General features: G+C 43.0%; 1 protein-coding gene across 1 annotated transcript; it reads right to left on the bottom strand.

Annotated features, from left to right (window-relative positions):
* Positions 1-40600: 40600 nt before the first annotated feature.
* Positions 40601-48030, bottom strand: SPRY2 (sprouty RTK signaling antagonist 2). The gene is made up of 2 exons (XM_075590874.1): positions 47335-48030; positions 40601-42351 (listed from the first exon to the last, which is right to left on the bottom strand). Exon 2 carries the CDS (start codon positions 42298-42300, stop codon positions 41353-41355), a length of 948 nt encoding a protein of 315 aa, XP_075446989.1. The 5' UTR covers positions 42301-42351; positions 47335-48030; the 3' UTR covers positions 40601-41352.
* Between the last annotated feature and the right edge of the window lie 24059 nt (positions 48031-72089).

Raw genomic sequence — 72089 nt, 5'->3', positions numbered from 1 at the left:
TAGCTGCTTTATTTCTAAATTGTTGTGTGTGTAATTTAATTTATATTTAGTTACATGTCATTTTTAATGCTCTTTGCAGTAGTATATTTCAGGGGCTTGCTTTTGAATAATGGCTTATTTCTGGTAGTTAGATTTGTATAATGGTGGTTACTTTAAGTAGAATTATTTTCTCAGAGGTTTGTATTTAGGAATTGAATAGCGAACTGTATAATTGATTTGGATTGTATTGTAATTGATTTAGGAAATTGATTAATTGATTGATGGTAAATTTATTTATGTTTACTTGCTTAGTTTCTATTTGATTTTGTGTATGGCATTGTATGTTGTTGTTCATAGTGTATTTTATTTTGAAATTGATTTTGTATAGTGTTACATGATGCACAGATTAATTGCATCATGTACACACTCCAATGCAATTGTTTGACATTTGTTTATATTTTTCTAGCTGCTGGTTTGTTGGGAGGGGAGATATCCTTTATTTTTAAAAGTGCTGCTGGATTAATTTTAAGATGCAATGTGCTACTGGTTTAATTGTATTATGTGATAATTATGAGATTCAGATTTGATGTTTTTATTTATACATGTTTATGTAATCCTTAACCATTTATTTGTATATTGGTGTTATAAATATGTATATATGTAAATATATGTATATATATAGATATATGTGTGTATATATATATATATATATATCCCACTGTACAAATGAATGGGGACAGGGTGGGTTAACCCCTTAATTACTGTCGCGGTTATTATCCGCTAAGGTGATTAAGGGGTTAACTGGCATTTGAAATATGTGCTATGTTATTTTTTGCCAACGGTGGCCGTTTCATGCCCGGATGTAGTAGAACTCAATTTATTTATGCTGATTTATGTGTTTAATAATGGGCAAATAATCTATTATCCATATCTGGATAATAGTTATTTTGCCCATTACTGTATTGTATGTGCTAGGGGGCAGGGGGGATGTGTGTTGTATATTGCTATGTTTATTGGGAGCAATTGTCCCCAATAAATATGCTATTGTGCCTTAACCCCTTCATTGCCTTAGCGGATAGGGGCATCGATGCCATTGGGGCATCGATGCCATTGTCGCCGCCATCTTTATAGCGTTCCCGTCGCGTCTTGGACGCTATAAAGATGGCGGCGATACTGGCATCCGATGCCCCATACCGGGGCCTGTAACTCGGGAAGCAGGGGGTCCCTGAGCCAGAAATCAATGCGGTTCCGCTCAGGAGACCCCCTGCTCCCGCACACTATTATTAAAATTTACATTAATGCAGCTTCATTACAATAGCGGCTATCCGCTACGATAATGAATTATTGGTTATTGTTGTGTGTGTTTTGACAGTAGTGTAGATGTGTAAGGTGTCTCCAGAGCTGAACCGCATTGGTTTCAACCTCGGGGACCCCCTACTTCAGGAGATATAGGCCCCGTTATGGGGTGCCGGTATCCCTGCAGAATGTAAATGTCCCGGTCACGTGACGCGGAAGCTTTAAAGTGCAGGGGATACCGGCACCCCATAACGGGGCCTATATCTCCTGAAGTAGGGGGTCCCCGGACCTGAAACCAATGCGGTTCAGCTCCGGAGACCCCCTGCTCATGTACACTATTATTAAAATGTATTTATTTTGTGTATGATCGCCTGTAATAGCCTTGCATTGAGATGCCGAATCTCCATGCAAATGTTACAGGCGGTTTTTTTTTCTATCAGCTAGCGTAAGCCAGTTTTGGGCACGTCCGATAGAAAATGGGCTCAAGGCCTTAGTGAATCGCACCGCCGGATTCATTTTTTATCGGACGTGCAATTTTTTTTCAGGCCAGCGCGAAAGCTCAGAGCTTAGTGCATAGCCCCCATAATGTCTTTGCGTTGCCTTAGCGTGTAGGTGCCAAAATTATTAACTATTTTCATTCATTTTTCTATAGGTTTTGATAAAAGTGTGCGGGAGCAAGGGGGATCCAGAGCTGAACCGCATTGGTTTCAGCCTTGGGGACCACCTACTTCCCATGATACAGACCCTGTTATGGGGTGCCGTTTTTCCCCGGGAAGTAAAAACTTGCGCGTCACGTGACCAGGGTATTCTAAATCTGCAGTGGGATACCGGCACCCCATAATGGGCCTTGTACTTCTTGAAGCAAGGGGGCCCGAGGCTGAAATAAATGCGGTTCACCTCAGGTTATCCCCTGCTCCCACACACTATCTGAAACATTAAAATTAAAGGTGCTTATCTGCTACAGTTCATAAATAATTGTTATTGTGAGTTTGATAATAGTGTACATGAGCAGGGGTCTCCTGAGCTGAACGCATTCATTTCAGCTTCGGGGACCCCCTACTTCATGTGATCCAGGCGCCGTTATGGGGTGCCGGTATCCCCTTCAGGATTTAAATCCCCCGGTCACGTGACGGGGACATTGAAAAGCACAGGAGATACCAGCACCCCATAACGGGGCCTGAATCTCATGAAGTAGGGGGTCCCGAGGCAGAAACAAATGCGGTTCAGCTCAGGAGACCCATATGTACACTTGTATTAAAATGTATATTTATACTATACGATCGCCTATAAGAGCCATGCATGGAGACGCAGCGTCTCCATGCAGCTCTTACAGGCTGCTTTTTTTTCAATCAGCTATCGCGCTTTAGAATTTTAAGCACGATAGCAGGGGGGAAAAATACAGCTCGCACGATCGGGCATGTTGTTGCCTGCACCTATTCAAATGCGCTTCACTTCTTAATGAATCCCGCACCTGGCTTCATTTTTTATCGTGGGATTACAAATTTTCCAATTGGGCGCAAAAGCGCACTGCTTATTGAATCGTCCCCATTGTCTGTCACTTGTGTGGATTCATAAACAAGGCCTTCATCATTAAATATCTTCCTATTAAATATTTAACCAGAGTTTTACGTAACTATCAAACTCTTGTCATTTCTAAAGTGAATGAGTGCCAAGTTTAATACCAAAGAAATACACATGACATCTGAAGTTTTTCTTATCTGATAGTAACATAACTCCTCATTGCCTTACTTAAAAAAAAAATGGAAACTTGTACAGGAAGTGGTCACCAGCCCAAGTCTTTATTGTGGAAATTACTGTATGAAGTGTTCTACACTTTAAAGGATGTTTGCATCCCTTTTGTTCTGTCTTCTCCTATTCAAAGAGATTTGGTTTATAATAGAAATCACCATGTGGTGAGGTAGCCAGACTTGATGAACCATAAGTACATTCTGCTTTAATATTAGCATGGTGTTGAAGGAAATATATAAGCAGAATGAACAACATTCAGAGTAATGTTGCACTCTGGAAGTTTTTAATACGAAAAAAATAATAAAACCATCACTCATGATTTGATTAAACATAAGATGCCTCAAGCACAGCCTTTATGCTGCAACTACAGATTTTGCAGGAGAAGGTTAAGCCTGGGGATGATTTGGCTGTAAAGAATAAAAGGAGGAAGTACCTGCAATTAGTTTAGGTGCCAGAGTGTGTGTTATTTATTATTAATATCACATATATGTGTAATCTGTAACAATGATATAGCAGATATAAATGACAAGTATTACATTTTCCCAGCATGAATATGTTTCATTATTTATTTTGATATAGTTTCATGAGTCACACATTGCAAAACGTCTCTATTTTGAAAATATTCTATTGAAACACATTATTCTGTTAAAGACTGAATCTAAAGATTTAATAATGAATTTATGTTTGTAAAAGTAGGTTTCTCAGGAGCAGTTTTTATTTAGCATTATGTATTTCGTGTTAAAGAATACCATTTTATGGAACGTTTCTTGTCAGGATTATTAAATATAAATAAACTGATCAACAGCCAACTGTTAAAATGGTGGTATTATTAAATAACACAACTCCAAGTTTACTGACATTTCTTACCAATTTAGCATTTGAGTTTCTTTGATCAGGTAGGACAATGAATAAAGACAAACAACTGCTTCTGATATGTTGACTATATTATGTTGTTTTTTTTGTAAATGGTGAAAGGTGATGAGGATCAAAAACTGAAATCCTCTTTTACAACTCTGCCCTTTGGCAAGTTTTTACCTCTGCACTGTCTCTTCAAGCCTGTCTGAATCTTGTGACAGAGGCAATAAGTTCTTTACTCAGGAGAGGATCAGGAATGTTTGATGTGCACTGGGAGTCCACCCCCTGCTCTCCCCCAAGACTTATTCATCTGAAACCGGTTAATTATAGAGCATAGAGCCACTGTTGTTATAACATCTGGACATCTTTGTCTTTTTTTAACCATCTATATGCTACTGTTTGAAAGCAACAACTTGGAAAGGGCAGTGACTACATTTTGAAATATATATAAATGTAATGGTTTAAAAACAACAACACAAATATTATAGGTATGCACTGGTCATGCAATGGATTTTTAAATAAAAACATCAAGGTCCTATGCTAGCTTGGAATTCACGTAATGCTAAAGAATTGTAACAGTGTTTTCCCCAAGGAGATTTGGTAATTACTAGTCATGTGGTGCATGATACCTGCTGGTAACAGGGGGAGAGGAATAGGGAAGGACACAATCTCAGGCTCCCAGTTGTCTGACCTTGCCTCTATCTGTGGGGAGAAGCACACTGAATTTGGGGTGGTACTGCCGTTACGTACAGCTAGGAGGAGGGCACCAGGTCTGTGCCATGATTGGACATGCTCAGACCTGTGGTCACTATCTCCCACTGCCAATCAAGTGCAGCACCAAGGAGTGGGGAAACCCCATATTAACTGCTGGCAAGGCCTGCTCTTACAAGAGCTTACTGCCGATTACAAGGGCAGATTAGTAGCCACAGGTGGCATGGCTACAAAATAGTTTATGTAATACAACAATTCATGCACACATTTTACACTGTAATGTAAAGCAGTAATCCTCACTGAACAAGTGAAAATATAAAAATATAAGTGCAATATAGCGCTCGCGTGACAACTTAAATAAATAAATGTATAAATGAACATATGACAATGAATAAACCTGTGATTTAGAGTCCAAAAAATAGTCCTGGAGCTGCCCAAAAAGTTTCTCTGGTTATCTCACAACCAGGAATGGATGTAAATGTGATAAAACTCTTGTGGCGCTAAGGCAAGGAGTGGCCTATAGGAATTGATTGGACCGTGGATAAAGTCCTGTTCCTTAAATGAATACCTCAAGATAGGGGAGACAAAACATAGAAAACACTGCAATAGTGCATTACCCAAGGACTATATATGGTAAATGAACAGAGCAATTTATTGTAATAACAATGAAAAAAATAAAATAGCATACATATGTATATCAAGTATAAAACATTTTTGGTCTCTTTAGCTGGTTGACACCGCTCGCCATGGGGTGAAGTACGTCAGTAGCTCGAGGAGATCCGCCTTCCGCGCTCGGAGTCAGCTGCTGCCAGAGTCTCATCGATCGGCTCCTCTGCTGACGTCACCTCCGGTATCTTAATGCTACGGTGTCCCTGCTGTGCCAAAAAACGTCCAACGCCTTTCGAAACTCCTAATTGTGGGTTTCTTCTTCAGGGATAGATGCTACATGGATGTGTACTCCTATATATACCTCCAGTTCTTTCAATTTGGGCAATTACCATCGTTAAATCATTGAAAAACGGCCGGTAATACCGTTACATCCTTAAATATTTTAGATAGATAGAACAATGACTCGCATACAATCTTGCAATACAACAACAAAAGATAAACATAAGTATTATTAAAATATTGAATACTTAAATACTCGGTCGTCCTGTTTGGAGTGATGGTTACATCTAGCTGTATAAAGGGAAAATAGGGTAATTAAACCCACCTTCATACATTGTAGATGATTACCACTAATATAAGTGAGTGGAACTTGGATTTCTAGCTAGAGACGACCGAGTATAAGTATGTCAGACAATAATATACAATAATATACAATAACATATACAGTAAAATTAATTGGCAATTAGTACTAGGATAATAGATACAAATACAACAACATATGGAATGACAGGAAAAAATATTGAGGTGGGGTCCCCCAATTAACTAGTGCTATAGAGCATTTATACCCACTCATGAAAATGAATCACTGCAACCAGGTCACATATTCTCCTTAGTACATATTTGGAGCTTTAGGCTTTAACCCCTAGATGGAACACGGTCTAGCAAGGACAAAGAGAGTTGTCTGGGGGTAGTCCTAGGACCCTCCCAGACCTCTCATAGATGTCCTGCAATGAAATAAACCAGTGAACCTGGGGAAGCTCCCAATTGAATAGTAATGTACTCACATGTGTCCTTATGTGTAACCGGGTCTGTGTGCTCCTTTGCTGAGTACAGACGAGACGAAATCACCTTGTACCAGTGGGGAAAGGTGAATCAGCGGGCACTACGATGCAGGAAAGGCTGCGGAGGCTGGACTGTGCTAAAAAAATGGTTCTTTATTCAGGCATGGATAAAAACAAGAGGAGGGGAGACATACCCCTGCGGCTCTAACTCGTTTCACCCACAGATTGGGCTTTCTCAAAGCCTTTTCTGCATCATAGTGCCCGCTGATTCACCTTTCCCCACTGGTACAAGGTGATTTCGTCTCAACATATGGAATGAAATTCATCATAGATACTAGAGACGTACTTTAATAGGACGGAAATTTTGGAAATTGATTTACTGACTTTGAATTAAGTTCAATTAGAATGGTTAATAATCATAAATGAAATACAAATATTATATAATAATAATGTCACCAAGGACATTTATATACCTTATATGGATCCAACTTTACCAAAATCCTATAAACCTTCACATCGGAAGATCATCTGATGGCTGTGATTTGAGAAAAAAAATATTATTTGAAGAAAAATGTTATTTAAAGAATGTTATTTAAAGAAAAAAAATTTTTTTCTTTAAATAACATTTTTCTTCAAATAATATATTTTTTCTCAAATCACAGCCTTCAGATGACCTTCCGATGTGAAGGTTTATAGGATTTTGGTAAAGTTGGATCCATATAAAGTATATAAATGTCCTTGGTGACATTATTATTATATAATATTTGTATTTCATTTATGATTATTAACCATTCTAATTGAACTTAATTCAAAGTCAGTAAATCAATTTCCAAAATTTCCGTCCTATTAAAGTGCGTCTCTAATATCTATGATGAATTTCATTCCATATGTTGTTGAATTTGTATCTATTATCCTAGTACTAATTGCCAATTAATTTTACTGTATATGTTATTGTATATTATTGTCTGACATACTTATACTCGGTCGTCTCTAGCTAGAAATCCAAGTTCCACTCACTTATATTAGTGGTAATCATCTACAATGTATGAAGGTGGGTTTAATTACCCTATCTTCCCTTTATACAGCTAGATGTAACCATCACTCCAAACAGGACGACCGAGTATTTAAGTATTCAATATTTTAATAATACTTATGTTTATCTTTTGTTGTTGTATTGCAAGATTGTATGCGAGTCATTGTTCTATCTATCTAAAATATTTAAGGATGTAACGGTATTACCGGCCGTTTTTCAATGATTTAACGATGGTAATTGCCCAAATTGAAAGAACTGGAGGTATATATAGGAGTACACATCCATGTAGCAGCTATCCCTGACAAAGAAACCCACAATTAGGAGTTTCGAAAGGCGTTGGACTTTTTTTGGCACAGCAGGGACACCGTAGCAGTAAGATACCGGAGGTGACGTCAGCAGAGGAGCCGATCGATGAGACTCTGGCAGCAGCTGACTCCGAGCACGGAAGGCGGATCTCCTCGAGCTACTGACGTACTTCACCCCACGGCGAGCGGTGTCAACCAGCTAAAGAGACCAAAAATCATATGTGCATGTCCTAGCCACCTCTGGTGAGTAGGATTCCAATTGTTCCCACGGCGGAACAAGTTTTATCCATTTAGGTGCTGCTGCACTGAGATGTTTTATACTTGTGTAGCCAGGTCTCCCCAGCCTGTCAGCACCCCCCTCACCTTACTGACGATCGCGGGTGCAGCCGAGTCAAATGGCGGCACCGCGCGGCGATCTCAGGGGTGAGGGCGGTCAGGCCCCGGCTCGGGGGTTGCCAGGGACGCGTGCGGCCGGTTGCCAAGGCCGCACGCGTGTCTCAGGGCTCCCGGCGCTCTCGGAGCCGGGTGGTAAGGGCGCCGCCATGTTGCGCCGGTTCGCGCATGCGCAGTAGGTCCCAGGCGGCCCCGATAGCTCGCGCATGCGCAAGGAGAACCCTAGCGCCAGGGAGCAGTTGCGTGAGGGCAGGGAAGGCGCAGGAGAGTCGCGCGAGAGTAGGGATAGCTAGTGAGAGGTTGTGGCGGCCATTAGGGGTGAGTATAGGCAGAGGGAGGGCGCGCACGCGGCCCCAATGTTATTGTAAGTGCCCCGGGACTACAATTCCCATAGTGCCTAGCGAGGGAGGCACCAGGTGCCTCATAGGAGCCAATAGGGCTGCAGGACTGCCCTGGATAGATTGGATACATTTCGCGGGCAGAGAGCTGCGTAGTCAGTCAGAGCAAGGTCAGAGGAAGGAACAGACAAGGGAAGGAGGTAGGGTGCAGGAGAAAGGGACTCCCCTGTATTAGGCCAGCTCCCCCTTGGTTCAAGATAGCTCAGCTCCCCAGTAAGGTGAGTGTTGCCAGGGGCAGCCCTCAGGTTAGGGACCCTGTCACTTACATTAGTGGGAGCTGGGAAAGGAAGGTGACAGAGAGTTGGAGTCAGGGAGCTGTAGGGAAGGAAGGGTGCGGGGAGCGAGTGCAGCTCCTGCCCCACATAGGTACCCACACCCCAGGTAGGCTCCAACTCCCCACTAGTTGGGTGGGTAAGTGCTTAGGGAGGCCCAAGATAGGGACGCTGCCCTTAGCATAGAGTGCTGCCTTGTCAGAGTCACGGCTGTTAGTGCTGTGAGGTCTGACAGGCAGGCACCGTGTTGCGCAGCACGTTGGCTGTTAGCGTTAGTAAGGCTGAAGGGACGTGGGTAGTTAGGGGAGTGGGACAGGTCCTAACCCCTTAGGCCCATAGGAGTATCCCAAGCCACCATAGGTTGCTGTATTATAGGGACGGCCTATAGTGCAGCACGTGCCCCTTATGTAGGTAGGGACACAGAGAAGTATCGCTGTTCCCGTGAAGCGGTTGGACCCACGTTGGGGTCCACAGAGACTGTTCCGGAGTGGGACCGCTCTAGCGGCCCACGTACAAGGAGTGCGGTTCAAGGATCAGAAGGAGGCATCGCCCGACTGATCCTTTGAGAAGATTGTTGCTGACCCGAGCACCGGAGTGCTCGGCAGGTATTATACCATCATATGTGCACCAACAGGCCTAGAGGTTCTTATGACTGCGCAGTCACCCATTGACTATCTCTGTAGGAGTACGGGACATTGGGTGGGGTTCTTGGGACACTGGGTGGGATCACCTAGTGTTGGGGAATTGTCCTGCGAGACGTCACTGTCAGTGTCTCCTCGTGAGAGGGACACAGGTTATTATTATATGTTAATAACGTCATTAGTTATATAATGACTGTGTGTGTGGTTTCTGAGTGGGTTCCTATGTAGGGTCATTCTACACTTCCATAGAATCCTACATAGGTGGAGGCGCTGAAAGAAGATACGTTCCAGAGGATTCACCCCAGGCTCTCACTAGCGGAGGCTCAGACCTCCTGTGAGCCTGCAGGTATATGCACCACACCGGGTAACACCGTATGTTCTACGCACCCACACTATATATGCGATTGGGTGGGGTGGAATACCCGTTACACTTGATATACATATGTATTCTATTTTATTTTTTTCATTGTTATTACAATAAATTGTTCTGTTCATTTACCATACATAGTCCTTGGGTAATGCACTATTGCAGTGTTTTCTATGTTTTGTCTCCCCTCTCTTGAGGTATTCATTTAAGGAACATGACTTTATCCACGGTCCAATCAATTCCTATAGGCCACTCCTTGCCTTAGCGCCACAAGAGGTTTATCACATCTTCAGCAATCTTCACTGCTTGACTTTTTTTCTTGAACTATTGTACCATAAAATGCTCTGGCTTTGGATGTATTGCCATCTTAGTTTGGTCTAAGATCAAATAAAATGGTCTGATTTTTTTTGCACAAGAACATGTTACATTTAAAAAAAATAGATTTCTGAATTTACCTGGGATAATGTTTACAACATTTGAGATGATATTGGGTTAAATTGCATTATATATATATGTTTTTCCAGTCTCTTCTGCAAATACCCAGCATACAGTTCTCCATATTTCTTTGAGTTGTATTAGGCTTCTGAATTACCTTCACATTTAGGATCCACGTTTCACATCCATACATGAGCACATATACAATACACTGGATTCCCCTGGGTTCCCTTGAAAGATTGTCCCATTTCTTCCAAATGTGCTCCCATCCCATTTTCATTTTCCTATTGATTTTAATCACAAGATTCCCATGCACAAATGCTTGCTGGCTTATGTAGAAATACAGTACTTTTCCAAATGTTCTAGTTCTATTCTTACTATTTTTATATTTGTAGAGTTGACCCATTTGTTGCTGAAATTCAGATGGAGGTCAATTTTTTTTTAACTTGCTTCAGCCAGTTCTATGATTCGGTGTTGGAGGTCTTTTGGGAATGTGGAAAAATAACAATGTCATCTGAGACAAGACAAGAGTCATAGGTGACTCAAGTATACACTGATTTGTATTGTTTTTCTCTACCCAAATCAGTGTCTTCAGCAATCCTTCAAGTGTTGCTGTGACAAACTCTGGTTACATGGTGTCCCCCATCACACAATGTTGCTGAGCCTTATTTTGTTTGTATCTTCTATTGGTTGATTATCGTAAATGTTCCCAAACATAGTGTACATTTCTTTATTTTGATTTACGAATGCTTTTAAAATAGCTGAGGTGTAGAAATAATCAAATGATTTTCATTACTCTGAGAGATCACTTCTTGGATGTCGCTTATTGAATAATTAATAAGTCCCTAAAGCTAAAATATTAGTAACTGGTGCAAAGCCACGTGTGGTAAGTACTGTAAGTGGTGCAAACTTTAACTCCAATTCAATTGAAAAGGACTTATAAAGTGTGTGAAAACTTTACACATTTAGTAACTTCGGGCCTAAATGTGCTCACAAATATGTTGACATATAACTAGTACTAGTACTGCTTTATGTGGTACTTCCAATCAACTTCGCTGAATTTGGCTGAGTCTGAGCAGACAATATATCCCTATACACTTCAGAATTCATCTGGCTGCTTCTGTCTTCTGTCACATCATCAATAAACACTAGTGACCCAGTGCCATTGTAAGCCATGCATGGCCATGCCATCTCACTGCCTCCACCGTGTTTTACAGATGATGTGGTATGCTTCGGATCATGAGCCGTTCCAAGCCATCTCATACTTTTTTCTTCCCATCATTCTGGTACAGGTTGATCTTAGTTTCATCTGTCCAAAGACTACTGTTCCAGAACTAGGCTGGCTTTTTTAGATATTGTTTGGCAAAGTCTAATCAGGCCTTCCTATTCTTGAGGCTTATGAATGGTTTGCACCTTGTGGTGAACCCTCTGTATTTGCTCTCATGAAGTCTTCTCTTTATGGTAGACTTGGATAATGATATGCTTACTTCCTGGAGAGTGTTCTTCACTTGGCTGGATGTTGTGAAGGGGTTTTTCTTTACCATGGAAAGGATCCTACAATCATCCACCACTGTTGTCTTCTGTGGACGTCCGGGCCTTTTTGTGTTGCAGAGCTCACCAGTGCGTTCTTTTTTTCTCAGAATGTACCAAACTGTTGATTTGGCCACTCCTAATGTTCCTGCTATCTCTCTGATGGATTTTCTTTTTTTTTTGCAGCCCAAGGATTCCCTGTTTCACTTGAATTGAGAGCTCCTTTGACCGCTTGTTGTGGGTTCACAGCAACAGCTTCCAAATGTGAATGCCACACTTGGAATCAACTCCAGACCTTTTACCTGCTTAATTGATGATGAAATAATGAAGAAATAGCCCACACCTGTCCATGAAACAGCACCGGCTGGTGAGGTAGCCCGGTCAATTTGCACAGGGGCACCTTAGTTTTCTACAAGTTGTACATATCATATTTTATTAAGTTTGGTACTATTGAGCCTATTTTTACAGCATTTTATCAACAAGAGCAAAATATAGGGTACTGATCCGTACATCGTATACTGTCTTTCCTAATGTGCTCTGGCTGCTCTAGCTGTTTCTACTGATTAATTAAGGTGGGCAATTATTGCTGCCGCCAAGTATCTCATAATAGCTACCAGACCGTTGCAACTGGAGTCAATGTGCTGATTCATGAACCTGCCTTAGGCTAAGTTTATAGTGCCGGCGACAGCGACATGACGTCGCATCAAAATTAATGCATTGCCGCCGTTGCATGCGCTTATAGTAAGTGCAACGCGACGGCGCGATGGTGCGACGGCTTGGGCGTGATAGCTGGAATTCATCTCAATTTGATTTTTCCAGCGACCGTAGCCTGACATTGCAGTCGCCGTCACTATAAGCATAGCCTTACCTTCAGTGACTAAATCCTTACACTATACAGCAGAGTGCATTTATGTTTGCACGTTTCCTTGCTCCGTTTACACACTGGTGCTCTTATAATACTGTTGCACCCATTCTTTACATTACCAGTGTAATGTAGTAACCAGTTGAGCTTGCGTGTACTGACTGATCTGCGTGGTTGGTTTGAAGTGCTGGTTATTTAAAGTGTGTGCAGTTAGAACCAGAAGCAGTTTGAACAAGGAAGCGGTTAAACAAGGTATACTTTATTGAAGTACAGTTTACTGTTAGTACTTCTAAACTTCATAGTTGCTAGAATGAGCAGGATTGAAAATGCCACTTAATGCACATCTTGCCACATATATGTGCACTTGGATCAGCTGTTCAAAGGAGCATACCACTGTGGGAAGTGTGAGCGGGTGGTCTCTTTAGAGTCAGAGATTGCTGATCTGAAGAGGCAACTTGCAATATTGAGGGACATTGGCAATCTTGAAAGGGGTTTAGAGCTCACTGAGCAGGCCCTTGCTTTGACTAGTGGTGCAGATGGTGGCGCTGTTAGTGAGGAGCAGGAAGGTAGCTTGGTTGCTGTTAGTGAGGAGCAGGTAGGTAGCTGTGTGACAGAAGGGGAAGCAGGGCAATAGGGAGAGGCAGGTCGTTTCTGAGCTGACACATCCAATAGATTTGCCATATTGAGTGAAGATATTGGGAATGTCGGGCAGAAATGGCAAGGCTGAGGGAGACTAATTCCTCTAGCAGCCAGGGGAATAGTTCCTCAGCACAGTGGGGACTCAGGATGCTCAGATACAAAGAAAGATTGTGGTGGTAGGGGACTCCATTATTAGGAAGGTAGATAGGGCAATCTGTTGCCGTGACCGCATGAACCGAACAGTTTGTTGTCTCCCGGGTGCTCTGGTTCGGTACATTGCGGATCGGGTAGACAGATTGTTGTGGGGGGGGGGAGCTGGGATTGACCCGGCGGTCTTGGTACACGTTGGCACCAATGACAAAGTTAGAGAAAGATGGAGTGTCCTAAAAAATGATTACAGGGATCTAAGCCAAAAGCTTAAGGCAAGGACCTCCAAGGTAGTATTTTCTGAAATACTGCCAGTGCCATGCGCTACCGCAGGGAGACAGTCAGAGATCAGGGAGGTTAATGCATGGCTAAGAAAGTGGTGCAGGAAGGAGGGGTTTGGGTTTTTAGAGCACTGGGACTCCTTTTCTGAGAGGTGTCAGCTATATTCTAGGGACGGATTGCACCTCAATAAAGAGGGATCTTCTATGCTAGGGAGGAGAATGCTAAAAAGGTTGGAGGAGGTTTTAAACTAGGATGGAAGGGGGAGGGGAATGAAACAGATAATGAACTAAATGGAATAGAGGATGATACGAGGTGGTATGGAGGTAGAATGGGGGCAAGTGCGAGTTTGACAAGCAGTAAGACACCCATAGTAAATACAGATAATACAGAAAACTTCTAAAAACTAAACCAAGTGGGCGCAGAAAGGAAGGAGCAGAAAAGATAATAGTACAGGCTGAAAAAAATTAAATGCATGCTTGCTAATGCAAGAAGCCTGACAGATAAAATGGGAGAGCTTGAATTAATAGCTGAAAGGGAGCAGTATGATATATAGGCATTACTGAGAGCTGGTGGGATGAAACTCATGACTGGACAATTCATTTAGAGGGTTATTCCCTTTTTCGGAAGGATCGAACAAATAGAAGGGGAGGTGGAGTATGTTTATATGTTTAACTGGATCTAAAACCTATTATAAGGGATGATGTCTATGAAGGGAATTATGAAAATGTACAGACTTTGTGGATAGAAATTAGCAGTGGAGGTAAAAGTATAAAGAAAATGTTTGTGGGAATATGCTATAAACCACCAAATATCTGTGAGATTGAGGAAGCTAAAATACTTTTGCAAATGGAGAAGGCATCAAAACTGGGTCATGTTTGCATAATGGGGGATTTTAATTATCCAGACATAGACTGGGGCAATGAGATTAGCATTACAACAAAAGGAAACAGGTTTTTGGGGGTGCTTAAAGACAATTATATGACCCAAATTATTGAGGAACCAACCAGGAGAGGGGCAGTTCTGGATTTGGTCATATCAAACAATGTAGAAGTAATAACAAATATTCAAGTCCTGGAACATTTGGGTAACAGTGATCATAACATGGTCTCATTTGAAATAAATTATCAAATAACAGATTACTTGGGTTCAACAAAGACCTTAAACTTTAGAAAGGCAGATTTGAATAAACTGAGGTCTAATCTAGTAGTAATACATTGGGATGATGTTTTTGCAGGGAAAAATGTAGAAAATAAATGGGCAGTCTTTAAAACATTGCTAGAAAAGCACACTTATCAGTGTATACCCTTGGGTAATAAGTATAAAAGAAATAAGTCGAAACCAATGTGGCAAAATAAACAGGTAGGGGAGGAAATGGACAAGAAGAGGAATCCATTTAGATTCTTTAAGTCAGAAGGGACGGAGACATCGTATCAGAATTATAAGGAATGTAACAAAAATTGTAAACGGGCAATCAAATTAGCAAAAATGGATAATGAAAAAAGGATTGCAATAGAAAGTAAGGTCAACCCTAAAAAGTTCTTTAAGAACCTTAATAACAAAAAAATAAGAAAAGAAAATATAGGACCCTTTTAGTGTGAGATGGGTAGGCAGATTATTGGAGATAAGGAAAAAGCAGAGGTACTAAACAAATTCTTTGCCTCTGTGTTTACTAGGGAGAAATCAAGTTCAATAGTAGTTCCGCAGTAGGAAGTCACAACCTCCATATTAATGAACAATTGGTTAACTGAGGAAGAAGTTCATAAGCGACTTGAAAAAATTAAAGTAAATAAGGCACCTGGCCCCGATGGCATACATCCAAGAGTTCTCAAGGAGTTAAGCTCAGTAATAGCCAAACCATTATATTTAATATTCAAGAACTCCATTTCCACAGGCTCAGTACCACAAGATTGACGTAAAGCAGATGTGGTGCCTACTGTATATTTAAAAAGGGAGCTAGATCACAACAGGGAAATTACAGACCAGTAAGCCTTACTTCAATAGTGGGGAAACTACTTGAAGGTTTAATACGGGATAATATTCAGGAATACCTCATGGAAAAAAAAATTATTAGTAATAGTCAGCATGGATTTATGAAGGATAGATCATGCCAAACTAACCTTATTTGTTTATTTGAGGAGGTAAGTAGGAATTTGCAGTTGATGTGGTCTACTTAGATTTTGCACAGGCCTTTGATACGGTTTCACACAAGAGGTTGGTGTACAAAATAAAGAAAATTGGACTCAGTAATAATATATGCACTTGGATTGAAAACTGGTTAATGGACAGACAACAGAGGGTTGTCATAAATGGAACTTTTTCAGGTTGGGCTAAAGTCGTGAGTGGAGTACCTCAGGGATCGGTACTGGGACACCGGCTTTTTAATGTGTTTATTAATGACCTTGAGGTTGGGATGGAGAGCAAAGTCTCCATATTTGCTGATGATACTAAATTGTGTAAAATAATAGAATCAGAGTAGGATGTAATTTCTCTTCACAAGGACTTGGAGAGACTGGAAAAGTGGGCAGGTAAATGGCAGATGAGGTTTAATACAGATACATTTAAGGTTATGCATTTGGGATGCAAGAATAAAAAGGCGACTTACAAATTAAATGGAGATATATTGAGGGAATCCTTGATGGAGAAGGATTTAGGAGTGGTTGTAGACAGCAGGCTTAGCAATAGTGCCCAAAGTCATGCAGTAGCTGCAAAGGCAAACAAGATCTTATCTTGCATCAAACGGGCAATGGATGGAAGGGAAGTAAACATAATTATGCCCCTTTACAAAGCATTAGTAAGACCACACCTTGAATATGGAGTACAATTTTGGGCACCAATCCTAAGAAAAGACATTATGGAACTAGAGAGAGTGCAGAGAAGAGCCACCAAATTAATAAAGGGGATGGACAATCTAACTTATGAAGAGAGGCTAGCTAAATTAGATTTATTTACATTAGAAAAGAGGCGTCTAAGAGGGGATATGACACCTATATACAAATATATTTGGGGACAATACAAGGAGCTTTCAAAAGAACTATTCATCCCACGGGCAGTACAAAGGACTCAGGGCCATCCCTTAAGATTGGAGAAAAAAAGATTTCACCAGCAACAAAGGAAAGTGTTCTTTACAGTAAGGGCAGTTAAAATGTGGAATTCATTACCCATGGAGACTGTGATGGCAGATACAATAGATTTGTTCAAAAAACGGTTGGACATCTTTTTTTGAGATGGGAAAGGTATACAGGGATATACCAAATAAGTATACATGGGAAGGATGTTGATCCAGGGATTAATCCGATTGCCAATTCTTGGAGTCAGGAAGGAATTTAATTTTCCCCTTATGAGATATCATTGGATGATATGCCACTGGGGATTTTTGTTTACCTTCCTCTGGATCAATAAGTAAGTATAGATATAGGATAAAGTATCTGTTGTCTAAATTTAGCATAGGTTGAACTTGATGGACCTACGTCTTTTTTCAACCTCATCTACTATGTAACTATGTAACAGTGGGTAGCCAGTATCCTTTTTTGCTCTTTGTACAGAATACCAGGGTGGCAGACCAGGCAATGGTATATAAGTTACATCAGTAGCAAGGGCCCTGCTCAAAGGATCTGGGAGGTTGCTGCATGGTTGGGACCTCTTCAGTGATAGTGGTTATTAAACTACACATTATATGCCTTAACAAAAAAGCAGTGGTTATTATACCCACACTTTCATTCTATGAATAGAAAATGATTGCATTCCTATTCAATAGTACATGGTTGATCCAGAACACTTACCTTTGTGTTTCTACTTATTGTATCCAATTTGCGTTTAATTATCATTTTAGCACCTATTATTTTAGCTTGGATATTGAATAAATTTGTTTTTAAATATCATTCATTAATCATCTAGCAGGTGGGAGAGTGCCCATCCTGGGTTTCTTTTTCTTACTCAGTTTTGATTCATACCCTACCCAGAGAGCACCACCACCACCACACTATATTGTAGCTGACGCGGGGGTACCCCATTAATATCTAGTTTTAACCTCATCAAGACAAAAACAAATACATCAAACATACTATCCATTGTTAAGTAGGTGATCAAAGCTATGTAGACTGGAGAATAGTTATTGTAATGACATTTGTAGGCACTTTTAGAAAAATAAAAATATCTTAATATTTTCTCTTATTAAAAAACTAATGGAGGATGTCATCATTAAGTATGTGAGGTACAAACGATTCTTCAAACGAAGAAAGAACAGGCATTCCTGAACCACCATAGTTTTTTTTTAAAAGTGCTGTTTTTTTTTTCTTTGTTCGAAGGTTTGTTTGTACCTGATATTGCCACCCCACTAAGAGCAGATTTCGGTGCACCCGAGGCGTTTCTGAGCCAGTCTTGCGAGTGCTCCTACTTTAACAAAAACCACGAAGTATGTGACCATGATATTATTTAGTGGAGCTGCATCTGTAAACGTACATTATCAATCTGCTTACAGTGTCGTTTTTTACAAATAAGGTCATACAGTTGTGTTCTGTGTGCAGTTAGATAGCAGATTAGTAACTTGCCTTAAATCAACATTGAAAATGTCTAATGATTACCCAGAGGAATTTTGCACAGGATTGGTAAATTATATAATAGAGGATATGCTTCAGTGAAAGCTGAAAAAAAAAGAAAAGAAAAACATTTGCATTCCAGATTGAGTTCATCAAAGTTCTTCCATTAGGATCTGGTTATTTGAATTGTTTATATTTAGTGATCTTTTTCATCCTTGTTTAGACTTGTGAATATTAAGTTAGCAGTGCCACTTACTAGGCTATGGTATAATTAGTAGTTTAGGACAAAGTCTCTCAAAATACAAATGCTGCAGAGGAACTACAGTAGTACCAATTGTTATCTGCAAAGTGTTGGAGGGTCTGTATACAGTAGCAGTGATATGTCTGGTTACATCTTGTTGACTGATGCTTTCCAAAATCACACCAATAACCATTTTTAAACATGTTTTTAGATCCATTTGTAAACATGGTAGTATGAAATGTGAGGGTGTATTAGGTTTAATTTAGCTCTCCTGTTTTGTGTGTTGTCTCTGTTAAGCAGCACCTGTCTCCCTTAAAGCTGCAGTTCAGTCAATATCCTGCATGTGTGTTTTTTTAAATAAATCAGTTCTGTAGTAAGAAAAAATACTTTTAGCATTTTCTGTTTTTAAAAAAACAACTTTGAAAGACCAATTTTCTTATATTCTATTTTAACAACCATTTGCTAAGGCACTGCCCCTTCATGTCCTGTCACAAGCCCTGGCACACCCCTTTGTCAGTCCTGCCCTCCCTCTAGCACATGTCAGTGCAGGTGTGCTCATGAATATTCATGAGCTTCCACTGAGAAAAAGAAGCAGAAGAAAAACAGATCCCTTCACTAATTATGTCACCAAATTTCGCCGATCAATACATGGAGAACGAATTGACCTGCAGCTATACAGTTCTTTGGGTAAGTAGAGATTTCTCACATGAAACTATTGAAGTAAAAAAAAAAATAAAAAAAAAAAAAAAGACTGAACTGCAACTTTAACTGCTTCCCCCTACTCTACTCCTTTCAGTTCTTAAGTTTTGTTATCTGAGGGAAGTGGTGGAGCTCAGAATTATGATGACAACATAACGGTGGTAGGGTCAAGTGGACTAAGGGTGGAGGAAACAAACACTTTTAATACAACCTTCCCTATAGTGTATCCACACCAATCCCTTTATTATACTTCAGTACCACTGTGCATGCAAACGTCATATAAAACCACAAATAAAAGATACACTTAAAATCCAAACACTCTTTCTTAAAAATGCAATACATTTATTATACATTTATTATACATTATTAGTACATCTATAGATATATATTCTCTCGTAGCTCTAACGGCATCTTTCCTCAGCAGAGAGAACATGCCTTCTGATACATTTTGTAAAGCTCTGTCACTTCCTCATAGAAGGTAACATTCCTACACAATCATCCAATCCATACATATTTTATATAAATATTACATATATATATATTATGTAGCCATGGCTGGTCCAGACTGCCTCTCTGCTTCCTGTCATGTAAGTCCTTTGTAGCTACAGGCTGTGGCAGGATATCATAGGGGTATTGACAACCCCCTCATGCTGACTCTCTGACTGAAAGAAGAGGTGGTGCCACAAGGCTCTGTGTAGCCAATCACGATACAAACCTTGTGCGCTTCCCTTCTGGTGCATCAGAGAGGAAATGCTAAATTATAGGGAGTCCAGTTCCCACCCTCCTTGGGTCAGGAAGCAAGAAGCTCAGCTCCTCCTGGCTGGGAGTGAGACATGCAGTCAGTCCCACATGGGCTGACTGAGCAAGAGAGATTATAGGCCTCAAGTCTACCAGAGAGCCAAAGCATCATCCAAAGGTCTGGGGACCCAGATCAATCATTATGCATTCTCTGTACTGCTAGCAGTGGCTGCTACCAATAATCATCCCTTTTTATATACCCCTGCCTGAGCTCTCAGTCTATTGGGTAGAGGTATGGATGGAATCTGCCCTAGTGGGGGACTGACTGGAAATCCTGGAGCCCACTGGAGCTGGAGGCGCTGACATCCTGAGTGAACATTGAAGATCTACAAAAGCCTGTCCTGTTCCCCACACCATCACGGACCACTCAGCTCTTCTGGATCCTCACAGGTATAACCATACCACAAATAGCAGTTACCAGTAGTACATCTTTCAGAGAGGGGGGAGGGGGAAGGAACTGTGTTACAATTGGAGGCGCTGCTGAGATGGCAGCAACAGGACAGGCTTTTAGGACTTGTACAGCAGTGCCGTTTAGAGGAATTTGCTTGGCATCCGATAGTAAAAGAGGCCTGGGCTTAAAACTATGTTTATCCATGATTAACACCTAAACAAACTACAGAATCATGGCCAACAATAAAATAGAAAAATAGCAGGGCTGATTAGTATGTAAAAATTCTCAAACTTCTACAAAGTATAATAGTATTAACCCCCTTTTCGGGGAGCCTCAGCTAAACCACATTTTAGGGAATCCATTACAAGCAGGCATGTAATCACATTTCCTACATCTGAATGTGTGGGTTGGTGGTTGGTTGGGTTGGTGGTTATTCCTAGCACTTGGCTTGGTTGAGGTTACATGATAAGAGGTGTGACATGCCCCAGTGCCTGCGCTGCACGCGTGCCTGCGAGGCTGGCGGCGCGTGCAGCCGAATTCCCTGGTCTGCAGTGAGCTTCAGGAGGAAAGACGGGGGGGGCGTGACAGGGGCGCAGCCGTAACGTCACCCGGCAGGTTCTCCCTCATTGGCTGAACCGCGGGGGGCATGGCCTAGCGCTCCGTCGAGAGTCCTGCTCTCAATTTTCTTGAGAGCAGAAGTTTCTATAGGCACAGCGTGGCGGCCCTCCCTAGCAGCCCGCCCGGCCCCATTGTGGGGAAGCTTTTGTCCCTGCAGCATCCGCCACAGCGGGCGCTGCAGTAGCCAGCGGGGAGCTGGCCTTACTGTTATGGTAGACCAGGTCTCTTAATACATTTATATTTCTGGGATCAGCCAATAGGCAAAAAAAGGCAGTGAAATAAAATGGGTTTTATTTGGATAAAACCTCGGAAATACAACAAAACACATAATACAGAAATATACAAACTGGGGTCAGGGGTATGAGTTCTAGCCTTTCCTAGGTGCAGGGCGCCCGCTTTCAAGGGCTGATTGTAACCTTGTTCCGGACGTCCTGAACCGAGATTCCACAGAAGCTCCTGACAGGGACCTACTCCCGATACTGGAATTTTTCTCGGCAGGAACTGCTGACCGTGGCTGCTACATTCTCAAGAGAGAACTTGGTCCTCGCATCTGACTTTGTTTCTGCAGGGCAGATTTTCCTAGCTTCAAAACAAAGCCGGTTGTTATTTGGGACAGAGCAACTTTGAAAAGTACGCCCTAGCTTCATCGACTCAAGCCATAAAATTGTCTGGTTCTCTGACTAGGGCTTCTCCTTACACACCCTCCGCTGAGCTATGTTCAGCATGGAGGAAGGAGGAGCGACCAATCGGAGCATTGGAATTCCTCCCCGCCAGCCAATAGTAACAGGTGCTCGTCTCTTGGCTGACGTCAGAGGAGGGGCATGTCAAGCTGACTCGGGATGCCCCGTTGGTGAGACATATGAATTTGCCAATGGGAAATGCGCTGACATTCTTCCGCTTCCCTCAGTCAACCCATTGCCTACTTGGCAGGCTCCACTGAGTCTAGCAAACCAGAGTGTCCTCCTCATAGGGGATCTCTGTTCTCCGGACTCAGTACTCTGCCCTGCCCCGTCTACTTAGCACCCCGACACCTCTCAACATCCCGTCTCCCCTTTGAACTATGGACTCTGTTGCAGGGTACATGCAACCACACACGCGGGTTCTCTTGATAAGGCTTCTTTATTGAGCCTTAAAAATATACAGCATACAAAAACAAAATAGCTTCTCTTCAGCATACAAAAACAAAATAGCTTCTCTTCAGCAGACAAAAACAAAATAGCTTCTCTTCAGCAGACAAAAACAAAATAGCTTCTCCTCAGCATGCAGGACACAGACAGTTCATCACACCTGTACTTTGAAAAACAGACCTTATAGCAGTAATCTCTTCAGTATTTCAGTCCTGTCTCCTGACCAGCTAGCTTGCATGTGTGTACAGCCTGGGGGTTTTAAAACACCTTGATTATGCAGCTGGGGTCAGACTAATTAAGCAGCCCTTCTCAACTGAAACTTAACCTCGTCACTGCTGCACTGCAAGCCTAAACATAGGTTTGCCAGGTATATGGCTGGTGACTTTCATTCACCTGTCACATTCCTCCCCTGTTAGTGTGTGGCTGGGGCCCCACACGGCTAAAGCCCGACCATCCACCCCTTCTCTAGAAAAGAAGTCAGCATTTGCATTTTCGTTTCCAGGCCTGTGCTGAATCTCAAATGAGAAGGGTTGGAGGGCCATATACCACCTGGTCAATCTAGCATTGGAGTCCTTCATACTATTTAACCACTTCAATGGAGCATGGTCCATCACCAGAGTAAAATGGACTCCTGACAGGTAATGCCTCAAAGCCTCGATTGCCCACTTTACTGCAAGGCACTCCTTCTCAATCACTGAGTAGTTTTTTTCCCTCGGGAACAATTTCCTTCTCAAAAAAGGGATCGGATGTTCCACTCCCTCAAACTGTTGTGACAACACTGCCCCTAGCCCTATCTCTGATGCATAGGTTTGCACTACAAAAGGCCTGTTGAAGTCTGGGCTTCTAAGGATGGGACCCTCTGATAGACACCTTTTTATGTCCTCAAAGGCTCTCTGACACTCTCTTGACCATACCACTTGTGTAGGGGCACACTTTTTTGTGAGGTCCATTAATGGGGCTGCAACTTCCGAGTAGTTAGGAATGAACCGCCGATAGTACCCTGCTAAACCCAGCAGAGAGCGTAACTATGTTTTTGTTTGGGGGGTCGGAACTTCTTTCAGGGCAACTACCTTGTCGGCTAGTGGCCTTACTTTTACACTTCCCACTGCATACCCTAAGTATTTGGTTTCCGCCTAACCTAAGGCACATTTCTTAGGGTTGGCTGTGAGCCCTGCCAAGAGATTTGAGGACCGCTTTCAGCCTATTTAGATGGGCCCGCCAGTGTTTACTATAAATGACAATGTCATCTAGGTAGGCTGGGGCATAAGCCCTATGGGTTCTCAGCACTTTATCCATGAGTCTCTGAAATGTGGCTAGGGCTCCATGCAGTCCAAATGGCATTGTCACAAACTGGTATAAAACAATGGGAGTAGCAAAGGCTGTTTTGCACTTGGACTTTTCCTCTAAAGGTATTTGCCAGTATCCTTTTGTTAAGTCCAGCGTAGATATATATTCCGCGTTATCAAGGGCGTCAATTAACTTTTCCCACCCTTGGCATCGGATATGCGTCAAACTTGGATACCGCATTGACCTTTCGGAGGTCCACACAAAATCTTACCTCCCATCGGGTTTAGGGACCATAACTAGTGGACTACACCACTCACTGCATGATTCCTCAATCACTCCTAAGTGTAACATTTCTTCTACATCCTTCTCTATCAGGGCCCTACGACTTTCAGGCAACCTATAAGGACGGGAACGTACTTTTACCCCAGGTGCTGTCTCGATCACATGTGAAATTAAATTAGTTTGCCCTGGCAAATCAGAAAAAAACATCATGTAATTGTGTAATTATTGCTAACAAGTCCCCTTTTTGTTCAGAGGACAACTGTCTACCCATTGGGATTTTATCGTCACCCACGATGTTCTCCCGTGGGGTGTGAGGACCCAAGTCCGTTTCCTCCTCCACCAGGTGGATGAATAGAGACCGCTGCATCTTCCAAGGTTTTAGCAAGTTCACATGGTAAATTTGTTTACCCTTCCTGGACCCTGGTTGAGCGATCTCGTAATCCACATCACCCATGCGGCAGAGTACTTCGAATGGGCCCTGCCATTTGGTTATGAGTTTGCTCTCACAACTGGGTAACAACAACATCACCTGATCTCCTGGGTGAAACACTCTCATACGAGCATTTTGATTGTAATGTCTCTCCTGACTGTCCTGGGCTGATCTAAGATTCTCCCTAGAAAAATGCCCGACCACATATAGGCGCTTCCTAAGGTCCAATACATATTGCAGGGTATTCTTAGAAGAGGACCGCTGTTCCTCCCAGGACTCCTTTATGAGGTCTAGGATACCCCGGGGTTGGCGGCCATACAGCAGTTCGAATGGAGAGAATCCCGTGGAGGCCTGAGGAACTTCCCGCACTGCAAACAGCAGAAAAGGGAAAAGTTCATCCCAGGCTCTCTTTTCTGAATCTACAAATTTCCTCAGCATCCCTTTTAGAGTTCGGTTAAATGTTTCCACCAATCCGTCAGTCTGTGGATGGTAGACAGATGTCCGAACAGACTTGACCTCTAGTAATTTTAAGACATCCTGCATCAGTTTAGCCATAAAATTTGTACCTTGGTCTGTCAACATAACCTGGGGAAGTCCAACCCGTGGGAACAGCTCCAACAACTTGTTGGCTACTTGCTTCGCCGTTGCTGTTCTCAGGGGGAATGCCTCAGGATATCTTGTTGCATAGTCAACTATTACAAGAATAAACCTGTGTCTTTTCGCAGAAGGATCTGAAGGTCCTACCAAGTCTACCCCAATCCTCTAAAAGGGAACTGACACCAAGGGTAGAGGAACCAACAGGGCTGGTTTTTGTCCCTTCGGAATAGTTAGCTGGCACTCCGGACATGCCGCACATAACAGAGCAATATCACTATGCATCCCTGGCCAATAGAATCGGGACGAATTATGGTCCAATGTTTTATCCCTGCCCAGGTGACCACCCCAAGGGACAGTATGGGCTAGAGTGAACACAGATTTAACAAACGCCTTGGGAACCAATATCTGTCTGGTGACCTCCCCTGTTTGTGCCTGCCTATTCACCCTATACAGGATATCATTTGATAATTCAAAATGGGGGAATACTATCACCTCCTGTGCATTCAATATCTGCTCATCAATTTTTACCACCTTATCATACTGTCTAGCAAGGACTGGGTCTTCCCTTTGCCTCTGGCGAAAATCAGGGAGGTCTAGGTCTGGTAAATCTCCAGGGCCCATATCCCCCTCTAATGGCCATCCCCAGCCATCACTTATGACATCTGGCTACTAGAACAGTCACCTTGAGACCCAGATTTCTGCAACCAGTCCTGTTTGTCAGAGCGTCTTTGCTTCCGAGTCTTTGGAACCCGGTGTCTACTGGGAAAAAAGTCTGCCGAGAAGGGGAACAGTTTGCCAGGGTTCTCCTGAGCCATAGAATAAGGCTCCTCATGACAGACTAGAGTTATTAGGTCCGAAAAGAAAGGCCAGTCCCGGCCGAGCACAACGGGGGCAGGGAGCCAAGGAGCGACTCCTACTTCAAGGTAGGCCTCCTGACCTTTTACCTGTAGCCGGATTGTGGCCATCGGATACCGTTTTACATCGCCGTGTATACATTCTATACTCCATGGAGAGTCAAAAGAACACACATTAGGCGGTAACAGTTCCTGGAAGACCAGGGTTATCCCAGAGCCCGAATCTACAAGGGCCTGGACGTTTTTTCCCCCAATCTGGGCTGGAAGTAGCCAGGGCTTGTAATTTTCTCCAGTGAAGGCCGAGGCGACGGTCCTGCTGAAGGAACAATCCATCTGTGGACAGTCCACATGCCGGTGGCCTTGTTCTCCGCAGGCGGAACATGGAGAGGGTTCCCTCGCAGGAGGGGGTCGTGGATAGCGCTCAGCTGTACTGGATACTGGAGCCAGGCATCTGGTGGGTCCTGTGGGTGACGTCCTCGGAAGTTCCTCTCATTTGGCGACAAGGCGACATCAGGAAGGGGATAAGGGTCTCGGCGTGCCTGGCGTTTGGACCTCTCCCTTGTTGGAAGGACTGCTCCTTTCGTGGCACTTGGCGGTTGCGCATGGAGGGCCATAGTTTCCCCGTTGTTCCAATCTCCCTCTCTGGGTTTCCGCAAGTGCTGGTGAAGTTGGATCCGTCGGGTCCAGGGCACTCGCCCGATCCTCGGCACCAAGGAAGTTCTCAACGAGTCAGACCGCCAAAGCTAGGGTTTCAGCAGCATGGAGTTTTACCCACGAGCGTGCGGAAGGGGGTATTATCTGTAGGAATTGTTCCAACACCACTTGCTCAAGAATTGCCTCCTTAGTGCGCTCCCCGGGTGTATCCAGCGAGTACACAAGTCCAATAACCGCTGAGCGAGGACCTGCTGCCGGTAGGCCTCTGGGGTCAGACCTAAGCGATCCAGTATGGCGGCTTTTACTTGTTGGTAGTCCATGGCCTGATCTGCTGGGAGGCACTGATATGAGGCCTGGGCTTCTCCTATTAGGAGCGGGGCCAAAGCAGTTGCCCAGCGATCTGCAGCCCAGCCCTGAGCTTTGGCAGCCCTTTCAAATGTCAGTAGAAAAGCCTCTGGATCCTCGTTCGGAGCCATTTTCCTCAGGAGGACCGGGGATTTGTTCGCAAGTTCTGGACTGGCAGATCCCTGGAATTGGGTCAGCAGCTTGGCCATCCGCTCATCCTGTGCTGGCTGCTGCTGGATTAGGAGCTGGGTTTGCTGCTGCAATAGTAGTTGGGCCTGCTCCTGCATTAACAGTCCCTGCTGTTTGGTCTGCTCCTGCATTAACAATCCCTGCTGTCTGGTCTGTTCGCACAGAAACTCTTTGAAAAATTCTTCAATTTTTCTCATTTTTGTGTGTGTGGCCTTTCAACTGCAGGGGCCTCTCAAAATCCCGGCACTTCTGACACCATATGTTGCAGGGTACATGCAACCACACACACGGGTTCTCTTGATAAGTCTTATTTATTGAGCCTTAAAAATATACAGCACACAAAAACAAAATAGCTTCTCTTCAGCATACAAAAACAAAATAGCTTCTCTTCAGCAGACAAAAACAAAATAGCTTCTCTTCAGCATAGAAACCAATGCAGCTTCTCTTCAGCATGCAGGACACAGACAGTTCATTACACCTGCACTTTGAAAAACAGACCTTATAGCAGTAATCTCTTCAGTATTTCAGTCCTGTCTCCTCACCAGCTAGCTTGCATGTGTGTACAGCCTGGGGGTTTTAAAACACCTTGATTATGCAGCTGGGGTCAGACTAATTAAGCAGCCCTTCTCAACTGAAACTTAACCTCGTCACTGCTGCACTGCAAGCCTAAACATAGGTTTGCCAGGTATATGGCTGGTGACGTTCATTCATCCTGTCACAGACTTAATGCAAACTTACTGACACCTTAAACATATGCCTTAGTGGACTGCATAAAGCCTTATAGTAAATGTAAAACACATTATAAAGTACACTTTAATAATGAATATACATTGGGAAACCTTATACTTATACGGGAAATGGGTTGGGGATATTTGGGCTCGAAATCCAGGAGTCTGGGGGACACTGGGTAGCCCTGGTGTAATTCACCCCACGTACCGGCAAATCATGCATGCTCGCCGGGGAGAATTAAATGACTACCGGTAACTTTGGCACCAAACTCCTGCAAACAAAATATTTGCATTTCCACCCAAATATCCCACCTAAAACTTACACACAAGAAATCCCGCAGTTCTAGGGCTAAGGGAACATGAAAACAGAAAATAACAGGGGTCACTTTATTTTCCACATGTATTATCCCTGGTCCATGGCTTATGGAGCTATCAAGGACCCCATGGTTTCAGGGGTAACCAGAGGGCTTAGCCTTTATTACAGTATATAGCCTGGTTACCCCCTCCTGCCACAGTTACTAAAAGACAAAGTTATTAAGATTGACTCAGGTACAGTTTGGTATTATATTAGCCTATAAAAGTAAGGTAGAAGTGATACCTTTAATGTCTAACTAGTGTCTAGTCTAAATAAATACAATGCAAGCTTGAAGAACTGCTAAGGTTCCTTCTTCCAGACTTTTCTTTTTTTAACAAAATAAACTGAAATTGCATATTTATACAAGGCTTGCATCTTACTAAGAATAGTTAAAAAGATGTGGTACAATAAACGACAATGCAAAAAAGGCAATCTGCATTACAGTGAAATCATGAGGTGCCATTTGATTAAGTGAATTTAAAACGCATTTATATAGCATAAAACAAATCTTCTAACCTAATTGAGTTCTGTATATAATGTATCAAAACTCTGCATGAGTTTATATTCACATGTTGTCCTTTCTGTATTTTGAAATTACCCTTGACAACTGTTACTTTCATGTCCTTAGTATTATTACTGGGGCAACAGAAGTGTTGCCCTATTGGGTTTTTTTTTTTTTTTTTTCTGATTGATGGTGTAGTATTGCATGTACTCTTTTTCTTACTGTTTATCCTGTTTTGCCTACATAAAATCCACCATTGTGTGCATGTTATAAGTTATACAACATAGTACAAAGAGCTCCAATATAAAGGATTGACATTCTTCCCAACAAAATGAAAGATAAAACAGAATTCTGCAGGGACATGGAAGAATTCCTCAGGAAACATACACCTTAAGGAATTCTTCCATGACTGAAAGGACCATGAACCCACCAGGTTAGAACAAGGATATATCACAGCAAATAATTCAACTGGACTCCCCACCAGGACTTAACCCTTTACACGACAGGCACATAGAAACTTTTAGACAGAGATAATAATCAAACCTGCAGACAAGGGAGATGTCACGGGAGACCAGGTTTATCAACACCTTTTTATACCGGGATCATTGATTGAGCAAAGCAAGGAGGTAAAATAAATTGTAATTTGTTTCAAGAAAAGACATACACACAATGTAACACAATTTACAGGGTTAACACACTTACTGGAAACAGGGCTAACAAATAAATCTATCCTATAAACGAAATTCACAAAAATTACCTCTGTAGGAGCACTTTCCAATGACCGGGAGGTACTCATGATAGTCCTGAAAATGATTTCGGCATGCAATGCCAGACGCGACCGCTACGTTCTTCAGAAGTGGGACTTAGAAGAATTCTTGAGTCAAAATCTTTGAAGCCGGCTCACGTCTATTCAGTACAGAGCATCTTTGAATTTGCCGCGGATGGTTTGACGCTTGGAGTCTGCGCTCCCCCTTGGTTGCAAGGCTCCTTATTGGTTTCAGGGTCCCATTTACAAATCTCTACAGCCTATCAGAGCGTGGGAATTCTCCTGCCAGCCAATCAACGATTTGCCGGTATTCTATAGCCGGTGGGTACCTTTTCTCATTCTGCAAAGGGGCATGCGCCAACCTGGAACCTCTGCCTCTTTGCATACTGAGCCCACCCGCTGTCCAGGCTCCACAGAGTGTGGGCTCTATTAAATGGTGGCTGGATAGCCCTGTGTTAACCCAGGATGCGGGTTCTCAAGCAGAACTGCAGTACCCCACCTGTTCTAACACCTTGGCATCCCTGAGACTTTCAAGTTCGGACTCCGCACAGACCCATAGGCATCAAGCCTGGTAGCCATCTTGTCTCTCGGAATCCATGACTTGGAAATTCCACAGTTAATTTACAGGTTACATCAGTGTATCAGTACATACACCTATCAAATATAACTCTTTAACAAAATATACTGTGTCCTGTATTTTGTGTGATAAAATATATAAGTCCCTGTTCTGGTGTCAGGGATTAAGTGGGAGTATATATTGCCTACACTCACTAGCCTCATTCTTGGCACACTTTTGAAATAACTTGTAAATCTTTTACACACAAGAAATCGCTCTCAGCTTTATCCCTTAGCTGGAGTGATAGCTGAACCCCTATACCAGGTCCAGAGTACCTGGACATGTATCTGGGCACCCCTCCTTATACTAGGGACCCCTCTTTATCCTAGGGACCACGTGTATGATTGCAGGTATACATTAACCCCTTCATGCCCGTTTACCTTGTCTGGAAGATGCTGCAGCATGAATCCTGGCAGTGAGTCGTAAGAACGTTTCCAGAGTCAGAGTTTTCCCGGAGCAATGCAATTGGCTGTAGCCGAAAATCTCACTCGATTCCCAGATCCAACTCTTGGGGTATCCCTGAACTCCGGAACCCCAATACATAAACACATTCTGAAAAGACTTTCTCCGGAAAACTTCTAGCCTAGAAATCTCCCGGTCCCAGCACCCCAGGAAAGGCAAAACACAAACAAATCTTTAATGTCGCATAATTTGCACACACAGTAATGCATTTAGGACATCTGGGTCCGAGAGCTGACACGCTAGGACCTCAACACACAGATCAGGGGTAACCAAGTGGGCTGAACCTTTACTAGTGAGCCTGGTTACCCCTTCACCATTACAGGAGGTGCCATAGTTATGATAAAAAAGCAGATCGATCTATACACACACACACTAAGGCTAGGTCCCTGCTGCAGCCGGCGGCGGGCGCCTCTCACCAGCCACTTACCTCCTCCCTAGCTGTCCCCAGGTGATGCCTCGCTTCCTGGCTCACTGCACACTGTGACACGTCAGCCAGCAGGGGTTACAACAGGATTGTGATCCCGTGCAGTGACGCATCACATGGTGCGCCAGGGAGCCAATCAGCGGGACCCTCTGACTCCTTTCCACTTTCTTTTAATTAAGTGCTTAAGTGTCCACAGTACCTCAAAGCAAGTGTGTGAGAGAGCATGGAGCTGGGCATGAAAGCTCACCGAACACCAAACCAAATTATTGGGTCATCTGTTACCCATGACTGCAGCTCTCCGTGCTCCTCCTCCGTCTTGTATCTGGCAGCTGGGGGAGGAGGGGGTGTATTGATTTTCAGCCCCTATTCGGGGCTGGGAGGCTCACAAGGGCAGCTCGCCCTGGCAAAGTTTTGTCACGGGTTTTAGAAAACGCTGTGTGTGTGTTTGTGTTTTTACGTGAAATAACAGTTTGCTCTTGGACAGCATTCTCGCACATTACCCCAACCCCATCATGGCCATGCCCACAGCCCATTTTGGCCACACGCCACACCTAAAAAACGTCCCTACAGACCGCAGATCTCAGTGAAGTGCCGTGCACGCGCTGCCAGGACGCAAGGCGGGTGCGCCGGTGCACGCAGAGGGACCTTAGCCTTAGGAACCTAGAAGGATCATCAAAAGTGCTCCCCTCCATACTCCAAAACACTTTCAGGGCCTGATACTAAAGAACGCAAAACTAGGTTCCTTTTACATCCTTCAGTAAGAACTTTATAAACCAAGATTACAGCCCCAGAAATACAGAACTCAAGAATACAGTGACCAGTCTACCCAGAAAAAATCTTCTGTAATAGAAAGAGAACTGGGAAGAAAATCAATGACCATTCATGGTCACCAACTGGAGATCCTACACAAAATAACTAATGATCTACAACCAACCCTCCATAAAGATGACAGATTGAAATAAATCTTTCCAGACATCCTTGCACTGTTGAAGACACCCACCAAACTTGAAAGAAAATAATCATAAGGCACTCCTTCTCCCAGTCCACAAATCACAACATATTTTCTTGTCAACGCAAAAAAAAGTGAGACCTGTGTACATATTTCAACTACAGACAGGATACCTATACCACCCACACACACACCCACACACACACCCACACACACCTGGAGAATAATATTTTAGAGTAATTAACCCATGCCTCATCCAATGTAGTGTAACCCCTTTGGGTTACAAAAGGTATAGAATGGGTTAATGTAGAGAAAGGTATAGAAAAAAATTGGGGAGTGCTCAATAAGTGACGTGCAAACAATGTGTAAAATAGTGAATGAGTTAAATACTCTTAAATTGCATAAAATGTGAATAAAATTAACTGAAATCATTTGCTGTGAAAAATTCTTCTCATATAGCTGCAGGTGCAAACAATGTGCAAAATTGTGATTTAATAAAATACTCTTAAAAGTGCATAGATCATGGATACAGTTGATATTGAAATCATATGCTGTACAAAATTCTTCTCATGTGGCTGCATGTAACTTCAGTTTTTCTCCCAGGGTCATAAGAAATAGAAGAGAATACCAATGGCGTAGGTCATAAAAGTATATTAGGGTCAAAACAACAGAACTTTAAAATGTACACTCACATTTAAAACTCTGAAAACATTCCTTGTATGGGTATCTTTTGGCATTGATGTTATTTGTCCTTCAGAGTGTTTCAGCTTCGCCTGCTCAGTGTATCCGAAGGACGCCTAGGAGCGCCGGCTTGCTCACTAGGCAGTCACTTCCTGGTTGGTGATGTCATGGAGGTCGCGTTTTGTGATATTTTGGTCTAGTCTGCTATGGCTGTTCTGAGGACCTCCAAAAACGCCTCTCCCATGTCTCCAGATGATGATAGCTCTTCAACTCAACGCGTTTCACCTGTTGGCTTCCTCAGGAGTTAATGTCTGGTGAGTTGTTGCAAGGCAATGACCTTTAAGGCATTGTTGCAATTAAGCCAACTGCCATGAAAGCCCCGCCCCTATTCTGGAAAAAGCTCACCCCTGTTTTGCCCTGTAACAAAGGTGGGGGGGGTGAGATGATGAGGCCAACCACTCCCAGGTAACTATGGTGACCTGTGAGGTCACCAGGTGGTATAAAGATGGAGATATAGGGTGTTGGGCCTTAACCCAAGGAGGACCCAAGAGTGCATCTACAACATCAATAGGACTCTCAGAGAAACAGGATGTGGTCTCAAAATGTATGTAGTATTAGTCTAATAAGTGTGTAACTTTGTGTTTAAGTATGTGAGGTCACTTTTATTGTTTTGATAGATAGGGAAAGTGCCCACAAGTAGATAGGGCCCCTGAAAGATCTGATGGGAAGTCCATAGCAATACACTGAGCTAGTGTGTGTGTGACAGGTTCACTGAGTGGGATCCCTAAACCAGGGTTCCCCAGAACTGTCACTAGCATGGTTGCTCTAAGGCCAGCCTTGGAAGAAGTAAGCACACTAGGCCACTATAGAGGACAGTTGGGGTTTTGTATTAATGAGGGGTAGATGGGAACCCTGATGGCATTACATCCCCAGGCAGAAGTTCTCGTAAAGTTCCTGCAGAAGACTCCAGGATATTAGAAGTTATGGAAATATATATTCCCCCTTGACTATGTACAAGACAAGAGTGATGTAAGCCCTGTGTGCCTCCCTGTGGAGATGAATAGACTTGAGAGAAGAGAATGTAAGAGTAAAAGCCTGCCCTGTCAATAAAGCCTCTCCTGTTTGTATAAATGTTCCTGGCACCCTTTATTACAACTCTTACACTACCAGCCAGCCGAATGCCAGCAACCTGAGAAGGTAAAGAGAGTCTGTGGCACCACATCTACACACCTCACTGTAACACTCCTTAAGCCGGGCAAGGAGGGGTTACATTGGCGCACCAACGTGCAGCTGTGTAAGCTAAAGACTGTTTTTTGTGTTTTGCTCGTTTTGGAACAGAGTGTATTTTTGTAGTTTTTGATCTTTTTTGAACAGAGAAAATTTGCATGGGGAGAATTGCCCTGACGTGTATATCGGAGAGACTGTTTCTTGCCAAAATCAGTGTATCTGTAAGCCTCCAGAGAAACTGGTTATTTATAAGAAAAAGTGATGTCCTAAGTGTGGATTGAAGTGGCAAAATAGTGATGGTTTGTAATTCCCTGCTAACAAATATTTTTTTTTTACCTGTTGTATTGAATGAATTGTGGTAGGCAGACACCAGAAAACGTGTGGGTTTGTGAATTCCACTATTGCAACATTTTTCCTGCCAAAAGTCTGTGTGCTGTTGCTTGCAGGAGTGGTGCAAAAGCTGTGGTCGTGCCCCCAATGGACTGTGCTGCCCTCTCAGGTCTACTGGTGGGAGGAACTAAAAGGTTCCAGCAAGGACTGTTATGTACCTGTGCGCTGCAACCAGTCCCAAGTCTGTGGCCTTATTGCTCTGATTATTGTGGAGACTGCAACCTCTACTACTGCTGCAAAATCTGTGATGGCCTCTAAGAAGTGAACCTGTTGCTGCTTTAGCTGCCCAGCATTGTGCTCCTGGGAAAGGAATATTCTAAAGTGGTCAGTGTTGATTGCAGCAGGCGCGGAGGAGAGTTGGTGCCGTCGGCTGAGGTGCCATGGATGTGGAGCACCTTACCTCTGGCACTCTGTGTTCGGAGGGTCTGCTTTCAAACTCTGGTATTACTGCTGAGTGTAGACTGCTGAGGATGCTGCACTGGAGGGGCTCTCTTCTTCCACGCAGAGCGCCACTACTATCTGGTAAAAAAGGCGGTTGGTACCAACCACCTAAAACCAGACCTGTTTGCCGGCCAGGTCTCCACTGCATGCGTAAGACATTGACTCTTATCTCCCCTGGTATCATCCTATGGTTATTTGCCCCAGTTTAGCTTAACAGTGGTGGGAGTTGAGAGCACACGTTAGCAATCAGTTACCTGTTATGTAGCGATTGCTCAATACTATACAATATGTACCATGTTTTCCCGTATAAGTGGGTAAACTTAGTCCCATTTAGGATGTCTGTGCCTGTGTAAAATGGTATATTGTGCAACCATAGAAATGTATAAGGATTCTGTATGCATTGAAGGTTTCTCACATGGGCATTAACTGTATTTAGATATAAAAGCTGTGTATATGCTTGTTCTCTTTTATCCATTATGGTTGCATTGGTACAGTAGCCTATATCTCGTTTACTGGGTAATTGTGTATTATGCCTAAAAGTGTGAGCAAGATAGTGATGCCTTACACAGCAATACATAGGGCTCTTTAATTACAAGGTAGATATCAATATGCTAAAGTTGCGGTCCCACATAAATTGTGGCTGCTCTATACAGCACCAGTGAGTTTGTTAGGCTTGGTAGAGCCTACTAAAGAAATAAAAGTGCCATAAATAGATAGTAGGCAGTTGTATGTTTAAAAAGGTTAAGCACAACACATGCCCTTAGTATACAAAGGGTTAACTCTAATAAGCAGTGATATGTGAATATAGTAGTACACAGAAATTACAGCTGAGTATTTTTGCACTACTCTCTAATGTATACTGTCAAAATATAGTAAGTATGGCTTTAAGCCTATAGTTGTGGAATATGGGCCTAGAGTAGAATTATAGATATGGTTAATAATGCTCAAAGAGTTAAGAGCAAGATTGGTAAAAGTAAGCATATGAGTACTCTAATATTACTCACAAATGTATGCTGCAACAATAGCATGGTTTATGTAAGGAAGTTGCCATATGCCTAGTTTGTATTGTCACAGATATGACTAGTGAGGTTCAAAGAGTTTAATGGTAAAGTTGGTATAGAATGAGTGCATCATGAGCACTTTAGCATTGCTCCAACACCATAGTTTGTAAATGGTTAAAGTGCAATTTAGAATTAGTACCTGCTATAATCAGTGAGAGAAAGATATACAAGCAGGAATACAGTGTAGATAAGTAAATTAAGAGTTATTAGACATATAGTAGACAGCTAATATCGTATGCTCAAGTGTTAATACTGCCCTCATTAACAATAGATGTGTTAGTGAAATGTCTGGTTATGGTCCATAGTACAGTGTGTGAATACAATGGTACATTGAGGGAAGGTACTCTTGCACTACTCTTTCCAAGAAATGTCAAAGTACCACAGAATGTATGGATACAGTATTGCTAGTCAGGATAACGCTGTTAATAGAAGGTTTATATTAGTTATAAATATGACTAAGTATGTAAGTAAATGAAAGAAGAATGTGGTTCTACAGATATGTAACAGTAAGATTAGAGTTATTCTAGTTAGAAATAAGTTAATAGTTACCAAGGTATGATCTTCAAGATCCTGTATTATGTGGTATTAACCCCAAGATAGAAAATAGCAGGTAGTAGTGTTATCCGAGCTAAATAGTGAGTATTTTTGCACTACTCAGCTTAAGGCTAAGTCCCCACTAGCGCTGAGCGGGCGGCACATGTAGATATATGTAAGTCCCTGCTCACGCGGTGCGTGCGGCGCTCGTGCACGCTCACCCACAATCGGCACTTAGGTAAACAAAAAACCTATACTTACCCGCAAGCTCACCTCTGTTTTGCCCAGTAAAAAGAGTGGTGTGAGATGAGGAGCCCAACCACTCCCAAGTGACCTGTGGAGGTCACAAGGTGGTATAAAGATGGAGATATAGGCGGTTGGGCCTTAGACCCCCGGAGTGCCTCTACAACACCAGGAGAACCCCCAGAGAAACAGGACAGGTCTCAAAATGTATATATGTAGTTTTAGTCTAGTAAATGTGTAACTTTGTGTTTAAGTATGTTAAGTCACTTTTATTGTTTTGATAGATAGGGGCACATTCCCTAAGTAGATAGGGGGGAGTGAGAGCTAGACCTAAACCAGGGTTCCCCAGAACGGTCACTAGCATGGTTGCTCTATGGCCAGCCTTAAAAGAAGTAAGCACACCAGGTCACCAAAGAGGACAGCTGGGGTTTTGTATTAATGAGGGTTAGATGGTAACCCTGATGGCATTACATTCTCAGGCAGAAGTTCAAGGAAAGTTTCTGCAGAAGACTCAAGGATATTAGAAGTCATGGAAATGGATATTCCCCTTTGACTATGTACAAGACAAAAGTGATCTAAGCCACGTATGCCTCCCGGTGGAGATGCATGGACTCCAGGGAAGAGAATGTAAGCATAAAAGCCTGTCCTGTTTATATAAAGGTTCCTACCGCCCTTTATTACCACCCTGAGAGCTTACGCTACCACCCAGCCGAATGTCAGCAACCTGAGCAGGTAAAGAGAGTCTGTGGCACCACATCTACACAAATCTCATTAACACTCCTTAAGAGCTGGACAAGGAGGGGTTACAGTTGTATGCCTCATAACATGAACACAATGCCCTAATATAAAGGCTAAACAGGACAAAGGGTAAGAGAATGAATGAACATGCATAAGTACACCGTCGGAAACAAAACAGCTCCACCTATGGAGCAACACTATAACCCCAATCATAAGATCACTGACTTGAAAGTAATAGTTAAAGGGAAATTTCAGAACAACGAGAAAGGGAGACAGGATTATAACCTCATGAAGACATTGATTCATTAAATACAGGACTCAACTGCATTAGGGGGTGTAGATCTTTTTAAGCAATATGAATTCATTAGATCTTTACTTTAATGCATATGTACTACGTACCGTCTTCCTGCACTCAGAACCCAGACACCTCACACCTTCACTCTAAACTCCTTACCAATCTACATTTCTGTTGCTGTACTTTTCGTATCACACTATTTACTAATTAATCATTATAGCGAGTCTTACTAGCATGGGAGTCACAAATTGAAGTGGCATTTACAGTGTATATACTGTATTTGGTAAAAATCAATTTGAAGAAAGGACCTTAGTCCTGAACACTTGCACGTTTTAACCACAAGATCGACATTAAGGTCATCACTTCTACCTTACTTGTCACGTCCAAGGGCTTGCTTATACCAGCTCCGGCAGTGCGCGCACTCCCTCATGACGTCACTAGGGTGATGCGCACGCCCGAAACCTGCACTGCAGGTACATCGGGAGGCAACAAGTAGGCATGGCGGGACGCGTGGCCATGACATCACGTGAGTGGTTCGTCCTTATTGGTTGAACCGCTCACGTGATGCGGCCGTCACCAGGAAAAATCAATTTCTCAGATCTGATTGAAATTTGCGCGCTTGCACGCTTCTGTCGCGCGTACTGTGTGCTCCCTCAATTGCCAACATTACTTTGTTTTGGCGGCGCGCAATGTCGTGCACACCCGGTATAAGCACTACCTAAGATCTCTTGAGAAAGCAATAGTATGTTCATGTAGGATTGAAGGGTAAAATAGAAGTGCGACTGATTGAGCCACTTGTGCTGAAGCTGGGATATCTTGAAAACCTAACCTGTTGGGGGAATGGAGGACTGGAGTTGAGGTCTCAAGATCATGAGAAAAAAATTTAACAATGCTAAAATGCAGGCACAAAATAATTGGTAGTATATTAAAAAAAAAAAAAAAAAAAAAAAAAAAAAACTTCCTGATAAAACCCAAGTTAGGACCAAAACATGCTGCTAAATTTTCCAAAAATACGTTGTGTGAACTTGGGCCCTTAAAGCATAAATACATTCAAAATCCTACATGTGTTATTTTAAATAAATCAGTTGTATAGTAGAAGATACATTCCCACCCCCCATAAGGTTGGTTTTATACGTTTTAATGTATTAAGCTTACATTCAAAATGTTTTTTTTTTTTTTTTTATTTCATCAGTTCAATAGAAATAGATACTTCCTGCTTTAATAAAAAAAAAAAACCCCCTCTGTACGCCCTTTTCAGTTTTATTGCATTAAGCTTCCTTGGGTTGCTATAGCAACAATTTCAAAAAGCACAGCACTTCTCTGGGAAGCAGGACCTTTGCCGATCGATCATGGGAGAACGGATCAACCGGCAGCTTAGGAAATTACGTTTCCTTAAAGCGGCTGCATCTATTAAAGCAAAAAAATAATGCAAACTGCATTTGCTTGTTTAAAATTCAAAAAATATAAATTTTCAATTAACTGCTTTTAAGAATGCTCAGAGTTACAGTATTTGAACCATACATTTGAAGAGAAATTAGCAAACTTACATGATCATATTGTATAATCAAATGTATGCAAAAATATTATTTCATTAGTGTCAACACTCAAACTGAACAGTTTATTTTTTTTACTCAAGCATCAACAAGTCAAAAATCTGAGTCTTTTCAGCTCATACGCCAGTTGAGATTTATGCAACAACCAATTTTAAAGAAGAAAGGTAAAATAACAAATCTTGTGCAGAAACTCCCAATTAGTAAACTTGTTGAGGCTTTTTATTTTATTTTTGTTTGACTTGATGATAGATTATTAACGCACACGCATAAAACCTTAGGTGAATAGCTTTCAACACTGCAAACCCACATCACAAACAAGGTCACTATATTTAAATCTTTGCAAGCCTGAACACTTAGTAGCCCCAAGTATAGACTTACTGCCGAAAAGCTCTAAATTTATTGATCTCCCTTTGTTTTTGTTGGACAGAATTGACAGCAAGAGTAAAACAGATCATATGATGCCTGCAGAAATGTAGACGTAATTGTACAGTGTACTTGCTACACTTTCTTATTTGTAACTCTGCTTTAAGACTTGGAGACAAATGTTCAGAACAGGAAACTATGGTTTGTTAATAAGCCAGGTAAATAATTTCCTAGACTTCTTGTGGGAAACTTGGCAGTGGCAAGATTTTGACCTCAGTGGAAGGTAACTTTCCAGAAGAGTCATATCCTGAAAGTAGGCTATTTGTTTCAAGTGAGGAACATCAACATTTTGACACAAATAGCTTCATTGCATTCCGATCTGTCATTTGCAAAGGTCTGCTATTCTTTTAACTAGCAACTATAATGCTTCGGCATGTTCAATCAGATATAGATTATGAAAAAAAGAAGTTGGGAATGAGCACCACACAATGTGATAAATTGAGCATTTATATTTGAGAAAGCCAAAGATGCTAGGAAAGTTGAGATTTAAGAGTTGTGTTTTACCCAGAAAGCATTGCTAAGATCTTCTAAGCAACCCTTTCCACAGATTGGCTCCTTAATGTAAATCTTTAATCAATAAATTAGAAATAAATATGTATTCCTGTTGTGTACATATATTTTATACCGACAGATGAAGCAGACACTACTCTCGGCGGGTTGCTGCGTAGCATTCTGCACGCGCCAGTAACAGTAATAACGTCTTCTGGTGTGCGTGTTATACATACACCATTTATTTTTTTACAGATATAGCAAGCGTTTATTGCTCCACTGGCATGTTTCTGAAGGACATATGCAATGTTGCAGTCATGCACAAAATGGGGGAGGGACCAGCCAATCACATCTGAGATATATAGATGTGTGTAAGCCAGTCGCCACTCTCCATCATGATTAAATACGCTCTAAAGTGGGTATGTGCTGATCAGGCATGGACTCTCAGAAACTCCTACTGACATACTTTGGAGCATAACTCTAAGACTTCTCAAGTCTCTCCTGAAGGACCACTGGCCATACCTTGAGCTGGTGTAATTGCACAAGGGTAAATATACCTAACTTGCATATGAACAGGTTTATTGTTCTAAAATCTTGACCTGGCACTGGGCGTGCAGGACCTGTGTGCACTGCTCATTAACCAATAACCAGATGTGTACTTTTCCAAAAATGCTCAAGATGGATTTCTCATCTCACAAATGTGCATTTGATAACTGGTGTACATTCTCAAAATTGGTTATGTAACAAAATGTATATTGCACAAAAGCAGCATTAAAAAGAATTTTAAATGGGTATTAATAATTTTGCTGTAAAATAAGCAAAAACTTGATATGAAAGCAAACATGTCTGCAGCTCTAAAATCTTTGTTCTGTATACAACACTGATTCATATGGATATTTATCTACCTGTACACTAAAGTGATTTAAAGCCAATTTATCTTGCAGTGGAGAGCAATTTGTGAAAAACAATATTTCTACTCAACCAAAACAACCAATCTTTCACTTGATCCAATTTGCATTCAAAAAGTTGAGATGTACGCGCACATACAGTTTAAAACTGCCTAATGCCAAAGTGCTTCAAATGCTACAGAAAAAAAAGACGACTTGCAAAGGTTTAATTTCAAACGTTAATATATTTTCTATTTTATAGTGAACATATGCATCAGTTACCCCTATTTGCAGAAACTGACATCATAAAAAAGGGGGAACATTTGTAAGATGCCTCTTAAAATAAATATTTCTCTTTTATAAAATAATAAAACTTCAAATAAATATACTTTACACTAAACAATATGTTGAAAAATTAGAAAATAAAGGCTGAATCTTACTGTAACTGTACAATATACAGAATGTCCAAAGAGTAAAAGTCTTAAGTATTAAGGTTCCGTAAGGCATAGTACAATCTAACCATACTGATTGATTCACATTCTTCCGAATGTACATTAGTAAATTTTGTGACTGTGCCATACATATGGCACCATTTTTCACAGTTGTAAATATTATTGTTTATATACAAAAATATAGCACATCATCTCTGGCAGAAAAAAAAATGAAAGTCATTTGCTAATTTACAAATGTTGCAAGTACTATTCACAAACAATACAATTACATAGGAGTGTCTGTGTTGCTTTAGCGTATGCAATATGTGGGTCACAGAACACTGGATCCTATACTAAGCTTCATTAGCAGTTCACTAGCAAGCATATCAGTAAAGATGGAACTCGAAAGGTATTTCACTGCAAACAGGAAAATATAGCCCAAAAGCGTTTTACTAATTGTGCCAAGATGACAAACGTTTCAGTTGGTTGCAAGTGTGTGTAAAAAGTAAGTGTTATTACTTTATCATCTATCTCCATTTGCTTGTGCTATGTTGGTTTTTCAAAGTTTCTGGGCTGAAGCTTAGGAACTTTACAGCAAACTGTGTTTGACCTCTTGCATCGACATCCAGGCCTGTTTACCCGGTCATAACAGCCCTGGCACAATTTAAGGCAACCCTTGGCTGGAAGATAACACCATAAGCAGGGCAAGAACATGGACATGAAACCAATGGCAGACCACCGACTACAGCAATGCGCCTGACTGCAGGAACAAGGGTTGTCAGCACAGTTGTCCTCATCATCATTTGAGCAGTGATAGAAGAGGCATTTCACACAACAAACACAAGTCCCATAGTCAACGACTTCCTTGGCTGAGCAAAGGCACTGCTTGTCGCATATCCAACAAGAGGGAAGAGTCCTTGGATAAGTGCATTCTTGACACTTACATTTCCCACAGTCCTCACACCTGTATGCATGCAAGCCCAAGTCTTCTTTGTTAGAGGGCTTTAACTCCTCTGCTTTTAGCTCAACCTTGGGCTGTACCCGAATTATTCGGTCAGCAACCAACCCCGAAGCTGAAAACGATGGCCCCAAAAGTCTTTGTTCTGATGAACTGCTACTTGTGCTTGTCCTTGTACTGCTCCGAGATCCTGTACTGACTGTGCTAATGGATCGAGACAAAGGTGCCCGAGATGAATACATTGGTGGGTGAGGACTCCTGTTAAACTGACGCTGGTCAGTTACCACGTGTATTCTTTCATTTTTGTGCTGGGAAGTGTGATGGGGAGCAGGTTTAATCCCAGGCCGTGGAGCCACTGTGGGCCCTTCTGTATATTCATTAGTGTTCCGTATGGCTCTGATCTGTTCCAATGACAAAACATGAACTTGCTGTGTCAGAGCATCCCTTGGGTCAATATCACTGTGCTGCCTCGCGCTGTCACGCCGAGCCTGGGGTAAAGGCTGGGATCCACTGCCATTTTGTACTCTTGTCTCCATCAGCACTCTGAAGAGTTTTCACTCCAGTGGGCTGAGAACACATCTGAAATTCTGGTGAAAAAAAGAAAAAGGATCAACTTTTTTGCAATCGAACAGTCAGCAAACAAATGATGCAAGGTTTTTAACATTCTCACTAAACGCATCATTACACTTTTAGCGCTATTTACACCAACTTTTTTCTTATTCTCACTAAACGCACCTTAATAAGGAATGAAACAAATACATTAAAAACGAAATTGACGAGTACCCATGGTAACTTGATCCCAAAGCAGATTTAAAGCAGTAAAGTAAGTGGTGTTAAAATACACTTTTTTTTAATAACACTTGCAATATGCATAAACTAGTTGTCTACAAAGCTCTCACAAAATACCAATAAATGTAAAATGAAACAGAACAAAACAGAATATTTTTGAACTGCTCAATGGATCAACATTGTTTTTGTCACAAATAATTAAAATATATAAGCCTTTATTTCTAAAGTTATACACCAAGTTAGAAAAAGGAAACAAAAGCAGCGCCTCTAGAGGTATTGCAACTGACCCAAGACAGTTGTCAATTTACAGGTAGCTGACAAACTGCAAGTGATGAAGACTTTACTTCACCTTTTGTGGGGAAACTTCAATGGAAAACAAATTAAAAAAAACAAATGGGAAAACAAACCCCTTCACAATTTCACAAAAACTGAAAATGTTATGATCAAAGAGACCAGGATTGCTTAATGTATAATAAGCTAATTACTGTATAAAAAGTTGAACCTGTGCTGAATTACAATGAAAACATACTTACACATGTTTAAACATATAAAATTATTGTAAAAACACAATTAGTCAGATTATTTCTAACCAGTGTCCTTGTTACAGCAAACTTCACTTTTAATATATTCATAGTAAGCATATGTTCAATAAAGTAGGAAACTGTACTTTTAAAAAAATCCATATAAAAAAAAAAACATGTTCTAGAAAAATTGAGACAATAGTTCATAACTGGGCACTGAAACCTTTTTGTCTTATGGTCATCAGAGGCATAATTTTATTTACACATCTGAAAATTATGCATATTAAATTCCATGAGCAGAAAAGTCAACATACTGTACTGCATAATTTAAAAAACTTTATCATTAAATATGATTAAGTATCTAATTACATCCAGTACAGTAAAATTGTCTCACTAAAACCGGCTATGGAATTCTGTATGACCGGGTAATTTACACTATGTAGAACCTATGTAAAATATTACAGTGCTTCAAGGACAAGCACTAGATTATATTGAAAATAAACCAACTAACAGACCTCAAAAGAACATCTATTCTTATTGACTTCTCATAAAAACAACAAATCACATCAAACCATATTTCTCCTCTAAAAACATGACAAAGGAATAGTAGCTCAAACGTTTCATATTTAAAGAACATGTCCAAGCAAGTGCATAAAAATCAGGTTCCTCTCAATTGTACTGCATAAGTAGCAATTTAAGTTACAGGAAATCAGCTGCAGGGAATATGTACAAGGTGACTATATTTTAAACACTTTGTTCCCTTTGTTCATTCCATGCAAGTCCCTAAAATGTGAATTACAATGCCCAGAACACTTTAATATTAGCATAACAAATAGTACCTGCATTTTACAGCACTTTAGTCTTTTTGGTCTGATGGCTTTGATAGATTTGCCAAAAGACCTGCTAACTGAACTAGGTGAAGATGGTCTGAATAATGCACATTATTCATTGACTTTACCACAAGTCTTGCAAACAGGATGCTATCACCTTTACAGCCTTTCTGAATGAAGAGCTCTTTTAATTTCAGAGATCTGGAGAAACAAACCTGTTTAACTTAACAGCAATCTCACAAACAGCATATTCTCTGATTAGTTACTTGACAATGAAGGAATTGAAATCATTGCTGTGCAAATACTACACAGGTCCTATCTGAAGCCAAGGCGCACAGAAAAGTCCAACCAGTTTTCTATTAAATTACACAGGTACTTCATAACTACAGTGTCTTTACACAGCAATATGTTATGTACAGTATGCATTACATACCATATACAATTGGCCTTTCACTGCATGGCACTTCACCTTCAAAGCAAAACAATCTTAAGATGTTTCCACACGCAAAAAAAAAGGCCTGGTTTGAAGTTGAAGGAAACTTTTTGTTACTGAACCAAATTGTTAAAGGAAATGTAATGCAGACATGCGGACGTATAAAAACCGGAACCAATAGTCTAACGCATCACACCTCTTTAAGTGCCAGTATACTTGGATGAGAGTATTGTTTTTTGGTTTCATAGTTACCTCTCTTTTGATGTAATGACAACGATTACTCAAATAGTTATGAGAGGTTTTGTTCTAAAAGCAGGTTACGGCGTTACAGTAGATTTCGATGCTAACAGTTTTATGCTTAAAAGTGTTGCAAGGTAATTTATTACATCTGCTTAAATTCGAATTTGGGGTGGCCAATGATATTGTGATGCCTCCTGAAGTTTATATATAAATGTTGAATTACATCTGCACTAATGATTTATGGTGCTGAGAGCATAACCATTTCCCTCATTATTGAAGGCCCGATACTGATGTGAAGAATGGGTTTATACTAGTCAAAACATAAGGTATCCTTCCTCAGGTACAAATAATTGTTTCTTTCCAATCTACTTTGAGGTAATTTGTTCACCGAGACCAAAACTGGAAAATAAATTTGCATCTAATGTATTTCTCAATAGGTACAATCATTCAACAGCTTATCTCCTGCTCTTTGTAGTATTTCATTATTTTGGTGACTGCTAAGTAAGTCTGTACAGTTCCAAATATTTTCTCCCAAATTAGTATTGCCGGTTGGAGGAGCCAGGATCAATGTGGATTTTATTGATAAGATATAGAAAACAAATCTGGGAAACTTCAACACTGGAAATTATCAGAGGATAATAATCAACTGGGTCTTGAAATCTACGTTAACACTTTGAATATTGAATTTAAATCATACCTTATATTAAAAAATACATTTTAACACATTCTGAAACAAAAGATCATTTCCACTTGGACAATTCCTGAAGACAACACTTGAGGTCACAAGAGATTAAGAACATGTAATCTACCAAAACAATCATCCAATAAAAGTGATCATAACAGATTGATATAAAATAACCAGTTTTCGAAAACACTACTTTTGAAGAGCAGAAAGTTGAAGACAACATGGACAATGCTTGTATATGCTACTTTATCTGTAGATATCAGTTCCAGCTCAAAACACCCAACGACACAAATTACCACAATGTTATGTTAACCCTTTCACTGTCAGAGGTGCCAGCAATGTCTAAGTGCTAAAACCTCCATCAAAGAAGTCTTCATTTATGTTAAGAAAAACTGCTGGAAAACGCTTACACGAAATCTACAAATTCTTCAGATTACAGCATGAAATTGCGGTATGAAACAGTTTCAAAATAAAATTATTTGTGGCTAAACACATGACTCCTGTGACATTTTCAAAAGTTCTGTATATTCTTGTGTAGGTCTTTTATCATGACACACACACAAACACACACACACACACACACACACTATTAAATAATCTGTCCCATATTAGTTTGTGTAAATGTGCAGCGGATTCTCGTTAGAACAGTGTATTGATGACTTCTCTACCAGTACAGGAGTTAATTACATTAAAAAAATAAAAATAAAAACAGTTTCAGTGCCTGATTATCCGATTGCCAGGAAAAGAGTCCAAGAATTACCTACTGTAGAAAAGTCTCCTCCCCTTTTAGTGTTCAAGAAAACCCCCTAGGATACATACTGCAGGACACTGTACATTAAAAACCATAAATGTCAATATTTACATATTTATCAATTAGCACTGAGGGCAGAAACTTCATTTTTCCTGTACATTCAAATAGTAAACAGTACAGCCAGGAAGATGTTCTCTTCAATTTCCCTTCCTCCATAGAACTGCATTAGAAAGAAATGACACCAGGTGCTTCATTCTGGCAAAGATCACAGGGTTGATGTAAAGTAATAATAGTAAAGCCTTTAATTAGAACAGATGTAAAGTCAACACTGCAGACAGTGGGTAAATTGTGCACACAACACACACACACACACTTTATATTCCCCTGCCCTCGCTTATGATTTGCAGTGAATTCCAGTCTTGTCTCTCAGGCTTCTCCTGCCAATCCCCCTCCTCATTCCCCTCCTCTACGAAAGTGCTCTGAAAACCCCATTAAAAGCCGAGTGTGTGATCAGACTGTGGATGAGGGGGAAGCGAGGATCTTGCCATGGGGACAGGGTGAAAGGACATAAATAGCTCTCTAAATAAGCCACAACATTTCCGAAGCTGCTCAACACCACAGGCTATATCCTCTTTACACATTAAAAATAGAGCCATCTGAAAACCACTGAGTGGAAACTTTGAGTAAGGGAGAAAAAAAAAGGGGGGGGGGGGAGGCTAGAAAGAGAAGAGAGACCAGAAACATTTTTACGGACAACCAGAAGTCATGATTGAAGCTTCAAAATGCATAGCACATGAATCGTGCATTACATGACAGGCTGTGGCTCTCAGACAGAAAGCCCTAGAAAATAGTCCAATTTAAAACGTCCCATTCATTAAATCCATTCACTCTGCAAGATGCAAAGCATGTGATCTGTGCTATGTTTAAAGGAGAAAGCAGTATGGGGAAAACAGCAACAGGTCTCTATTTCCATGTACTTTCCAAAACAAGCGAGAGAGGATGTCCGCCCCTTTCCCTAGCCCCACTCCTAAAGGCGCGGAGACAGGGACTCTGCAAGAGTCAATATCCCATCTAAAGGGGGGAAAGGGAACTTAAAAGCAAGGATTTCAAAACGGATTAGTCCAATGATTAATGCAGGGCCCTATAATGCGCTGCGAGAGGTGCGGGCTCTGGCAGCACAGGAGGGGTTAGTCATTCTTCCATAAACCTCAAGCGGATTTCACTGGCAATACAAAAAATAATAATAATAATGATAATACTAATACTAGATGCATAACCAAAAGAAGAAGAAATCCTTTCAGATCAGGGGTGAGATACTCACCGTGATAGCGGCAGCTCAGCAACTCCTCGTCCCTGGAGCTTGGTTTTAGTTTTTGACCCTTCTGTAGTTTGGCGAAATAAATCCGGTCCTAGAGGTAACTTTTACCCAGCGCTTTCCAAGTCCGATAGGAAGTGCTCGGAATAAAGAGAATCCAGGCTCCAATGCACGGAAACCCCGCAAGTCACAATCCCTTCTTGGTCGGGTTGTGGTTGTTTTAGCAAAACGAATTAAAAAAAAAAAAGAAAAAAAAAGTTCTTCGTCCACAATGAGTAAGAAGAAAAAGGTGACCAAATCCCTGAATGCAAAATAATAAAACTCTATATATGTCAAATAATAAGCTCTACCAGTGATCGTGCACACGAAACAAAACTAACGTAAAATCCCAAAGCTCGTTTCAATCGGACCTTACACGCAAACAGCTTGCAATGCTGCAGAGCTCCCCTCCAGTGCTGCAGAGCTCCCCTCCAGTGCTGCAGAGCTTCCCTCCAATGTGCTGCAGCGGGCAGTGGGACTCGCGAGCGGCGCTGGTTGGGAAGGCAGGGATTGGTGGTGCTTGTTGTTGTGTGTTGAGATGATTGTGATCTGAACTGGGCTGGAGTTTTCCTTCTCTCTTTCTTTCCGGAGGTCGGGGATATGCAGCAGCAGTTAATGGCGTCATGTGGAACTGAGGAGGAACAGAGCAGTTGTTGTCCCAGAGGATATATCGCATCCGGTCCCAGCTCATTGGCTCTGCGGGGCTACATTCACTCACACTCCCAGCTCTCAGAGCCGCAGGAGGGATTTAAAAGGGCAATGGCTTCACATTGCTAAAGCATTTGCTGGAAGTGTAGTGGTGGGGGAATTGCACTATACACTAGCAGCTTTTAGTAAATGCTATTACTATAGCAATTTAAAACCATTTCTTAATGTTGTTGTTGTTGTATACCAGTTCATTTCTTTTGTTAATTGATAGCAAATACCAGTCTGCCATTTGTTTACTTCTTGATGATTTATTAAGAGTTATAGATTTATTTCATTTACTTCTATCATGTTTTTTATTGTTAAGATGTTTGCTTTTCCAACTTATAATAAAATAAGATCATTACTCTAGAGTGTTTTGTCCTTTTTTCTAAATGTTGATGTACAGATAATAAACAAATGCTGTTCTGTTTATTAGTGTGAATTGTTGGTGATATGTATGTTAACACACACCATTTTTCATGTGATCCTATGTATACATTATTGCATTTTGTTTACACACCCACATTGAACATACAAAATATTTTGAATAATACATGAGCAGTTTTTCATGAAGAAGTGTAAGATATTTGTTACAAGTGAAAAAAACAATGTAATGCACAATTAACAACCACAAGCTTAATTGTATAATAAATATAATGCACCTTCTCCCACCCATATTCTTTTATTAGGATATATATATATATATATATATATATATATATATATATATATATATATATATATATATATATATATATATATATATATATATATATATATCTCCATCCATAATATGCATTTAAGAAATGGCTGCACACTAAGTGTTGAGTATCCTAGAGAGGGTGTCTGCTAAATAGAAAAAAATATACAATTAAAGAAAAGACCAGAATGGTCTCATTATCAGCACCAGACAAAATATATGCAAAAATAGAGGGTGTTTATTGACCCATAACATACAGGAGCCCGATGTTTCGGTCCCCAAAGGAACCTTCGTCAACTCTTGGGGACCGAAACGCTGGGGTCCTGTGTGTTATGGGTCAATAAACACCCCCTATTTTTGCATATATTTTGTCTGGTGCTGATAATTAGACCATTCTGCTATTTTCTTTAAATATATGTATGTTATAGCCATGCTCATAGATCTCACTTACCCTACAGCCTACCTGTAAAAGACTAACTGACACTTTTATTGGCGATATACTTTTTACAGGAGCATATTTAATGCCAGGTTGCTCTTTTCACAGTTGATAATTTAATGGCCACAATAATGTTGAATTTTTAACAGAACTTTATAATGTTATATATTGCATGCAGTATATTCTATGTTTTAATTGTCTCCGGCAAACCCATCTAAAGTGTAATTTAACTTTAAACGGAAATTGGGTATTTAAAGTTTGTGACACAGGGTGTAAGACAAGTTCAAACATTTTATTGTTCACTGTTCCATTTCTGGATATTGTAGAATAACAATTTTTGCCACTTAAGCATACCTTATTGAGCAGGTACACTTTTGGGGATCACCTGCACCTATAAAATAGAAAGTATTTTTGTTTGCGGTAAGCTGCTTAGGTTTGGGGACTTCTGTATTAAGTCTTGGAAGTACCTTCATTCAGCACGAGTAGAGAAACGACAGTGTTACCTATTTTTACGTGCAAAATGTTGGAGGGTCTGTTTAAGGACAATTGTTAATAAAAGTGTATTAAAATTGTGTAGAAGTAGACTGATAAATTTAAATAGCACTATAATATCATATTGACCTCTGGATGCCAAGGGTCAAAAGAAAAATGTGAGGAAAGTTGCCAAATTTCTTTTTTTACGAATTTAAAAATATAGCATTGCAACAAATATATTTATTGGTCATTCCTGGTATATTTATTGTGTTTATAATGATAAATAACCAAGTAAGTAACAGAGATGTTTTATAAATTGAAGTCAATATTATATTAAAGGTCATCTTACACACAACTCTCGTACATAAACACTGTATCTACAGCCAGTTTGTTTTTTTAGGTTTCTGGGCAAATTAATTTGTCTTTAAGTTTAATAAAATGCTAAAAGAAAATTATAGCATGTAAACTATAACAAGAGTTATCTGCACATATGCTCATTTATGTGTTCTTGTTTCCAAGCAGCCCTAAAGCACTGGTATTGTTTTAGCTGTTCTCTCTTTCCTTGTATCTACATAATAAAACAAACCTCCCAGCAGAAAACACAGGAAACTGTGTGAAGTTTACTATGCCCCAACCCCCTCCCTGTTAAGTGTCAATACTGTATATGCAGCCGGATGCAGTATATCCAGGCTGTCTGCTAGCCCGGGTGAGCTGCAGTCTCTCTCTAGCCGCTAGAGGGGGTCTTGGGACGTCCTTTACTAGACGCCTGATGTGGGCATGTGGGGAATACATTCTTAACTAAGATCCATTAACATGGAGGAAGAAATCTCTCTCTGCCGTGCCCCTTTCGGAAATGCTCCTATTTCCTTAATGTTTGCTAACTCATTCACTGCCGTGGAACCTGGGAGATTATTACTAATGGTGAATGGGCTACTTTAGTGCCTGGCTGATGTGGCACTTAAACGTGAATGGTTTATTTAAACCATTTGTTCCCGGGAAGGCCTGCAATTCTTTGCAGAATGCAAAAAAGTACTTAAAGTTCAGATTGATAGATCTATGAGCTGAACTGATGCACAAATCCTGGAGTTTGAACATTAATAATAATAGCATGTGCTGCTAGTTGTACGCAGCGCTTTACAGAGATATTTTGCAGGCACAGGTCCCTGCCATGTGGAGCTTACAATCTATGTTTTTTTTTTTTGGTGTCTGAGGCACAGGGAGATAAAGTGACTTGCCCAAGGTCACAAGGAGCTGATACCAGGAATTGAAACAAGCTCCCCTGCAACAATCTCAGGGTCAGTCAGTGTCGTTACTCACTGAGCCACTCCTGTGAAAACATTCACTTTTTAGCACTTTTTTCCCCACCCTAAGGCTGCGCTTATAGTGCTGGCGACGCGACGTCGCGTGAAAACAAATGCATTGAATCTGTCGCATGCGCTAATAGGCGCGATGGAGTGACCAACATCTCTTTAGTCAGTAGAATTTGATCTGTACAGCGACGGTCTCACCATGTAACAGGCTATAAACCAATCAGAAAGTTTCTGATCCAGGGAGAGGAGGGGGGGGGGGTGCGTGTGTGTGTGTTGAAATACACTATATTCACAACTTTAAAATAGTAAATTCTCCCGTAATTTAAAGTAAAAGTAAAGTAAATTCAGCATACAAACAAAGATTAAAACTCCTCTAAGTTTCAATAAAAGAGAGATACCGGCGCCTGAGCAGTCCACAATGGATGGAAGTCCAGTAGAAATAGTCCCAATTCCAAGATGTGCTACAGTCACTGAATCTTTGAGTGCTCCGTTAGGAATTCATGCAGGGGATGTGGAACATGAAATAAAAGAAGAGAGAATTTAGTGCAACACAGCTAAACAGATTACACAGACATAAAAATGCAAGCTGGCTGACACAGGGGGACAAGACAGACAGACACAACTAGACAGACAACATTAAAGCAAAGCTAGTGATAAAAGTTAATTTATTGTAACTGAAAATAAAAAGTAGGACAGGTTGCTGATATGCCGCTCCGGTGGGTTAAAATCTGAATAACACTCACAGGACGGCAGATGTAGATTCGCATAAGTCAATGTGAGCCGAAATCCACGTGTGGGGGGGTCGCAGGGTTCTCAGGATGCCGTGTATTCCTTCTGTTACTCCTTACTGGTGAGGACCGGAAATGACGTCTCCGTTGCGCCGAAACCGGAAATGACGTCGCCGGATGTGACTTCAGGACTGGTGAATCCAGTGAAGCCTCAGGGAAATGGCGATCCGCACCTCCTTGCCCCTACTTCGCTCAACAAAAGCGCTCAGCGATATAACAGCTTGTACTCAGCAAAAGTGTCCAAAATTGAATAAAACAGCCCTACGCGTATCGTGTAAGTTTCAGCTTTCCCCCTTGCTCTGATCTTCACCCTCTGCCTTCCCCCTTGTCTGACGTCACTCCCCTTGTAGCCAGAGACATCTCCAAAACAGATTACAACTTTCGCAATGGCTACAGAGACGGGTGACGTCATCCGTAGCCGGCACTATAAGCGCAGCCTAAGTGAGATCATATAGCTACCAGTGTATTCTGTGTGGGTGCATACCTGTTAGGTAGAACAGAAGCATTGGAAGAAGAAGCCAGCACACAGACTTAAGCAAAATGCTTTATTGTCCCAAGTGATCCGACGTTTCGGCTGTCTAGTACAGCCTATTAACAAGGTAAGGACTAGCAAAGTGTACCAAACAACATATATTTATACCCCCCAGATCTTCTCCCTCGATGCCGACGCCACTCGATGACGTCAGCATGTCCGTGCGTCGCTCCACAATGACGTCAAACGTCAGAAGGGGCGGACTCAGGGCAAGCTGCAGGACAGCAAAACAAACACGGGGTGTTTGTGTGTCGCCATGGTTACCCTGTAACCAGAGCGGGGTAAAGCAGGAGCCCAAACCACATACCCACTCACGGGCGAAAGCACTATGGCCTGGGCCTTAATCTAACCTCTACAGGGAAACCACCTCCTTCCCAGGGGAGTGGCTTGTAAGCCGGCCTCCTATCAGTCATAGGCCCCCCTTGTAATAAAAGGCTACTCCTGAACTTTATTGGGAAACACACATATAACAATACAACCAGGCCCTGCAGGATTTGTTCCCAACACTGCCCACTCTTTACTGGGACTTACAGTGCTAAAGGGGCCAGAGAATTAATAGCCCAAAGGGACTTGGCTACATCCTCCCTCTGGTTATTAAATCCCTCATGACCTCGCATGATGGCATAACATCCCACCACATTTCTATACAATAAAAACACAACATGGTAATAACATTATAACATACATGATTCCACCCTGGTAATGTGTCCACTCCTTCAGATATTTTAGCCGTCACAATTGGGGTAAACATCACACGGGAAGTGGCCACAGTCATTACCGGGGAAACAGGTTGAGTGGACCGGGCCCTGTAACTGTGGTCACCGTCAGCTCCGCGGGTACTAAGTTCAGGACTGTGGGAATTGTCGGAATGGGGCAATGTGGCAGAATGGGGCAAGTCCAGTACTTCAAAGTCTCGTTCTCAGGGTATTTAGAGTTCCGCACCCATCTTGGGTGGCAACTGGAGAGGTCATCCATATTATGGCATGCAACTGTCCACGCCCGGGAGTGGGGAACAATGCAGCACACTACCAATGTTGGCAGATCAGGAAATATGCCGGAAAGAGGCCCCTCGGATTTTATTAGCCCCAAATGCCCCAACAGAAGGCTACCCCCTTATCTACGCAAAAAGCCATAATGTAGTTAACGGAACTGTGATCAAAATGGAGGCTAACAGTCAGTCACACCTAAGATGCCGTCTCCCGACCAAGTCAGGAGAGCGCACGTGCTGCTTGCCTCCAGGCTGCGCAACCATGTTTTGCAGAAACCTGTCCGGGTCTGGCACGAAAACTGGAGCCCCACCCCCGCGATGTGAGTGGCTCAGTGCAGAGCCAGAACCCCTACTTGATAGAGGGGCACACACGCCAGCATGTTTTCCAAAATTGAAAAATACTTTGAACAAAATGACAATCGCATGGAATTATTGCACCAGAATCTCATGTCCCTTACTGACATGGTACAACCTCCTCCTCCTAGCCCTGTCCATTCGTGGTCTTCTGCTGCAACTATTGCTTCTATGCCTAAGTCCTCCTCATCTGAACACGACTTCCCACACACAACCGTGGCGACCCCCATGGGTGCAGGGTTTTTCTGAATCAATGTTTCATACAGTTCGAACTAATGCCTTCTCGAATAATTTCTCAAATATCCAAGGTTGCGTACATTATATCGCTACTCACCAATGATGCCCTGGCCTGGGCTTCTCCCACCTGGGAATGAAAATCGAATCTCACTCAGGATATCGGATAATTTACCCGGGAATTCCGCAGAGTCTTTGATACACCTGGTCGCAAGATAACTGCTGCTTCCACTTTTTTCACATTTCTCAGGGAAGTCGATCCGTGGCCAGATACGCTTTAGAGTTCCGCACTATTGCCACCGAGAGCGGATGGAAAAACGAGGCATTAGCAGCTGCCTTCTGGCAAGGTCTTACGGAGATTTTAAAGGATGAGCTCGCTGCACATGAACGTCCCACCGATCTCGACGAACTCATCGCCATACTGTAAGTATTTGTGTTGCTCAACGTCTGCAGGAGAGGAGAACTGAAAGATCCCGTCATCGGCAGCTTACTCCGAGGGTTCCTTCTTCCCATGCTGGTACAGCTGAACCTCTTCCGCCAGATATTCCAGAGCCTATGCAACTTGGGGGCAACAAGTTGTCTCTTAGCGAGAAACAGCGTCGACGCAATGCCGGTCTCTGTCTGTACTGTGGCAATCCGGACATCAGGTACTCTATTGCCCCCACAAATTGGGAAACGCCAACCCCAATGAGATCCATGGGAATCATATTGGGAACACTTTCTACATCCCCTATCACAGCGAAACTGCTGCCAACCAGGATCTTGCTTCCTGTTACGCTTACCCCCAAAAGGGCTTCCACACTCCTGCGTTGGCCTTTCTTGATTCCGGGTCAGGAGGCAATTTTGTCGATCAAGGCTTCGTCGAGAGGAATAACATCCCCCTCGTTCACAAGAAATGGCCTGTGGGGTGGAAGCCATTGATGGTCAACCTCTGCAACCAACTGTTCTCTTTCGTCTCCATACAGGAGAGGTCCACACAGAAGAGATGAAGCTGGATGTCATCCACACCCTTCCGTGGACATGATTCTTGACCTCCTATGGCTGCAACTTCAAAATCCACGCATCGATTGGTCTGACAAGGTAGGGGTGCGCAAACATTTCTGTTTGCGCCCCCTGTCCGCTCTTCCCCCTGCTCACTGCCCCCTTCCCTTACCGGTTTGGAGCTTTGCGGCGTCGTATGACATCATGACATCACGTGATGCCACGTTAGCATGGCAACGTGTTGTCATTTGAACCCATGGTGTCATTTGACGCCGCGTTGTCATAGCGATGTGTCGCTGAAGAGTCAGCTCAGACCAGGTAAGAGTGATTTACAGAGGCCTCGCGCCTCCCCTGGTATTTAATTTAAATGCCTTAGGGAAGGGCGCAGGGCCCCTGTCACCACCGCCTCCCCCAAGAAAATGCCCCTGTAACCACCGCCCCCCACTTTGCGTACCCCTGTGACAAGGAACCTGTCCTGTGGAGACCCTTTTGTTCCAAGAGCTGCGCTGTGCCCATCAATTGTATTTGTGAGGTTATATCCTGAAGAAGAGAAGGTAAAATTGCCAGAATTGCCGAATTTCGCAACGTTTTTGATAAAGCCATATCTGAGGTGTTACCACCGCATCGTTCTTTCGATCGTCCTATTGACTTGTTTCCTGGCTCTGTACCTCCCAGGGGAATTTCATACCCACTTTCCCTTCCTGAGACTAAAGCTATGAAGGGGTATATCCATGAAAATTTACAAAGGGGCTTTATTCAAAAATCGTCTTCTCCAGCTGGTGCAGGCTTTTTTTTTGTGAAGAAAAAGGACGTGTCACTACGACCATGTATTGATTACAGAGGCCTTAACAAGATCACCATCAAAAAACGTTATCCCTTACCATTGATTTCGGAACTCTTCGATCGCCTACATGGAGCCAACATCTTCACTAAATTGGACCTTCATGTTGCCTACAATTTGGTAAGGATCCGCCAAGGTGACGAATGGAAAACGGCTTTCAATACCCATGACGGTCACTATGAATATCTCGTCATGCCCTTCGATCTCTGTAATGCCCCACCATCTTCCAAGACTTCGTTAATGAAATCTTCAGAGATATGCTCAATCAATTTGTCATCATCTATCTGGATGATATAACGAGCTTTGTAAGTCCTCACAGGAGCATGTCAACCATGTCAAAAAGGTACTTCTACGCCTACATGAAAACCATTTGTTCGCCAAGCTGGAAAAGTTTCAGTTCCACCAAACTTCCACATCGTTCCTAGGATACATCATTTCCAACACAGGTCACACCATGGCTCCTGCTAAGGTAAAGGTGGTTCTGGATTGGCCTCATCCCACTACCCTCAAAGCCATGCAGCGCTTCCTGGGGTTTGCGAACTGCTACCACAGGTTCATTCAAAATTTCTCCTCTGCGGTAGCTCCCATCACAGCTTTAACTAAAAAAAAGGTGCGGATCCCGCTTCATGGTCACCGGCAGCTACCCAAGCTTTCGATCACCTGAAAACCGCCTTAATTTCTGCACCTATCCACATACATCTGGATCCCAAGCTTCCATTCACCTTGGAGGCGGATGCGTCAGACGTCGGGCCGGTGATATTCTCTCCCAGAGAAGGAAACCTCAAGGTAGATTCCACCCCTGTGCCTTTTTCTCAAAAAGATTTTCTCCAGCGGAACAAAATTATGACGTGGGTAACCGGGAACTCCTAGCAATCATGTTAGCCTTGGAGGAATGGAGACATCTGTTGGAAGGCATAAAAAACCCAATAACTATTCTCACCGACTTCAAGAACTTGCTCTATATTGAGGTGCTTGACACATAGGGGCTCATTAAGCCCGGTGGTCGCTTTTCTTTTCCCGTTTGAAGTTTATTAACTCTTTTATTCCGGGTTCTAAAAATGTCAAATCCGATGCTCTTTCCCATCAGTTTCTAGTAGATGACAAAACTGAGGATCAGCAGGAACCTATTCTTCCCTCCAAATATATACTTTCCGCCAAAACTTTTGAGAGATATTGTACAAGAGCAGTCTCACATTCCTGAGGGCCTCGTAGTTCCTGATGGGCAATTGTTTACCCCACCACCATTGGAAGAAGGTCCTTGAATGGGGCCACTCTAAGTCTTCTGAACATCCAGGTACTAGAAGGACCACCAACCTGGTGGAACAGATCTTTTGGTTGCCCGGCATGCAAAAGGACATCAAAGAATTTGTTGCTGCGTGCTCGACATGCTCGGAATAAGACTCCCGGGGATAAACTACCAGGACTCCTTCAACTGCTTCCCATCCCGGACCGTTCATGGACACACGTCCATAGACTTCATAGTCGAACTGCCAGTATCTAAAGGGATGAACACAATCTTAATTGTGGTAGATTGCTTTTTCAAGCAGTCTCACTTCATTCCGATAAAAGGTCTACCCAACTCTCCCAAATTGGCAGACATCTTTATCAAAGAAATCTTTCACCTCCTAGGGGTACCATTGGCCGTAGTCTCCGATAGAGGTTCACAGTTCATATCCAAGTTCTAGCGCTCCTTCTGCTAGCAACTAGGAATAGTGTTACATTTTTCTTTGGGTTATCATCCTCAAACCAATGGTCAGACTGAGAGAACCAACCAGTCTGTGGAGCAATACATCCGATGTTTCATCTCGGACACTCAGTATGAGTGACAAAAAGGAATATAGGCTGGGGCGCTCCCTTATTTATTAGGCTTGTGGTGTGGCCTGTTTTGTAATGTATAACCAAATAAAGGGTAGTGTATACTTGCCCTTGTTGTTTTCTGCAGCTGGACCTGTAGAGAAGATAAAGCCCGGGATCTTCTTGAAATGGCAGTATGACCAATCCACCGATTCTACTCAGTATGAGTGGTCTGATCTCCTTCCCTGGTCCGAGTTTGCGCATAACAATTTGTGTAATGAATCCACCATGGAGTCGCCCTTTTAAATTAATTATGGGTTTCACCCATCACTTCTACCCATCACTACACCCACTTCCGGGGTACCAGCAGAAGACGACAGAATTCTTAGTCTTCAAAATTTGTGGAAAAGGATCCAAGAGAACCTCCAGAATGCAACTACAAGACAAAAGGCGCAGGCAGACCGTCACCGAAGGAGGATCCAAGAGTACAACCCAGGAGACAGGGTGTGGTTGTCTTCTAAGAATGTCAGGCTCAAGGTCCGTACGCTGAAATTTGCACCAAGGTTCATCAGATCTTTTTCCATCTGGGAAAAAGTTAACCCAGTGGCATACCGGCTACGCCTTCCTCCTTCTATGAAGATCCCCTCTGTTTTTCATGTGTCCTTGCTAAAACCAGCTGTTTGGGACCCTCGCTTTCCCGATCCCTCCTTGTCTATGGCTCCTGTTCTCATACATGGCCAACAAGAGTACGAGGCCCAGTCTATCTTGGAATCCAAGATTTCAAGGGGATCGGTCCAGTATCTTGTGCACTGGAAGAATTTCGGACCTTAGGAACATTCTGGGTTCCTCACCACTGTCTTCATGCTCCAAGGCTTGTTCGCATCTTCCATGCCAAGTACCCTCACAAGCCGTTCCTGAGATGCCCAGAGGTCGCTCCTGAAGCAGGATGGGGGTTTATTCTAAGGATCCATGAGTCTCGCTACCATCTGTGCACTTCCTGCTTATCTCAGCCCACTATTGTGTGCTCCGCTTCCCCTGCCTCCTGTGGTGTATCACCTGGGCCATCTACTGGCCACCGGTCTATGGGCGCGAGTATTAATGCAGACTCCTCTGGTCCCGCCTCCGGGTTGCACCCACGGGTACCACCTGAAGACCCATGGGGGAGACCTGCGAGGAAGAACCGGGGGCCCCGCAGCTGTGGGGGCCTGCAGATCCATAGGGACAACCCGAGGGCCCCAGACCCCCATGGGAACCACCCGAGGGCCCCCAGACACTTGTGGGAATGACCCAGGGACCCCCAGACACCCACAGGAACACACGTGGACTCCATTGGGGCCCACGGTGATGCGTGGGGACCACCTGGAGGCCTACGGCACCTAAGGGGGACCACCCGGAGGTCCCCAGACACCTGTGGGCACTCCCAGGGGTGCATTGTGGGGCCTGCGGACACCCGTCGGGACCACCGGGAACCCCCATCAGCCTGTGGTATTAAGCCGGTATGTTAAATAATAAATCATGTTTATATGGGGGGCACAGGGGACTGGTGGGTTATTTATTGTTTAGTAAATATGGTAATGTTATTGTGGGGCCTAGGAGGTGGGTAGTGGGGCTGTTCTGTGTAGTGTTTTTATTGTGGGTTGTGGGGGTGGGTGAAGGGGATATTGTGCCCAAGGATGGGTGGTTAGGCCTCCCAGGTGGGCAGTGGGGAGGGTGGTCAGGCCTCCCGGGTGGGTAGTGGGGGAGGGTGGTTAAGCCTCCCGGGTGGTTAGTGGGGGAGGGTGGTTAGGCCTCCTGGGTGGATAGTGGGGGAGGGTGGGTTAACCCCTTAATTACTCTAGCGGTTACCAACCGCTAAGGCAGTTAAGGGTTTAGGGGACTTTAGATTGTCTCTTTTTATTCTTCTGTATTTTTGCAGCACCGGAGGACATGGATGGGGTGAGGAGGAGGAAAGCCTTCATTGCGGCAGCCTGGCAGGGGTGAGTGCAAGATTTATTTACTTTATTTATGCTGCTTATTGTATTTTAAATGAGCAAATGCAATATTATCCATATGTGGATAATAGTAATTTCCCCATTACTGTACTGTGTGTTGGGGTGGGGGGGGGGGGGGTGTACTTATTTAAAAGTATTTATATATTACTTATTTACTTTTTTGGGGCACAGAATTGGTACTGCAGGCAAGCGGGGACCCCTGCGGGTACCACCAGAGGGCCACCGCTGGCCTATAGAATAATTCCTGTGCATCAAAAAAACAAACGATATTTGATGTATGTTAGGTGGTATAGGGGTTGTTGGAGGCACAGGGGGTGGGTGGTGAATTAGATATTGCTATATTTATTGGGGGCCTAGGAGGTGGATATTGGGGCTGTTATGTGTATTGTTTTTATTGTGGGTAGCAGGGGTGGGTGAAGGGACTATTAGCCCCAAGGATGGGTGTTTAGGCATTGCGGGTGGGTAGCTGGAGAGGTTAACCCCTTCATTACCTTAGCTGTATTAACCGCTAAGGTAATGAGGGGGTTAAGTCTACCCACAACCCCCACGCAAGGCTTAAAAACCCACCAAGGGCCATATACCCCTTCACCCACCCCCTTCACCCACAATAAGCTTGGCACGGGTAGTTAACCCCTTCATTGCCTTAGCGGTTAACCGCTAAGGTAATGAAGTGGGCTGTAAACACATTTTTCCTGCATCGGATGCATGCCGGGGTTCCGGTGCTGATATTAATAGGTATCAGCTCCGGAGACCTCCGGCATCAATCCGATGCAGGAAAATTGCCTGATTTATTTCTAAGTGCCATCTCGCTGCCTTAGCCAAAGCTTCTCCCCACCTTCTTGCCAACTTTTTGTGGCGGGATGTTTTTGAGAGGAACTGTCAAATCTAGAGAGGCAAACAGCTGCGATAAGCTGCTCGGGGCTACTAGAATTGAATGAGTTAGAAAAGCTGGCAATGAGCGCCGAAAAGTGGCTTATCGCCGCGCGTCTGCTGGAAAAAAAATTTCGGCAAAAAACCCCGCAGAGTTTTGCTCTTATCGGCAGCTTCTCGGGGCTTACAGAATTGCAGTATACATTTTTTGCGAGAAGCTGGCAAAAAGTGGCTTTTCGGCGCTTACTGCATGAGGCCCACAGTTTCTAAATACATAGATAAACACTTCAGGCAGTTATATTTATCTTCTGCTAACACAAAGAAAAGAGGCGTGGCGATACTTTTTCATAATAATTTCCCGTTTGTGGTGGACTTGAGAAAGAAAGATAGAGAGGGTAGGTACTTGATACTCACAGATACAGTTAATAGTCAACCCATAACGATAGCCAACATTTACAGCCCTTGTGAACACAACCCCTCCTTCTTTACATCAGTCTTCAGTACTCTGAATGAGTGGCAAAAGGATACTTAATAGTCGCAGGCGACTTTAACATAGCCTTGAATCCTAAGTTAGACAGATCAGGCCCTCATACAGTCAACAATAGAGACAACCCGGCCACACTGGCCAAACGTCTACGGGAAAATCACCTTGTGGACATATGGAGGGAGCTCCATCCATTTGAAAGAGATTACACCTTTTCCTTGTACCCTCAGAGAACTTATAGCAGAATCGATTATTTCTTCATATCGACCAGACTGGTCCTGAAGATCTCCCATGCTGGGATCCACGATATTCCATGGTCAGATCATGCACCAGATGAGCTAAGGTGCACCCATTTTCACCTAGATAGACCTGGAGCAAACTTGAAACTCAATTAATCTATCTTGAAAATCCCAGACATTTTTCAATCAGTAAGTATCGGTTTTCAGTAAGGGAATTAGATACAGCCCTGAGAATGAACATAAGCAACTTTTCATTCTACTTTGGGACTTAGAAAAAATATGGGAAAAATATTTTGTTTCATAAGGTTTTAATAGTACATGTGTTTCTGTACGGTATTATGAACTGGGGACTTGCCAAGGTGTGAAAGTCATTTGGGCACCGGAGTTATGATCAAGTACCTACGTCCTGGGATGAATGGCTGTCCCGGACCACCATTTTCCCCAAGCCAGACTGTGAGGAGCCTAACTCAGTGGGTGACTTCTGACTGACAAGTGTCAGAGGTGCCAAGTTGGCGCATGCCCTTGTCAGAATTCGAATCTGTGCTTGCCCGGCTTAGATAGACTGGAAACCCTCTGATTGGCTGGTAAGGATTTCTCCCACGCTCGGATTGGATGGAGAATTTCATGAATGAGGCTGAAATACTATAAGAAAGCCAGCAGCCAGTCTGTTCGCGAGATTCTATGTGACAAGACAGCAGCGACAAATTCGAAATCACCAAAAGATGCTCTGAGAGAAAAACAGATGCAGCGGCCATTTTTCGAACATTTTACAGAGCCATTTTCATGTGCTCTGCTGTATTTCACGCAGCACTCACGCGGCCAATCACACCAGGCACATGTGTTTATCGTGGTTGCTTTGTTTGAATTTCATAGATTCTGTTTTTTTGGGCGCAATTTTTCGTGTATCCCTGGCAGAAATTAATGACTTGTCAGTACAGTACTGTGCTACTGTGCTACGGTGTCAATTTCAGGTGTTTAAAAACCAGAACACTAAAATGCTATTTTCTGCACTCGCGGCTTAAGGCGGTACGGTTGAAAGAAATCACGCGCCATGACATAGGTATTCCGAGGTATACAACGCGTGAAATGTTCGAATAACGGCCAATGCATTTCGGGGCCAAGTTCTGAAAATAGACACGGTCGTGGTTGGGATTGCAAGCCAAAAAGAGTACCAGGACCTTTGGTACTATCTCCCGGTTAAGGGATTTCAGCAGCTTCGGAGCAGATACAGCGGTGGCGTCAGGAACTTCATGCCGATTTGAGTTCCAGGTCATTTCGGGACATGTCCCGGTCAACATAAAGACTTTGTTTTACCTCTTATTTCACCTTGGAAAGTCTAGTTTTTTAGCCCAGGCCCCAGTAAGTGTGTTTTCTCTTGTATTTTGTAATCCACTGTGTGTACGTTTGTTTCTATGGAATAAATGACAATTTGGTTTACTATCTTGTTTTGCTCAGTGAATGATCCCGGTAAAAAGGTGTAAATACCTGGTCTCCCATGACAGGCTACTGTATATTTACTTGTGGCAATGGTGGGATCATTGAGCCCTATGTTTTAAAATCCTCCAGGGTCTTATAACATAGAGAGAAACTCGTAGATTGCAATCTCTCAAAACAAGTGGTAACGTACACACGTTTTACAAAGCAAAGGAAGCACAGGTTCTCATTGTCACTTAGTTTAGTGCCACCAATCGAACATGAACAAGCGGTCAGGTTGGTACCGGTCATGGGACTGAACCACAATATTTGCCCAGTGTGAGATTTATGGTCTGCCTACTGACGAAAACGTTGCTTGAGGAGGATCTTGAGATTCATGAATCCAGTATTCCTTCACCTGAGGGGGACATACCTCACCTGCAGTTGCAGGATCCAGTCGTCCAGCCGTGGTGCAGGAGGTTATTCCAGCTCCGGTGGCCATGGTAGGACAATGGGAGGGAGGCGGCAGCAACATGGACATTGTTGGGAGGGCCAGTTATAGGGAGTGCAGCCATGATAGCCCCAGTGGCTAATGGACTCTCTACGCCCGACATCGCTGCGTTTCCTGCTTCTTGGGGGGAGGGGGCCACCATTGCGGAAAGGATTCATCTGCTTGGGGGGGACTGCTTGACAAGGTACATCAGCCCCACATGATAATGGCACATTGATGGCACAGACAAAGTTGATGGGCACCAGAAGATTTTTAAACTCTGTTTCATCAGTACCAGGTGCCAGAACGGAACTGGGTTTTGCGGTTAACGCTGTTATTGTCAGGGGCTGCCCTGGAGACCCTCCAGGCAATACCAGCTGCGGATGGTAATGACTATCGCCATCTGAAAGCCCTTTTATTGACTCAGTATGCCCTCACCCCATAAGCTTACAGAGGCATGTTTAGGACGGAGGAGAAACGCAAACGGGAATCCTACTTGCAGTTTGCGTCCCACATGGCATTGCATGGTACACAGTGAGTGGAGGAATGTGGTTCCACAAAGTACCACAGTTTGCTGGATCTCTTTTTCATAGAACAATTTATGCAGCAATATCCACCGGACTTGAGAGAATGTGTCTTTGACCGTAAACCAAAGACTTATGTGGATGCTGCTAACATGGCTGATGAATTTGTCACCAGCCGAGCACTGATCTGCAAGAAAGGGACTGCCCCAGACGCAGCCACTCTGGCCAGGGCAGCCCGGAGGAATGGAAGGCTAAAACTGCAGCAGATGGAAGTGCACCCAAACCTGCAGAGTTTAAGCATGAGCAGAGGTGCTATCAGTGCAATAAGACTGGGCACATCAAGCCAGACCATCCAAAGTCTGGGAATCCCCATCAGGGGCAATGCTCTCCAGCTGCAAAGCCGGTCGCCAGTGTGCAAGGGGCACACACAGCAGAGCAGAGTGTAGCTATCCAGCTGGACCAGCGAGGGACGTTAATGGAAGAAACTACATCTGCAGCCTGTGACAAAGCCGTTGAGACAGGGGAACATCAAATTTCACCATTCGGGTTGCAATCTAATGATGTCCAGCAAAAGCATTTGTGGACTGTGACCATCGGAGATCGCCAAGCAGCCGGCTTGCTGTACCCCGGTGCCACTGTTATCCTGGTCCGCCTGATATGGTCCGACCAGAGGATCTGCTCCCGGGCACAGGGATGCAGGTGACCATGCCAGACAGAGGACCTCGGTCCATCCAGGTTTCCCGGATCTTTCTTAATTGGGGTGCCGGACGCGGCATGAGGGAGGTGGGGGTATTGTCCGGGTTAGATACTGAGGTGCTCCTCGGTAATGACCTGGGGCATGTTACTTGTGTTTTAACGGCGGCATTGGCTTCTGTTGTGGCGATTACTAGGAGACAGAGCAAAGGATTCACACCTGAGGATTTCGCCGTCCCCCTGCAACTTGGACCAGGCCTGTATGCCAGATGGAGTCGTGACAAGGTTCTGAATTACCTTCCCCTTTACCTGTTCGCCTTCCACCTGACTTAGACTAAGGGTGGGTGGCCAGATTTAGGGACACAGTTTAGAGAAGCTGTGAGGTCTGTTCCCAGCTTGGAGGGGATGAGACTCTGGGCATCTGAGTCTGCCTCAGACAGTGGGTCGGATGGGTCCTTATGGCACCACGGGCTCATATATGGAGAGCAGGGTTCTACAGTCCCAAATAGGGCTTGGACAGGTAGAAGACAGATAGTGGTACAGAGGGAACATAGGCAGCAACTGTTAAGGGCAGTCCAGTCCATATCACCAGCGGGGCATCAGGGGTCACTCGGACGAGAGCCCGGCTGTTGCAGCGTTACTACTGGCCAGGGGCATCGGAAGCAGTGGCAGAGTTCTGCCGCTCCTGTGATGCCTGCCAGCGAGTAGGTAAGGCAGGTGATCGTGTGAAGGCACCCCTGAACCCAATACCGGTAATAGTGGAACCCTTCCAGAGGGCAGCTATGGACATTGTGGGACCCCTCATGATCCCCAGTTGGTCTGGCAAGGGTTATATTCTCACGGTGGTGGACTTTGCCACCAGGTACCCTGAGGCTGTAGCGCTAGGCATCATCGATACTAGGGCAGTAGCAAAAGCATTGTTAGTTATATTCACTAGAGTAGGTTTCCCTAGTTAGATTCTAACTGATCAAGGGTCGCAATTCATGAGTGAATTGCTACAGTGTCTCTGGGATGCATGCGCGGGTGAAGCACCAGCGCATGACCCCTTACCACCCCCAGACAAATGGGCTATGTGACAGTTTCAATGGACCCTGAAGAAGATGCTTTGAGCTTTCATAGAGGCTGAAGGGAAGGACAGGGAGATTCACCTGCAGCACTTTCAGTTTCCATACCTAGAGGTACCACAAGAATCTACTGGGGCCTCTCCCTTCGAGTTCCTATATGGTCGCAGGGTACGGGGACCTCTTGACTTATTCCATGAGGGATGGGAAGGGGGGACTATCAATACTGAGGCTTCTGTGCTTCAGTATGTTATAGATCTCAGGGACCGGTTAGAAATGCTTATGGGGTTGGCACAGGCTAATCTCAGAGAGGCTCAGACCAAGCAGAACAGTTGGTTTGACCAGAATGCCTGTAGCAGATCATTCATCCCAGGATAGCAAGTTCTTGTTCTGAAGCTCACTCGGCAGAACAAATTAATGGCTGCCTGGTCTGGATCGTACACGGTTATCAGAAAGATGAATGAGTGCAACTATGTTGTACAGTTAGATGGAGAGACCGGTAGAAATAGGACTTATCATATCCATATGCTTAAGGAATATTTTAAATAAAGTGCGACATCAGTGCTGTCTATTTGTAGCCCACCGATGGGGGACCCAGCGAGCAATACTCTGTCTGAACTCATAAGGGAATCTAGGCGGGGGGCACAGTGGAGAAAGTTGAGATAGGGTTTCAGCTCAGTGTACAACAGAGAGTGCAAGCAAAGGCTATGCAAGTGCAGCATAGGGAACCTGTTCACGGACAAGACAGGCAGGACACACATTACAGATTACCCAGTGCTTACTGGTGATCAGAGACCTCTGCATAAGCATCCTTATCGAGTATCAGCAGAGGTGAAAAGCAGCATAGAGAAGGAAGTGGAAGAGATACAGACCCTTAGAGGTAATTGTACCATCACAAAGCCCTTGGGCTTGTCCGGTAGTCCTGGTACCTAAGAAGGACCGAACCACTTGGTTCTGTGTTGACTACTGGCAGCTCAACCCTGAGACGGTGTCAGATGCTTATCCCATGCCCCGCATGGATGAGCTCTTAGATGAGTTCGCCGGGTTAAAGTATCTGACTACTTTGGATTTGTCCAAAGGGTATTGGCAAATCCCTCTGACCCAGTAGGCTAGGGAGAAGTCAGCATTCATTGCTCCAAGTGACCTCTATGAATTTTTGGTGATGCCATTTGGAATTAAGAATTCCCCGGCTACCTTCCAATGCCTGGTCGATAGGTTGCTGGAAGGGATGCAAAGTTTTGCAAGGGCATACCTAGATGACATTGCTGTGTTCAGTAATTCGTGGGACTCACATTTAGTGCATATAGCTGTGGTGCTGAAATGGATCAGGGAAGCAGGGCTGACACTGAAGCCTGCAAAGTGTCTAGAGGGTATGGCAGAAGTGTTTTACTTAGGGCACAGAGTGGGTGGAGGGCACCTTATGCCAGAACCAGCTAAGGTGGAAGCTATAGAGCAGTGGCCAGTACCTAGGACCAAAAAGCAGTTCATGTTTTTTTAGGCACCGCAGGCTACTATAGGAAATGTGTCCCTCAGTACAGTGCCATTGCTAAACCCCTGACTGACTTGACTCAGAAACGACACCCATGTTCTGGTAACATGGTCTCCTGCCTATGAAAAGGCTTTCCAGGAATTGAAGACAGCACTGGCTATTGCTCCCATTCTGGCTGCACCAGATTACACTAAGAAGTTTCTTGTGCAAACCGATTCATCAGACTATGGTATCGGTGCTGTACTCTGCCAGGTAGGCGAGGAGGAAGTGAGTATCCTGTGGTTTATTTGAGCAGGAAACTGCTATCCAGAGAAGTGGCTTATGCCACCATTGAAAAGGAATGCCTGGCCATTGTTTGGGCTCTGAAGAAACTGCAGCCCTATTTGTATGGCAGGGCATTCACCATGATCACGGACCACAACCAATTGAGTTGTCTGCAAAGGTTCAGGGGAGAATGGCAAATTGCTTTGCTGGAGTCTTGCATTGCAAGAATTTGATTTTACAATTCAGCATAAGAACGGCAGTGAGCATGGTAATGCGACAGGACATTTCCTGTGAGCCAAAGTCCTCAAGAAGAGTCAGGCTGGCGGAGCCACTGGACGTGGTGACTGCCACCGAGCCTTCATCTTGAGGTGGGAGGTGTGACGGTGAAGGGGTTAACCAGGCCATCAATAAAGGTATTATGCCTGGCTGTTTACCTCTGATCCATATTTTGGGTTTTAGAGTTTCAGCAATGTATTTGATTGTGCGACAATAATGACTTTTATGTGTTTTACCTTTCCAGGTGTGCCAGCAAGTAGAGATTGCTAGGCTATGAGTTTCAAGGAAGGTTTTACAGAGAAAGTTTTGTCAGAATGTGTCTAGGTAGCGAGGTTCTAGAGTTGCTGGATACCCCAAAATGTACCCTGGAATCAATATGGATTCTCAGATACATTGAGACGCATTGCTCCAGCAAAATCTCCCCTTGAAAATGCTTGCGCGACTCACCTCTATGACTCCCTGCTTCAGCACAGACCAGAAAGGTAAATGGAGCATAGGGATGTGTGGTATCCCTGAAACAGTAAAGGGGTCCCTGGTATAAGGGTGTTGCCCAGTTCATGCCCTGATCACCCAGAACCTGGTAAAGGGGTTCTGGGGGTACTCCAACCATATATAAAGTTGCGAGGGTTTTTGTGAAACCTAAGTCCGGTTTTCAGTAAGGGAATGAGATACAGCCCTGAGAATGAACCTAAGCATGTTTTCATTCTACTTTGGGACTTAGAAAAAATACGGGAAAAAATATTTAGTTTCATAATGTTTAATAGTATATGTGCTTATGTATGGTATTATGAGCTGGGGACTTCGAGGTCCATTGTTCTGAGAGACCATGTGGCTACCAAGCTTGGTGCCACCAAGTCTGCCCAGGTCCCGGACATGAAAGCCTCAGAGGTTGCCAAGGTGTGAAAGTCATTTGGATACCGGAGCTATTCTCAAGTACCCACGTCCTGGGATGAATGGCGGTCCAAGACCACCATTTGCCCCAAGCCAGACTGTGAGGAGCCTAACTCAGCGTGTGGCTTTTGACTGACAAGTGGCAGAGATTCCAAGTTGGTGCATGCCCTTGTCAGAATCCGAATTTGTGCTTGCCCAGCTTAGACTGGCAACGCTTTGATTGGCTGGTAAGGATTTCTACCACGCTCAGATTGGCTGGAGTATTTCATGAATGAAGCTGAAATACTATAAGAAAGTCAGCGGCCAATCCGTTCGCGAGATTTTAAGTGCCAAGACAACAGCGACAAATTCGAAATCACCAAAAGATGCTCTGAGAGAAATACCAAAGAACGGCCTCAGAAATCTAGTCCCAAATTTCGGGGCAAAGTTCTGAAAATAGAACGTAGCGGTCGCGGCTGGGATTGCAAGAATGAAAAGAGATGTTTGGTACTATCTCCCGGTCAAGGGATTTCGGCAGCTCCGGAGCAGATGCATCGGTGGCGTCAGGAACTTCATGCCGATTTGAGTTCGAGGACATTTTGGGACAAGTCCCGGTCAAACTAAAGACTTTGTTTTACCTCTTATTTCACCTAGGAAAGACTAGTAAGTGTGTTTTCTCTTGTATTTTGTATTCCACTGTGTGTACGCCCGTTTCTATGGAATAAATTACAATTTGTTTTATTATCTTGTTTTGCTCAGTGAATGATTCTGGTAAAAAGATGTAAATAGCTGGTCTCCCGTGACAATAGACCAATTCTTTAGATTAAATAACGGCACCTTTAACTCCTAACTGACATTATGAGAAGCTCACAAAGCAACGTTAAGAGGTACACTGATTAGTATTGCAGCCAAAAGAAAACGAGAGAGGAATTCAATTGTGAATTTACAGGCCAAACTAAAGGACCTCTCAAGTAAGCATAAATGTGACGGTGAAGGGGTGCCCAGGCCAATTATAAAGGTATTATGCCCGGCTGGGTGCCCCTGAGACATATTGAGGAATCGTAGATTGTCAGCTCTGCAACCAAGTAATGGCATGAAAACTGTAATTTCAATATAAATGTATGTGTGTCTCCCACCAGGTATAAGGTGGCGAGACTAATGTGATTTCTAAATGTAAAAGGTATTACTTTGGCAGTGTTTTCCTGTAACCGCGCGAAGGAAAAATGGTTTTAAACCCAGGACCTAGCAGCATAGCAGGCGGCTTTTTGCTAACTTTCGCTAGGCAGCTCCTAGTATAGTGAGATACTCTGTTCGGGTAAAATCAGGAAATATCATATTGCGCAATTTTTATAGAGTTATATAAAAATTGATTAATTAAAGTCCCCCTATTTTAATTGTGCCAACATGTTAGGCATATTGGGATTTTCATCTAACACCTCAGAGACAGCGGAAACCCTTACTTTGTAAGTACTGTCGTTTAGAAATGTATGACAGGAAATTCCTGCAGGGGAATGGCGCATATTCAGCCCTGGACTTCTAAGACACACCGCTGGCGTGCTACCAGGATGTCGGAAAATGTCCAGAGTTGAAAAGCTCCGACCTACTAAGGTGTGAAAAGGGGAGGTGTAAATCAAGTATCACCCATCTCACTAAATGTCCGGGCAAATGGGCCAGATGTCCGGCCAGCTCAGACAAAATGTCGCCAGACAAGGGGTCTGGGTCTGGTATGCTAAGCGGCAAAGGTGCGAGGTTCGCGCATGCTCTTAGCAAACTAAGAAGTTCCTCTGCCAGGTTTTGCAAAGTATTGGCAACTCCGGGATAAGTGGGGAATATTATTCCCACGGAGTAGATTGGCTGCACAGGTTAAGTATAGGACTGTTCAGTGTATAAGAAACCCTGCAGCCCCTCGGGAACCAGATTCAACAAGTAACAAGATTCATGCAACTTTGTAACATCGTAACAAGATTTAAGAGTTCGTAAGAGCTAAGGTTTCCAGATCCAATACCACAGCGGCAGAATGAAGAAATCAGCTCTGGCGGAGTAACAGCGGTTGCGAGAGGCGGCACTAACCAAAGACTGTTTCCAGCTCTTTTTTCGCACAACTCCAGCTCCTGGGAAATTGTGCCTGGAGACTTTATTTCCAAAGATTTCGTTTTGGGAACAAGATTTTTCATTTGCCCCATCCCAGTAAGTGTATTTTCAGTGTAATTGTAAACCAATGTGTGTGTGTGTGTGTGTGTTCATTCTGTAAATAAATCATAATTTATTTTATCTCTTTGCTTTGCTCAATCAAAGGATCCGTGAATTAATGTGTTAAAAGTGCTGGTCTCCTTTGACAATAAACAAGGAGCCAACCCAGATACCCTTAAACAATTGAATGATCTCAAAATTGAATTAAACTTACTTTTAACCACCCAGGTGGATATCTCACTGAGTTGGCCAAAAAGGAAGTTTTTCGAGAAGGCAAACAAGCCAGATACCAAGCTAGCAAATAAATTGAAAAACAAACATCCAAATTATAACATTCAGACATTATGGGGCTTATGCAGAGAGGATCGGAAAGGGAATTGCGCCATCTTCTGGCCAAAAAACTTGCCAGAAAACCTTTTAGTCAGGAGAAAATGGCGCGATTTTTAAAATCCGCCAGCACAGTTTTGTAAAGTGTAAAAGTCGCCACACTCGTGGCGAGAACCTGGAACTCGCCATGCTATTTTAGCGTGCAATGCCAGAAGGACCGAGGCGCTGGAACGCGCCATTCTGCCCTTTACTATGGCGTGTTCCAGGTAGCCAGGAAAACTTGGCTATTTTACTAACATCTGCTAAAAGAAGGTAAAGGCGCTTTCTGCATACGGCCATAATCTATCCCAAATTTGTGGATATTTCATTGCCGTTTTCCCTGTTAATCTCTATCCTCTCTGCATAAGCCCCTAAGACTGAACTCTGGAACCACAACAGCCAACCCTAAATTAATAGTGGAAGAATTTAAAAGATTCTACGAAGACTTATATAATGGAGAGAAAGTGGCACATAACATTAGCACAAAATTACATAGTTACATAGTTACATAGTAGATGAGCTTGAAAAAAGACGTAGGTCCATCAAGTTCAACCTATGCAAAATTTAGACAACAGATACTTTATCCTATATCTATGCTTACTTATTGATCCAGAGGAAACAAAAAACCCCAGTGTCATATCATCCAATGATATCTCATAAGGGGAAAAATAAATTCCTTCCTGACTCCAAGAATTGGCAATCGGATTAATCCCTGGATCAACATCCTTCCCATGTATACTTATTTGGTATATCCTTGTATACCTTTCCGTTCTAAAAAGATGTCCAAGCTTTTTTGGAACAAATCTATTGTATCTGCCATCACAGTCTCCATGGGTAATGATTTCCACATTTTAACTGCCCTTACTGTAAAGAACCCTTTCCTTTGTTGCTGGTGAAATCTCTTTTCCTCCAACCTTAAGGGATGGCCCGAGTCCTTTGTACTGCCCGTGGGATGAATAGTTCTTTTGAAAGCTCCTTGTATTGTCCCCGAATATATTTGTATATAGTTATCATATCCCCTCTTAGACGCCTCTTTTCTAATGTAAATAAATCTAATTTAGCTAGCCTCTAATTTAGCTAGACAATCTATAAGTTAGATTGTCCATCCCCTTTATTAATTTGGTGGCTCTTCTCTTCACTCTCTCTAGTTCCATAATGTCTTTTTTTAGGATTGGTGCCCAAAATTATTCAAGGTGTGGTCTTACTAATGCTTTGTAAAGGGGCATAATTATGTTTACTTCCCTTCCATCCATTGCCTGTTTGATGCAAGATAAGATCTTGTTTGCCTTTGCAGCTACTGCATGACTTTGGGCACTATTGCTAAGCCTGCTGTTTACAAGCACTCCTAAATCCTTCTCCATCAAGGAATCCCCCAATTTATCC

This window comes from Ascaphus truei, chromosome 3 (genome assembly GCF_040206685.1).
Source record: "Ascaphus truei isolate aAscTru1 chromosome 3, aAscTru1.hap1, whole genome shotgun sequence".
Classification (NCBI taxonomy): domain Eukaryota; kingdom Metazoa; phylum Chordata; class Amphibia; order Anura; family Ascaphidae; genus Ascaphus; species Ascaphus truei.
The sequence above is the reverse complement of the archived record's forward strand: the minus strand, read 5'-3'. Positions and strand labels throughout refer to the sequence as shown.

Bases quoted from the DNA above. Each gene is read 5' to 3' on its own strand.
- SPRY2 (XM_075590874.1), bottom strand. From the start codon at position 42,300: ATGGAGACAAGAGTACAAAATGGCAGTGGATCCCAGCCTTTACCCCAG.